Source organism: Taudactylus pleione, unplaced genomic scaffold (assembly GCF_031769625.1).
Source record: "Taudactylus pleione unplaced genomic scaffold, aTauple2 ptg000436l, whole genome shotgun sequence".
In the NCBI taxonomy this organism is placed as follows: domain Eukaryota; kingdom Metazoa; phylum Chordata; class Amphibia; order Anura; family Myobatrachidae; genus Taudactylus; species Taudactylus pleione.
This window is the reverse complement of record NW_028284838.1, coordinates 204,610-276,698: the sequence shown is the minus strand read 5'-3', so window position 1 is coordinate 276,698 and position 72,089 is coordinate 204,610. Positions and strand designations below refer to the sequence as shown.

Genomic DNA, 72,089 nt, shown 5'->3' with positions numbered 1-72,089 from the left:
GCTCTGTGACTGTGGTAGAGGAATGTGTGCTGTACATGTTCTGTGGCCGAGGAGTGTGCACAGTTCCTGTTCTGTGGCAGAGGAGTGTGCTCTTTGGCAGAGGAGTGTGCTCTGTGACTGTGGCAGAGGAGTGTGCACTGTGACTGTGGCAGAGGAGTGTGCGCTGTGACTGTGGCAGAGGAGTGTGCTCTGTGACTGTGGCAGAGGAGTGTTTGCTGTGACTGTGGCAGAGAAGTGTGCGCTGTGACTGTGGCAGATGAGTGTGCGCTGTACCTGTTCTGTGGCAGAGGAGTGTGCTCTGTGACTATGGCAGAGGAGTGTGTGCTGTACCTGTTCTGTGGCAGAGGAGTGTGCGCTGTGGCAGAGCAGTGTGCGCTGTGACTGTGGCAGAGGTGTGTGCTCTGTGGCAGATGAGTGTGCTCTGTGACTATGGCAGAGGAGTGTGCTCTGTGACTGTGGCAGAGGCATGTGTTCTGTGACTGTGGCAGAGGAGTGTGCGCTGTGACTGTGGCAGAGGAGTGGGCGCTGTGACTGTGGCAGAGAAGTGTGCGCTGTGACTGTGGCAGAGAAGTGTGCGCTGTGACTGTGGCAGAGGAGTGTGTTCTGTGGCAGAGGAGTGTGTTCTGTGACTGTGGCAGAGGAGTGTGCTCTGTGACTGTGGTAGAGGAGTGTGTGCTCTGTGACTATGGCAGAGGAGTGTGCTCTGTGACTGTGGCAGAGGAGTGTGTGCTCTGTGACTGTGGCAGAGGAGTGTGCGCTGTGACTGTTCTGTGGCAGAGGAGTGTGCTCTGTGGCAGAGGATTGTGTACTCTGTGACTGTGGCAGAGGATTGTGTACTCTGTGACTGTGGCAGAGGAGTGTGCTCTGTGACTGTGGCAGAGGAGTGTGCTCTGTGGCAGAGGAGAGTGCTCTGTGGCAGAGGAGTGTGCGCTGTGACTGTGGCAGAGGAGTGTGCGCAGTGACTGTTCTGTGGCAGAGGAGTGTGCTCTATGGCAGAGCAGTGTGCGCTGTGACTGTGGCAGAGGTGTGTGCTCTGTGGTAGAGGAGTGTGCTCTGTGACTGGCAGAGGAGTATGCGCTGTGACTGTGGCAGAGGAGTCTGCTCTGTGACTGTGGCAGAGGAGTGTGCTCTGTGACTGTGGCAGAGGAGTGTGCTCTGTGACTGTGGCAGAGGAGTGTGCGCTGTGACTGTGGCAGAGAAGTGTGCACTGTGACTGTGGCAGAGAAGTGTGCGCTGTGACTGTGGCAGAGGAGTGTGCACTGTGACTGTGGCAGAGAAGTGTGCGCTGTGACTGTGGCAGAGAAGTGTGCACTGTGACTGTGGCAGAGGAGTGTGTTCTGTGACTGTGGCAGAGGAGTGTGTTCTGTGACTGTGGTAGAGGAGTGTGTGCTCTGTGACTGTGGTAGAGGAGTGTGTGCTCTGTGACTGTGGTAGAGGAGTGTGTGCTCTGTGACTATGGCAGAGCAGTGTGCTCTGTGACTGTGGCAGAGGAGTGTGCTCTGTGACTGTGGCAGAGGAGTGTGTGCTCTGTGACTGTGGCAGAGGAGTGTGCGCTGTACCTGCTCTGTGGCAGAGGATTGTGCGCTGTGACTGCTCTGTGGCAGAAATGAGTGAGCTATGACTGGTCTGTGGCAGAGGAGTGTGCGCTGTACCTGTTCTGTGGCAGAAGTGTGTGCACTGTGACTGCTCTGTGGCAGAGGAGTGTGTGCTGTGACTGCTCTGTGGCAGAATTGAGTGAGCTATGACTTCTCTGTGGCAGAGGAGTGTGCGCTGTACCTGTTCTGTGGCAGAGGAGTGCGCTCTGTGGCAGAGGAGTGCACGCTGTGGAAGAGGAGTGCGCACTGTGACGGTGGCAATGGAGTGTGCACTGTGACTGGCAGAGGAGTGTGCGCTGTGACTGCTCTGTGGCAGTGGAGTGTGCGCTGTGACTGCTCTGTGGCAGTGGAGTGTGCGCTGTACCTGGTCTGTGGCAGAGATGTGTGCCTGTGGCAGAGGAGTGTGTGCTGTACCTGTTCTGTGGCAGAGGAGTGTGCACTGTGACTGTGGCAGAGGAGTGTGCGCTGTGACTGTGGCAGAGAAGTGTGTGCTGTGACTGTGGCAGAGGAGTGTGCGCTGTGACTGTGGCAGAGGAGTGTGCTCTGTGACTGTGGCAGAGGAGTGTGCTCTGTGACTGTGGCAGAGGAGTGTGCGCTGTGACTGTGGCAGAGAAATGTGCGCTGTGACTGTGGCAGAGGAGTGTGCGCTGTGACTGTTCTGTGGCAGTGGAGTGTGCGCTGTGACTGTGACAGAGGAGTGTGCGCTGTGACTGTGGCAGAGAAATTTGTGCTGTACCTGTTCTGTGGCAGAGGAGTGTGCTCTGTGACTGTGGCAGAGGAGTGTGCTCTGTGACTGTGGCAGAGGAGTGTGCTCTGTGACTGTGGCAGAGGAGTGTGCGCTGAGACTGTGGCAGAGGAGTGTGCGCTGTGACTGTGGCAGAGAAGTGTGCGCTGTGACTGTGGCAGAGGAGTGTGCGCTGTGACTGTGGCAGAGGAGTGGGCGCTGTGACTATGGCAGAGGAGTGGGCGCTGTGACTATGGCAGAGGAGTGTGCTCTGTGACTGTGGCAGAGGAGTGTGCTCTGTGACTGTGGCAGAGAAGTGTGCGCTGTGACTATGGCAGAGGTATGTGCGCTGTGACTGTGGCAGAGGAGTGTGTGCTGTACCTGTTCTGTGGCAGAGGTGTGTGTTCTGTGACTGTGGCAGAGGGGCGTGCTCTCTGACTATGGCAGAGGAGCGCGCTGTGACTGTGGCAGAGGAGTGTGCGCTGTTACTGTGGCACAGGAGTGTGCTCTGTGACTGTGGCAGAGGAGTGTGCGCTGTGACTATGGCAGAGAAGTGTGCGCTGTGACTGTGGCAGAGGAGTGTCCGCTGTGATAATGGCAGGGAAGTGTGCGCTGTGACTGTGGCAGAGGAGTGTGCGCTGTGATTGTGGCAGAGGAGAGTGCGCTGTGACTGTGGCAGAGGAGTGTGCTCTGTGACTGTGGCAGAGGAGTGTGCTCTGTGACTGTGGCAGAGGAGTGTGCTCTGTGACTGTGGCAGAGGAGTGTGCTCTGTGACTGTGGCAGAGGAGTGTGCGCTGTGACTTTGGCAGAGGAGTGTGCTCTGTGACTGTGGCAGAGGAGTGTTTGCTGTGACTGTGGCAGAGAAGTGTGCTCTGTGACTGTGGCAGATGAGTGTGCGCTGTACCTGTTCTGTGGCAGAGGAGTGTGCTCTGTGACTATGGCAGAGGAGTGTGTGCTGTACCTGTTCTGTGGCAGAGGAGTGTGCGCTGTGGCAGAGCAGTGTGCGCTGTGACTGTGGCAAAGGTGTGTGCTCTGTGGCAGATGAGTGTGCTCTGTGACTATGGCAGAGGAGTGTGCTCTGTGATTGTGGCAGAGGAGAGTGCGCTGTGACTGTGGCAGAGGCATGTGTTCTGTGACTGTGGCAGAGGAGTGTGCGCTGTGACTGTGGCAGAGGAGTGGGCGCTGTGACTGTGGCAGAGAAGTGTGCGCTGTGACTGTGGCAGAGAAGTGTGCGCTGTGACTGTGGCAGAGGAGTGTGTTCTGTGACTGCGGCAGAGGAGTGTGTTCTGTGACTGTGGCAGAGGAGTGTGCTCTGTGACTGTGGTAGAGGAGTGTGTGCTCTGTGACTATGGCAGAGGAGTGTGCTCTGTGACTGTGGCAGAGGAGTGTGCTCTGTGACTGTGGCAGAGGAGTGTGTGCTCTGTGACTGTGGCAGAGGAGTGTGCGCTGTGACTGTTCTGTGGCAGAGGAGTGTGCTCTGTGGCAGAGGATTGTGTACTCTGTGACTGTGGCAGAGGATTGTGTACTCTGTGACTGTGGCAGAGGAGTGTGCTCTGTGACTGTGGCAGAGGAGTGTGCTCTGTGGCAGAGGAGAGTGCTCTGTGGCAGAGGAGTGTGCGCTGTGACTGTGGCAGAGGAGTGTGCGCAGTGACTGTTCTGTGGCAGAGGAGTGTGCTCTATGGCAGAGCAGTGTGCGCTGTGACTGTGGCAGAGGTGTGTGCTCTGTGGTAGAGGAGTGTGCTCTGTGACTGGCAGAGGAGTATGCGCTGTGACTGTGGCAGAGGAGTCTGCTCTGTGACTGTGGCAGAGGAGTGTGCTCTGTGACTGTGGCAGAGGAGTGTGCTCTGTGACTGTGGCAGAGGAGTGTGCTCTGTGACTGTGGCAGAGGAGTGTGCACTGTGACTGTGGCAGAGAAGTGTGCGCTGTGACTGTGGCAGAGGAGTGTGCGCTGTGACTGTGGCAGAGGAGTGTGCACTGTGACTGTGGCAGAGAAGTGTGCGCTGTGACTGTGGCAGAGAAGTGTGCGCTGTGACTGTGGCAGAGGAGTGTGTTCTGTGACTGTGGCAGAGGAGTGTGTTCTGTGACTGTGGTAGAGGAGTGTGTGCTCTGTGACTGTGGTAGAGGAGTGTGTGCTCTGTGACTGTGGTAGAGGAGTGTGTGCTCTGTGACTGTGGCAGAGCAGTGTGCTCTGTGACTGTGGCAGAGCAGTGTGCTCTGTGACTGTGGCAGAGGAGTGTGCTCTGTGACTGTGGCAGAGGAGTGTGTGCTCTGTGACTGTGGCAGAGGAGTGTGCGCTGTACCTGCTCTGTGGCAGAGGATTGTGCGCTGTGACTGCTCTGTGGCAGAAATGAGTGAGCTATGACTGGTCTGTGGCAGAGGAGTGTGCGCTGTACCTGTTCTGTGGCAGAAGTGTGTGCACTGTGACTGCTCTGTGGCAGAGGAGTGTGTGCTGTGACTGCTCTGTGGCAGAATTGAGTGAGCTATGACTTCTCTGTGGCAGAGGAGTGTGCGCTGTACCTGTTCTGTGGCAGAGGAGTGCGCTCTGTGGCAGAGGAGTGCACGCTGTGGAAGAGGAGTGCGCACTGTGACGGTGGCAACGGAGTGTGCACTGTGACTGGCAGAGGAGTGTGCGCTGTGACTGCTCTGTGGCAGTGGAGTGTGCGCTGTGACTGCTCTGTGGCAGTGGAGTGTGCGCTGTACCTGGTGTGTGGCAGAGATGTGTGCCTGTGGCAGAGGAGTGTGTGCTGTACCTGTTCTGTGGCAGAGGAGTGTGCACTGTGACTGTGGCAGAGGAGTGTGCACTGTGACTGTGGCAGAGGAGTGTGCGCTGTGACTGTGGCAGAGGAGTGTGCGCTGTGACTGTGGCAGAGGAGTGTGCTCTGTGACTGTGGCAGAGGAGTGTGCTCTGTGACTGTGGCAGAGGAGTGTGCTCTGTGACTGTGGCAGAGGAGTGTGCGCTGTGACTGTGGCAGAGGAGTGTGCGCTGTGACTGTGGCAGAGGAGTGTGCGCTGTGACTGTGGCAGAGGAGTGTGCGCTGTGACTGTTCTGTGGCAGTGGAGTGTGCGCTGTGACTGTGACAGAGGAGTGTGCGCTGTGACTGTGGCAGAGAAATTTGTGCTGTACCTGTTCTGTGGCAGAGGAGTGTGCTCTGTGACTGTGGCAGAGGAGTGTGCTCTGTGACTGTGGCAGAGGAGTGTGCTCTGTGACTGTGGCAGAGGAGTGTGCGCTGAGACTGTGGCAGAGGAGTGTGCGCTGTGACTGTGGCAGAGAAGTGTGCACTGTGACTGTGGCAGAGGAGTGTGCGCTGTGACTGTGGCAGAGGAGTGGGCGCTGTGACTATGGCAGAGGAGTGTGCTCTGTGACTGTGGCAGAGGAGTGTGCTCTGTGACTGTGGCAGAGAAGTGTGCGCTGTGACTATGGCAGAGGTATGTGCGCTGTGACTGTGGCAGAGGAGTGTGTGCTGTACCTGTTCTGTGGCAGAGGTGTGTGTTCTGTGACTGTGGCAGAGGGGCGTGCTCTCTGACTATGGCAGAGGAGCGCGCTGTGACTGTGGCAGAGGAGTGTGCGCTGTGACTGTGGCACAGGAGTGTGCTCTGTGACTGTGGCAGAGGAGTGTGCGCTGTGACTATGGCAGAGAAGTGTGCGCTGTGACTGTGGCAGAGGAGTGTCCGCTGTGATAATGGCAGGGAAGTGTGCGCTGTGACTGTGGCAGAGGAGTGTGCGCTGTGATTGTGGCAGAGGAGAGTGCGCTGTGACTGTGGCAGAGGAGTGTGCTCTGTGACTGTGGCAGAGGAGTGTGCTCTGTGACTGTGGCAGAGGAGTGTGCGCTGTGACTGTGGCAGAGGAGTGTGCGCTGTGACTGTGGCAGAGGAGTGTGCGCTGTGACTGTGGCAGAGGAGTGTGCTCTGTGACTGTGGCAGAGAAGTGTGTTCTGTGACTGTGGCAGAGGAGTGTGTGCTGTACCTGTTCTGTGGCAGAGGAGTGTGTTCTGTGACTGTGGCAGAGGAGTGTGCTCTGTGACTATGGCAGAGTGTGTGCTGTACCTGTTCTGTGGCAGAGGAGTGTGCGCTGTGGCAGAGCAGTGTGCGCTGTGACTGTGGCAGAGGTGTGTGCTCTGTGGTAGAGGAGTGTGCTCTGTGACTGGCAGAGGAGTGTGCGCTGTGACTGTGGCAGAGGAGTGTGCTCTGTGACTGTGGCAGAGGAGTGTGTTCTGTGACTGTGGCAGAGGAGTGTGCGCTGTGACTGTGGCAGAGGAGTGTGCGCTGTGACTGTGGCAGAGGAGTGTGCGCTGTGACTGTGGCAGAGGAGTGTGCGCTGTGACTGTGGCAGAGGAGTGTGCGCTGTGACTGTGGCAGAGGAGTGTGCGCTGTGACTGTGGTAGAGAAGTGTGCGCTGTGACTGTGGCAGAGGAGTGTGCTCTGTGACTGTGGCAGAGGAGTGTGCGCTGTGACTGTGGCAGAGGAGTGTGCGCTGTGACTGTGGCAGAGGAGTGTGCGCTGTGACTGTGGCAGAGAAGTGTGTTCTGTGACTGTGGCAGAGGAGTGTGTTCTGTGACTGTGGCAGAGGAGTGTGCTCTGTGACTGTGGCAGAGGAGTGTGTGCTCTGTGACTGTGGCAGAGGAGTGTGCTCTGTGACTGTGGCAGAGGAGTGTGCTCTGTGACTGTGGCTGAGAAGTGTGCTCTGTGACTGTGGCAGAGGAGTGTGCTCTGTGACTGTGGCAGAGGAGTGTGCTCTGTGACTGTGGCAGAGGAGTGTGCGCTGTGACTGTGGCAGAGGAGTGTGCTCTGTGACTGTGGCAGAGAAGTGGGTTCTGTGACTGTGGCAGAGGAGTGTGTGCTGTACCTGTTCTGTGGCAGAGGAGTGTGTTCTGTGACTGTGGCAGAGGAGTGTGCTCTGTGACTGTGGCAGAGGAGTGTGCTCTGTGACTATGGCAGAGTGTGTGCTGTACCTGTTCTGTGGCAGAGGAGTGTGCTCTGTGACTGTGGCAGAGGAGTGTGTACTCTGTGACTATGGCAGAGGAGTGTGTACTCTGTGACTATGGCAGAGGAGTGTGCGCTGTGACTGTGGCAGAGGAGTGTGCGCTGTGACTGTTCTGTGGCAGAGGAGTGTGCTCTGTGACTGTGCTAGAGGAGTGTGTGCTCTTTGACTATGGCAGACGAGTGTGCTCTGTGACTGTGGCAGAGGAGTGTGCTCTGTAACTGTGGTAGAGTAATGTGTGCTCTGTGACTATGGCAGAGGAGTGTGCTCTGTGACTGTGGCAGAGGAGTGTGCTCTTGTGACTGTGGCAGAGGAGTGTGCTCTGTGACTGTGGCAGAGGTGTGTGCTCTGTGACTGTGGCAGAGGAGTGTGCTCTGTGACTGTGGCAGAGGAGTGTGCGCTGTGACTGTGGCAGAGGAGTGTGCGCTGTGACTGTGGCAGAGGAGTGTGCGCTGTGACTGTGGCAGAGGAGTGTGCGCTGTGACTGTTCTGTGGCAGAGGAGTGTGCTCTGTGGCAGAGGAGTGTGCACTGTGACTGCTCTGTGGCAGAGGAGTGTGCGCTGTGACTGGCAGAGGGGTGTGCGCTGTGACTGTTCTGTGGCAGAGGAGTGTGCTCTGTGACTGTGGCAGAGGAGTGTGCTCTGTGACTGTGGCAGAGAAGTGTGCTCTGTGACTGTGGTAGAGGAGTGTGTGCTGTACCTGTTCTGTTGCCGACGAGTGTGCTCTGTGGCAGAGGAGTGTGCTTTGTGACTGTGGTAGAGGAGTGTGCTTTGTGACTGTGGCAGAGGAGTGTGTGCTCTGTGACTATGGCAGAGGAGTGTGCTCTGTGACTGTGGCAGAGGAGTATGCTCTGTGACTGTGGCAGAGGAGTGTGTTCTGTGACTGTGGCAGAGGAGTGTGTTCTGTGACTGTGGCAGAGGAGTGTGCTCTGTGACTGTGGCAGAGGAGTGTGCTCTGTGACTGTGCTAGAGGAGTGTGTGCTCTGTGACTATGGCAGAGGTGTGTGCTCTGTGACTGTGGCAGAGGAGTGTGCTCTGTAACTGTGGTAGAGTAATGTGTGCTCTGTGACTATGGCAGAGGAGTGTGCTCTGTGACTGTGGCAGAGGAGTGTGCTCTTGTGACTGTGGTAGAGGAGTGTGTGCTGTACCTGTTCTGTTGCCGACGAGTGTGCTCTGTGGCAGAGGAGTGTGCTTTGTGACTGTGGCAGAGGAGTGTGCTCTGTGACTGTGGCAGAGGTGTGTGCTCTGTGACTGTGGCAGAGGAGTGTGTGCTGTACCTGTTCTGTTGCCGACGAGTGTGCTCTGTGGCAGAGGAGTGTGCTTTGTGACTGTGGCAGAGGAGTGTGCTCTGTGACTGTGGCAGAGGAGTGTGTGCTCTGTGACTATGGCAGAGGAGTGTGTGCTCTGTGACTGTGGCAGAGGAGTATGCTCTGTGACTGTGGCAGAGGAGTGTGTTCTGTGACTGTGGCAGAGGAGTGTGCTCTGTGACTGTGGCAGAGGTGTGTGCTCTGTGACTGTGGCAGAGGAGTGTGCTCTGTGACTGTGGCAGAGAAGTGTGCTCTGTGACTGTGGTAGAGGAGTGTGTGCTGTACCTGTTCTGTTGCCGACGAGTGTGCTCTGTGGCAGAGGAGTGTGCTTTGTGACTGTGGCAGAGGAGTGTGCTCTGTGACTGTGGCAGATGAGTGTGTGCTCTGTGACTATGGCAGAGGAGTGTGCTCTGTGACTGTGGCAGAGGAGTAGGCTCTGTGACTGTGGCAGAGGAGTGTGTTCTGTGACTGTGGCAGAGGAGTGTGCTCTGTGACTGTGGCAGAGGAGTGTGTTCTGTGACTTTGCTAGAGGAGTGTGTGCTCTGTGACTATGGCAGAGGAGTGTGCTCTGTAACTGTGGTAGAGTAATGTGTGCTCTGTGACTATGGCAGAGGAGTGTGCTCTGTGACTGTGGCAGAGGAGTGTGCTCTTGTGACTGTGGTAGAGGAGTGTGTACTCTGTGACTATGGCAGGGGAGTGTGCTCTGTGACTGTGGTAGAGGAGTGTGTGCTGTACCTGTTCTGTTGCCGAGGAGTGTGCGCAGTTCCTGTTCTGTGACAGAGGAGTGTGCTCTGTGGCAGAGGAGTGTGCGCTGTGACTGCTCTGTGGCAGAGGAGTGTGCGCTGTGACTATGGCAGAGGAGTGTGCGCTGAGATTGTTCTGTGGCAGCGGAGTGTGCTCTGTGGGAGAGGAGTGTGCTCTGTGACTGTGGCAGAGGAGTGTGCGCTGTGACTGTTCTGTGGCAGAGGAGTGTGCGCTGTGACTGTTCTGTGGCAGAGGAGTGTGCGCTGTGACTGTTCTGTGGCAGAGGAGTCTGCTCTGTGGGAGAGGAGTGTGCTCTGTGACTGTGGCAGAGGAGTGTGCGCTGTGACTGTTCTGTGGCAGAGGAGTGTGCGCTGTGACTGTTCTGTGGCAGATGAGTGTGCTCTGTGACTGTGGCAGAGGAGTGTGCTCTGTGACTGTGGCAGAGGAGTGTGCGCATTGCTTGTCTGTACACACACACACATACACGATTATGTTAAACATGTATTTAAGGGGCATGTTGAGTAGTCTGTTGGGCATTATAGGGGCATGTGGTGTAGTCTGATGCTATGTAGGGCATCAGATAGGCATTTTAGAGCATGTGGGATGGTCTGATGCTATGTGGGGAGCTAAAAAAAAAATTGTGATGGGACCCAGAAACAGGGAAGAAAGGCCCCAATTTTTTTAAAGTGAGAAATCCTTGGTATCCCCAATTTTTTTAGGTCAATGTGATCACTGTACATTGCAACAAAGTTTCGCCATGGTACAAAATTGTACCTTCTAGTTGGATTTACTCCTGAAGGTGCATACACATGTAACAATTTTTTTAACGATTTGTCGTTAACTACATCGTTATTGTTCAAAAAATCGTTCAGTTTCTGAGTTATAACGATGATCAAAAATCGTTCAAGCGCGCTCCCGTTTGTAGTTTGTAGTTCATCGTCCATTTCAGACTGTCCAACATAACGATTTTCATTAAGGGAAGGAACCTTTTTGGTTAATTTTTATGTAAAAATCATTCATTACACTTCAAAAAATTGTTCACTTTTCAAGGGAAAATCTGACAGAAAATCGTTGGTTACAAAATTGTTACGTGTGTATGCACCTTTATTCTCAATGAGGGCCAAAATTAATAATCACCTCAGTTGGACCACTATCCACCCACTGGCCAACCCATTCAGCATTGTTCTATCACAGCGTTACCTAAAATATATTCGAAACACACACAGTGCACAACAGCAGCTTATTCTTGTTTAAAGGGACCAGTCTTAGGAAGTCCATTTTCTACACCTAAAGAAGATGTAATCTCACAAGTGGGGATACAGTTACATGCAATACTATGTCACAGAACAGAATCTCATATCCAGAAATATTGCAAGTTTTTCTTCACACTCCATAAGGTTGTGCAGGAAAACTCGCGATGTTGCAGTTAAAGTATATGACAAATATGTGCACAGGTGAGCATTGCGGTGAAACCTGGCATCACATCACCTGTAATTGATATGACCACTAAATGTGCTGTATATCCACTGTCTCCTGAAGTCCGAACTATTAGATTTGGTCTCCAACTGCTTATCATAGAGTACAACTGATTATACCAGAGGTTCCCAAATGCGGTCCTCAAGGCTCCCCAACAGTTCAGGTTTTAGTGATATCCATGGTTGAGCACAGGTGGTTAAATCAAATTGACTGAAGTACTAATTAAGTCACCTGTGCTCAACCATGGATATCTCTAAAACCTGAACTGTTGTGGAGACTTGAGGACCGTGATTGGGAACCTCTGGATTATACAATTGTATAATCAAGTCTGCACTAAGTTAACAAATAGCTCTTTTATTTAGCAATATAGTAGTATGTTTAGCATTCTCTAGAGCAGGGGTGGGCAATAAGCAGAGAGGGTAGTTGTGTCTTACAAACTTTTAAAGGCTATATCATTGTGTTTAGATCACAGGGGTGAGCCTCTGGTGCGAGGTTTGGAATACAGATTGTTTGCCTGTGACATAACCCAAGAAAATTTCTCCGCAAAGTGTTTTTCTGTTTAACAAGCACAAGGACTGCCAATAATGTCATAAGAGGGGTGTTACTCCGAACATGTTTGTTTGTCCTTTTTCCCTAGTTTTCCTCTTTTTAAAGTGACATATCCTCTACACCAGACATGTCAAACATGAGGCCCGAAATGCACATTTTATGTGGCCGACAGTGTCACGTGATGACTGAAGTCGCTCATGATATCACACCTGTAAGTGCTGCCATGCTCTGATTAGTGCCACTGTCTGTGCAGTCACACAGCTGCTGCCTACCTTTCACAGTTATAGAATTGGGGGCAGCGTGTGTGTGAGGCTATGGATGCAAATGGAAGCAATTCAATGCGATTCAAATTCAATGAAGTTGGTGTACCTGACTTTTATAAGTATTTGTGCGGTTCCCAGTCCACCAAAAAAAAGAAAGTTGTTTGCTCTCCACCTTTCGGGCTCGGTGTCTCGCTGGGCTCGCCACAAGATTATATTCCCCCTCTATGCCCACGTGGATGGTAGGGAATGACGTTGGACAGTAGCTGATGGCGTCTGGGTACAAAAAATTAAGGGGATCTATTCACTTCCCTGCCCGAAAGGCAGAGCAGCGGCTTCCAATGGAGTCCGCTCTCTGCTAATTCTAGCGGACTGGCAGTCCTGTGCATGACTGGCAGGTGGCGCTTCCAGTGGAAAGCCACCTCCAGTCACAGTGTAGCCAGTGCAGTACCGGGCTGCACTGGCTCACTGAAGTGGAGGATTTTACTGCGGGGGCTGCAGCCTCGCAGCCCCTAGGTAAAATCCGCCACTGATTCATCACTATCAAGGATAGAAAGGACATATCTTTGACTAGTAACTACCCTTTTAATAAAATAGTGAGTTCTTATTGACAGTGAAGTTTTACTACTGCTGAGAAAAAGACTGTAAAATGTGAAATAGAAAGAATTGTGACATAATGCATCTGAAAGATGGGATAATTGAGTGTACTGGGTCATTGAGTGCTACAGTTTACAACCGTCACTCAGTTGTATAATTTTCTCACTGATTTTTCCCTATGTACTGTCTGAACCTTTTTATATCGTATTATCTGATTATACCATTTCAATTTGTCATGTATAGCACTACGAACGCTGAAAGATAATTGTAATGGCTTTAAAGGACAGCAACTTTAAAAAAAAAAAAAAGTTTGTCCTTGTGTGTAATCCTCCTCTAAATGTGTTATTGCTAATTATAGATTGGGCAGCCCTCTGTGATAGCACTGTACCAAATTCTTTATTCTTTTTCAGGGTGACTGCGCAGTGCCGGTTTTGAAAAAAAAATATATTTAGATTTACTTTAAATCCCAAATACAGGGTCATCGCTGAGGGCATGTCTAACGCTATGAAATTTAAATTTGTTTGTACATACTACAGTAGAGAACCTCTTCAAAGGCACTCACTTGATTCCCTATATGTGCTGATTTTATTCTTCTTCTTTGTGTACAATGTTTTCTTTGTCTTCCCCTTTAAATTTTCTTGACAATATGATAACCAGTGGCGGAACTCCTGGAGACAATGGAGTCTTTTGCCGCCGGGCACCAGCCCTGAAGGGGGCACCTGGCTCCATTGTCACCCGGCCGTTCCACGCACTGCTGAGGAGGAGCTGCATGGAGGAGGAGCGCCGCTGATCGGTACGCCACCTCCATGACCTGCTGCTGCCGGAATGCTCTATGGTCGCGGACGTCACATAGCATGTGACCGCCATGACCCGCCTGAGCACCCGACGTGAGCGCAGGGGGGGTTTCTGAGTAAACAGAAACCCACCCCTGTCCGCCGATCATTAACACATAGCCGCCAGCGATGTGTTTGTTTTAGCAGCCAATGAGAGTCAGACTCTCATTAGCTGCTTTATCCAAGGAGGGAGCCGGCGGAGCTCACTCATGGGCTCCGCCTTCCGGCTCCTGCAGTGGTGATGGGAGAGACGTCATGATGTTTCTCCTATAGGGCCGAGCGGGCGGGCGGACAGACAGACAGAGGAGCGGACATGGCGGGCACAGGAACGGGGTTTCAGGTAAGTAATCATTGTGTTATATCGTAATTGTTATACACGCCGATTGTAGCGTGTATGGCCAGCTTAAGCAAGTACAAAATATATAGTGTATGTTTGCTAAAACTTCACACACAAGTCTTAAAAGTACAACCATACTTTTTAATTAAAATAATAGACCTTTTATTTCGTATATTTCTATTTGGCGGTTTACATGAAGTGTGGTTTCTGGACAAAGATTAATGGAACATTTCAATAAACAAGTGATAAATGGTTATATAAAGTGCAAACTACAGCTGGCTGTCTAACCACAGGTATTGATCTCCTCTTAAAACCTGCTTATATTCTTTATAATTAACCATTTTTATGTGCTCAATATAGACTAGCCCATTATAAATGCTGAGAATGTGCTACATTCAGCCCATGCATGCATGTGTGTGTGCCTCTTTTAGTGCTTCAAATTTCATTTGCGAATCTACAGCGTCATAACTTAATTTAAGTAGAGGTTTATTCAATAGAGAGCAGTGTGAAAAAATAATCTTGTCATGTTCAACAATCAACAACAGGCATGGCAAACAATTGGTGAGTACGCAATTTTTTGGCCCAGTGTTGAACGCCAATATACTGTGTGTGCGCATGTTTGCCATATCCGGAGAATGCCAGACTGTACTGATCCAGTGATTTAGCTGCTTGGTTAAACAACTGGATTACAGTACTAATGAATGCCTTATGCATATCCAAGTTAAACTATTTCTTCATGCAGCAATAGGAGTTTATACCTGATCAAATCAGATTGGACAGACTTTTGTGTGTTTTGGAGACCACACAACTTACATTGCTCAGTTACTTTTAGCAGCCAAAGCTGAACTGTGTATAACTCTGTATAAACAGCTTAAGTCTAAATAAGTTGCTAAATCATTAAAGCTTCTTAATAAAATTACTCTCTGGCAGTTGCCAGTGATTTATAACAAGACAACGCTGTAGTCTCAGAGAAGCTGGTTTTGTTAGTGACATGGTTGCTGATTACACTACGTTGCAGTTGGCATTCATTTAAAGAGCTTTTTTGTGCAAGTATATTTACATGTACATTTGTGCTTGTGTGCATTAAGAATGGGCACAATTTTGGACTTTTCACTTTTATGTGATTAGCGACAAAAGTCACAGAAACATGCACAATATAAGTCTTATATTGTGCACACGTGAGTGCAAACTGTTATTGTGCAATGATTTTCCTAAGCTTGTTAATACAGATGTACTGTACCTGACGTTTGCCATACAGTGCTATTATCTGCACATTCTAGTACCAAAAGGAACAAATAGAAAATCTACACCCAGAAGCAGATAGACAGGAATGCTGTAGAGTGAAGCTGTCACTTACACGTGCACAGTGCATGCAGCCATGATGTGTCCTCCTGTCTCACTGGTGGCACGAGCTCCTGAATTCCATGTATAATTGTGTGTCTCAATATATGACTATCTGCACTGTATGTAAGTGACTGAAGTATTACCAGCACTAGAACTGCACTAACTGCATTAGTGTCTGTATGGTCAGCAGAAATTCTATATATTTTTCTAAACATTCATTTCAGATTGTTTGACTGATTTTTATCCTGACTTGAATTTCTTGTTACTCATTTTACTATGTGCGGTTGAATTACATATACATCGTACACTAGTAAATTAGTCTTCTGCAATTCTAACTATGAATAGGCATCATTTTCATAATTAATTGTTGCTTTATTTTTTATATTGCTTACATCTGCCTATAGCTAGAGTCAGTGGTACCTATAACCTGTCAGTCATCATGTGCAAGGGGTCAGTAGTACAGCAAAACCTACATGAGTAACTGCATCTTCAATGCTATGGGACTAAAACCGATATGATGTCTAGGGCTCGTACACATGGGGATTTAAAAAATGTTGACCAAACCTTGTACTTTTTGCTTAAGAGTGTTCTCAAAATCTTAGTGTAACACGTACGTAATGAGCGCTCTCATACAACACAATTATATGTTACCGGGCGTTGGCACTTCTGTTCGCTGCTGGCAATGCTGAACCGATCTAAAAGAAATTCTGTGTACGGGCTTGTGCACTTACATTACGGTTTTTTTTAGCTATCAGATCTACAAGACGCTTACCAGGCTTTAAGAAGGCATCTTGTATGTGTATACCGTCCATGTGTATAGGTGCTTGTGGCTACATTTACTAAGCAGCGCTTCACAGCCACCATGCCTTCAGCCGCTACATTTAAGGTTTGCTTCATATCAAATATAATTGCTCCTTTAAATTCAATAGGCAAAACTGAAGAAGGCGTGGCGATTCTGAAACGTGACGAGTAGTAAATTTAGCCCTTGGTTTTCAAAATGTAGGAAACACTTTAACTATGAAAAGATATGATAGGCCATGTACTATGACCACAGTTTATAAGTGAGTCCTGGCAGAGGCATACACTATGCTGAGCACAAGCAGCAGCTAGAGTAAATATCCCACAGAATAGAGTAGAGTAGGGATTTAAGTAATGTGAAAATAGAACCCAGGTAAACGTGTGTGTTTTTGTCATCTGATCTTGTGCTTTGTTTCCAGAACAGAGACACAAGGAGATAGTACTATGGCGATGGTAACATTTGAAAGATGTACAATGAGAACAATGTAGAAGTTACAAAGCATATTGAAATCTAAACCTAATACTGGGCTGTCAAATAATAAAAATTGCAACTTTACTTTAGACACTATGAATATTCATAAATGACTCCTAACGTTTTGGTTCATATTGTAGGGTATTCTATATTATTTAAAGTTCCCCAGGAAAGCTGATCCTTCCTCTGGTTTGTTTCCAGATCCATTCTCCGGATCCTCTGTACAGCTATAGTCCACTTTGGGAGACTTTCCGGACATCCAGACAACATGAAGACTACAGGGCACCATTTCCTGAAATAAAGCATTATTATTATTATCTTTTACTTATAAGGCCCCACAAAGTGTCCATAACATAAAACATTTAAAAATAACAGAGCTAAAAAGCATAAGTATAATACATGACCACAAACCATATTATTACTATACCCCTGCAGGCTGGGTAGAACAAATAGCAGGGACAAGGGTAAAGCAACTTTCTCTCTAGCTTGAAGGAGCATCTAGTAGTAAGTAGCTGGAGAAGAAGAGTAAATTCTGTATACAATGATCCTGTAATGTATGGGTGAGCAAACAGTGTTGAGCCACTGAAGGAGAGAGCCAGATTAAGTGGGGGGGGTCAAGGGGGTGCGATGACCTCCCTCAGATTGGTTCATGCAGCTGCCACCACATGGGTTGCATCTGTGTTGGCCCAAAGATCCCCCCCCCTCCCCCCGCTCCTATCATCCTTGTGAGGACAAGAGGAGACCAGGGGGTTCCCTGGGCTAAAGTGTGATGGTGCAGCTGGGCTTGGTGCGGGCTCCACAGGAAAGCGGTACTATCTTCTCACCCTGCGCCCTATAGCTGTACATGTGCCGTGAGTGAGGGTCAAGTGAGGAACGAGGAGCCGATGTGTACCTGTGTGTGGAGGGACATATTAGCACCAACTGCACAGATCCCTGCCGGGCACCTAAGCTCTGCTGTCTGGCTGATAAACCTCTTTATATTATATTATATATATATATATATATACACACACACACACAGTACTGTGGAAAAGCTTTAGGCAGGTGTGGAAAAAATGCTGCAAAGTATGAATGCATTAAAAAATAGAAGTGTTAATAGTTTATTTTAATCAATTAACAGAATGCGAAGTGAATGAACAGAAGATAAATCTGAATCAAAGTAATATTTGGTGTGACCACTCTTTGCCTTCAAAACAGCATCAATTCTTCTAGGTACACTTGCACTCAGTTTATGAAGGAACTTGGCAGGGAGGTTGTTCCAACCATCTTGGAGAACTAACCACAGATCTACTGTGGTTGTAGGCTTGCTCAAATCCTTCTGAGTCTTCATGTAATCTCAGACAGACTTGATGATGTTGAGAACAGGACTCTGTGGGGGCCATATCATCACTTCCAGGACTCCTTGTTCTTCTTCACGCTGAAGATAGTTCTTAATGACATTGGCTGTATGTTTGGGGTTGTTGTCCTGCTGCAGAATAAATTTGGAGCCAAGCAAATGCCTTCCTGATGGTATTGCATGATGGATAAGTACCTGCTTATATTTCTCAGCTTTGAGGACACCATTAATCCTGACCAAATCCCCAACTCTCTTTGCTGAATTGCAGCCCCAAACTTGCAAGGAACCTCCACCATGCTTCACTGTTGCCTACAGACACTCATTATTGTACCGCTCTCCAGCCCCTCGGCGAACAAACTGCTTTCTGTTACAGCCAAATATTTCACATTTTGAATCATCAGTCCAGAGCACCTGCTGTCATTTTTCTGTACCCCAGTTCCTATGTATGTGCATAGTTCAGTGACTTGGCCTTGTTTCCACGTCAAAGGTATGGCTTTTGGCCACAATTCTTCTATGAAGACCACTTCTGGCCAGACTTTTCTGAACATTAGATTGGTGTACCTGGGTCCCACTGTTTTCTGACAGTTCTGAGCCGAAGGGCTGGAGAGTGGTACAATAATGAGTGTCTGCAGAAAACAGTGAAGCATAGTTAAGGTTACTTGCAAATGTGGAGCTGCATTTCAGTAAAAGGAGTTGGGGATTTGGTCAGGATTAATGGTGTCCTCAGTGCTGAGAAATACAGACAGGTACTTATCCATCATGCAATGCCATCAGGGAGGTGTCTGATTGGCTCCAAATTTATTCTGCATCAGGATAACAACCCCAAACATACAGCCAATGTCATTATCTTCAGCGTAAAGAAGAACAAGGAGTCCTGGAAGTGATGATGTGGCCCCCACAGAGCCATGATCTCAACATCATTGAGTCTGTCTGGGATTACAGGAAGAGACAGAAGGATTTCTACATCCACAGAAGATCTGTGGTTACTTCTCCAAGATGTTTGGAATAACCTCCCTGCCGAGTACCTTCAAAAATGGTGTGCAAGTGTACCTTGAAGAATTGATGCTGTTTTGAAGGCAAAGGGTGGTCACACGAAATATTAATTTGATTTAGATTTCTCTTCTGTTCATTCACTTTGCATTTTATTAATTGATAAAATAAACTATTAACACATATTTTTGAAAGCATTCATACCTTGCAGCATTTTTTCCACACCTGCCTAAAACTTTTGCACAGTATTGTGTGTGTGTATATCTGTATATGTAAAAATACTGCTTCACTGCCTTGCATTACCCTCCTGCTCACTTTTTTTAATTGCTGTTACCCCTTCCCCACTCTTTAATTTGATTAGTTTACAAGTGAGGGCAGGCAGGTTGACGAGTGGGGGGTTGTGCTGACAAGGGGGAAGTCCAGAGGAGTGGGGCAGGCACCCTGTCTTAAGTGCTCCGGGCCCCCCAAAAGCTTAATCCTGCTCTGCTGAAGCGGAGAGGGAGACAGCAGAGCAGAGCAGGACAGGTGACAAGGATAGTACCACGGAAACAATGGCATGTAACCTATCCAGTGTTAAATAACAGTCTTTCCACTAAACATTATTTTCTCAAATACATTCAATCTCTACATTGTTACTTACCTGTGATGGTTTTTCATGAAGATCAATATCATAATCAAAAGCAATTAGATCATCCTTTCGGATCTTAAAGGAAAAAAAAAAAAGAAAGAAGCATGATTTATTTTTCTAATTCATTTTGTAAAACCAATGAATAAATATAGGCACAGCAGTAATAGTAAAGGATTACAAGATCAACATGGGAGAAGATAGCCAACAAGCCAAGATGGGAAAGGGCAGCAAAGAAGGACAAAACCTATATAAGGATTGTGGTGTTGCCAAGGCTGTGTAATTGTCACAAAGAAAGTGTGGGGGCAAGTAATAGACCTTGAAACAGATGGCGTATTTGGGATGCATACTGTGGAGATTCTTCACATTCAAGCCAGCTAAGCCAGGTCAGCTGCTGAAACAGTAATATCATCCATGGACATATAAAAATCAAGGCACTGGAGCCATTAGATGCGTTTCCCAAGTGCAGTGTCTCAGGTAACGCCAGGAACCAGAACCCACAGCCAGCTGGCATCTCCGCTCCCAGTATCGCCCTGGACACTTCAATGATTTAATTCCAATAAGTATGATCTTAGGGCACCTCCACCATATATGTAGGGAAGATCCCACAGCACTATCGCACCTCCTTATGCCATCTCTATCATCTGTTTAGAATTTTTGTACTGAGTTTCAACTACTGCAGCACTATAAGACGAGGCATGGGTCACGTGGCACACCTTATCCCATCTTATATGGTGGAGGATGCCAATAAGATCCCTCTCCCAGTCTTCTATAAAACTCTGCATATGAGAGAATGTATGTTCCAATACGATTGTAAGTAGTAGAGATTGAATGCTGTGGAGGTACCACGTGCAAAACTCTCAAATGGGACAACGGTCTGCTTACTGCTGTAAGGGGAGAACACAGTTTTCTCTATCTCCAGAGTTCAGTGAGGGGAAGAAGCAGATTTTCACACAATGAAGAAAAGTAGCAAATGGAACATACTAAGTCACCCAACATAATGATGCCCAACTCAGTCCAACCTGCAGCAGAGGCTGGGTGCAGTACCAGTGAAAAGTCTCCTTGTAAGTAAAGGGAGTTAAGGTTGATACCCCTGGATTCCGTCAGTCAACGGCAACATTGCTGAGGAGGGCCAATGGTCGACTGATAAAAATGTGAAATGATTGAGGAGTCATGATAAGAGATCGGAATCCACTACTGCAGTATAAACCCACTATTTTGTGCTATCCTGTCTTGCCCACTCCAGGACCCTATTGAGCATAGCTGCCTTGTAACTGCCCCAAAGGAAAAGGAGCTGAGTGCTTGCACCTGTAGAGGTTCTCATGCTTAACCCCAGGCTCTAACCACTAAAAAAAGCAGAATGGGATCTGAAAAAGGATCAAGTCTAATTTTTATTTGGAGAATTGCATTAGCATTGTGTACAATGCTGAAATAAAACCATAATATGATAAGAAAAGTATATTTGATTCTTACCAATTGCTTTACACTTCTGATTCGTGCCATGTTATATTCCCGGTTCTCTGTGGTCTTTTCCCATATAAGGTAGCTGCTTCCTAAAATAGCCAGGTTCCACACAGGTTCAAGTTGTGGGTCAATGTACCCAAAGCTGTCTGAGAAAGCAGATGGGGACTGATCAGACATCTATGCCATGATGTCAGACAGGGCAAGACATGATTATCTGTACTTTATATACATAATAACACAGTGAAGAGAAACATGCCCAAAATGTTATATTGATTTGGATGTTTATTCTGTAATATAAGTGGCTTTGTATATAATACATTGCAATACCCATATATCCATTACAGTGTTTTGATCCAGTACTATATGATATACATATTTAACTTTTTCCATACAGCATAATTTCCTAATACCCAGCCTTACAGCAGAGGCTCAGTTACAGTATGGTTACATATGGCATTAGGGAAAGATGTTCTGGGCTCTGTGTTGTCTTATCACTGCCCTGACTGTAGGTCACTGAGAGCAAGTATACATATAGCTGGTAGATAATATTGGTACATACAAATACATGATCTCATCTGCAATACATCTAACTACAAATGTATTAAGTAATAAGATTACTGACTCATTAACATAACTGCATAAATTAATAGTTAATGACCAAGTAACCCATGACCTCAGAGTGCTGAGATATAGCCAAATGTTAAAGTATAGTGGTATAAGTTATCATATATTTCTATCTTGTCTGTTTAGTGTTTAACAAAAGATTCCCGGACTGCACACCCTGAATATATACAGTCAGGTGCATAAATATTGGGACATTGACAGAATTTTCATATTTTGGCCTCTATTCACCACCACAATGGCTTTGAAATGAAACAAACAAGATGTGCTTTAACTGCAGACTTTCAGATTTAATTTGAGGGTAATTACATCCAAATCAGGTGAACGGTGTAGGAATTACAACGGTTTCTATATGTGCCTCCCACTTTTTAAGGGGCCAAAAGTAATGGGACTATCACCTCAAAAGCTATTTCATAGACAGGTGTGGGTGTGAATAGAGGCCAAAATATGAAAATTCTGTCAATGTCCCAATATTTATGCACCTGTCTGTATATAATGGGAGGTGCTACCTGATGAGACGTATTGCAGGCACAGAAACAGACAAATCTCAGGTGCACAACTCCAAATTACTGATAATATATAAATACAATAAAATGTTGCAATAAATAGACGTTTTTAGCATCATCATGGCCAAGGTTATGGGCCTACCCACCATATCCAGGTAACCTCTTTAGGGTAGGTCCCTAACATACTAGGGTTCTGTTTGGTGTTTAATGCTACCTCCTAAATCTGACGTGACACTGTAAAAGTAAAGGTCTCACCAGGTATGTGTCCTGCAGTAATAGGTGTAGTCTGTTCCTTCATCAGCTTGTAGAAATTGTAGTCATCGTCACTGGCTTGCTTCTGGATTTTGTTGCTAGAACAGTTGACATTAATGGCAGGTCGCGGTTTCTCTTGTTGGAAGAAAACTGTTGCTGTGCACAGTCCAATATTTTCCTGCAGAACAGAAGAGTTCTCAGTGGTTACACCATGTAGTGTATGGGGCACTGTAACGTCTCTGACACAGCTGTCAGACTTAGCCTGACATGTAGAATGTATTCACTTTCTGTTCAATCATGATACATTACAGACTTACCATAGTTTGGGAGACTCTGGCTGTAAATTCCACATAATATTTATTCCCAATTTCTGGAACGGACTGCAAGATAAAATGAGGTAAGCCATTAATATTCAAGCTGTATATATATATATATGTAAATATGTGGGTCATTTTACCACCTTTCACTACCATAAACTCTTAAGTTCACTATAAACCCAAAGTTCACTATTGCCTATGTGTAATCCTCCCATCAGGCTGTTCTATAAATAATTACATCTTAATCAAAATTATTGTATTATTCACAAAACATAAAAACATATGTATGTATATATATATATATATATATATATATATATATATAAAATCTCCAAACAAAATGAGGGTGTACTCACCAGACTTCATAGATATCAAAAAAATTTGTTTTATTTACATCATTTTAAAAATACAGCCATAGTACAGCCATCCATCGACGTTCGGTCCCATGCTTGGACCTTTGTCAAGATGCATAAGAGGCATCTTGACAAAGGTCCAAGCATGGGACCGGAACGTCGATGGATGGCTGTACTATGGCTGTTGGTAAGTGCATTTCCGAAATGCAACAATCAGACTATAACTATAAGAACAATCTTATGACTTATAAAATCTCCCCAGATCAGTGTAAAAGACAATTATAAAGGAATGGAGAATATATGGAACACCAGAGAATTTGTCCAGAACATCTCTGCAAGAAGGGCACTTCATAGAGAGAGAGCACGAAAATCAGCAACCCCCAGTTACAATCTACAATGGGATGAACAGCCTGGGCACATTAAATCTGCACTTATTGCAGGGTGGCAAAAATAAAACAATGGTATAAGAAAACTGACATGAATCTCACTAAAGGTGCGTACACGTGGTACAATATCAATGAACGATAACGATATTGTTCAACGATAAATCATTCATATCATTAAATTTTATGCAGCGAATGACCAACGATGCCCGTTCCCGCATGGACGATAACGATATCTATGGTTGTCCGTACATGCAGGCCAACTTGGACGATTTCATCAAGATTTGCATGTTCAGAGATGTGGCAGGATGACTTTACTGAAAGATATCTATCATATCTATCAGTGTGTACACCCAATATCGTTTGTCCTGCACTACAGAAAGTTCAAGGGAAATTGTTCAGCGATATCGTTGGTTGTGCAGATCGTACCGTATGTATGCAGCTTAAGGGCCTGATTCACAACAATTGCCAAAGCATAAACGTGCTTCCAGCAAGTATTAGAACAAGGACAGTGAATACTTATGTCATTAATTATTGTTTTTATTTGTAATTAATCAAGAAAATTCCATGATGTCAGAAAATGAAACGTGAAAAAATAACTGTCGGTCATGATATGACTGTAGGTCATGATATGACTGTAGGTCATGATATGACTGTATGTCATAATATGTTGCATCCAAAACCATGAATGTTACAATTGTATGTCAGTGCAGTATTCATTTTAATTAGTTTTTTTCCTTAAAGAAAGTACTGATTCTTCTCAATCTGTAACTGAGAATCTGGCAGAAGTGTGGAATGTAATAAGCTTTGTTTCTGCGTGTTCCATCCGCTTATCCGCAACACAAGACAAGAATAATAATTACTAGGGTTAATGTCCATTGATGCCACTTCGCATACTAAAAAGAGCCACAAATCACTGTTTACGCTTATATCATGTACAATAAATATACACTGCATTTAGGTACAACATTAAACATATAGATATAATTTCAAATACTGTTATGTCAGTCTGTGCTATAAAGTTGTGTAGATATCTATTTGTCCCAAGATAATGTGGAAAATGTGGAGTTTAGGTATAATCTCTTTTACTTGACTACAAACTTAAGTAGTTTGATGATGATTAAATTACCCTTGAAAGCTATGAACATTTAAATACTGTAGAACTTATTGGTGTATGTTATTTATAACAAAGAAGTTAAGTAGCTGGAGTAATGTTTATGAACTTTCAAAATTTTTTACAATTTCTCCTCATGCCAAACTTAAGGTGGGTAAACACTAGGACGACGGCTAGTGTGCATACACACTTACCAATTGTCGGCTCGATGTGTTGTGGCTGACTATGTCGAGAGAGGGGGAAGCAGGTACTCCTTGATGGAGGGGTCCGGCAGAGGCCCGGGTCCGACGCCGCCCCCCTCCTCTTACCCAAATAGGGTTTTTTTTTCTTTCCAAGGGGGCGTGACCACACCTCCTGCGATTAGGCCAAGCCCCCACCATTAGTAACAGGGCCCAGGCTAGCTCTCTACAGCCATGCCTGATGTCACAACTGGGCGGGCATTTACCTGTCAGTAACCCGCAGCTTCTGACCCATAAACACAGCACAATGAGCAAATATATCTGCAGATATATCGGTCATTGACTGTGCTGCACAGCCGATACAATATGTCTGTAAATGATTAATTAGCTTACAATGTAGAATTATAATTCTGTAACTAGGGTGGTGCGACTTACCACAACACAGGGCACCGCAGGGCAGGGGGCACTGTTTGGTGGCACCTGTCAATTTTCTGTTTATAATCATTCTCACTTGTAGCTTCCTCATTTCGGCCAACTCCCTCTCCATCTGGCCACCTACCCAAGCACATTCAGACACATCCTCTTTTCTTTAACAAACACGTTTAAAAAAACTGACATACCAGGGACTCAAACCCATCACCTCTCACATGGCAGTCAGACACCTTACAAATGGAGCTATCCCCTCCTGCATAGAAAGCTAGAACGGCTTGTTAGAACTTTGCATCCAACAGACCGGGTGGGGAAGGATAAGGGGGTCCCTGTCTGCTAAATGTATACTGGGCCCCACAATTTCTAATGGCAGCCCTGAACACAGGCACTGATTCTTGACCCAGGTTTTACCAGCACACCTTGAGTACTCTTGCCGGTGAGTTCAGCTGCTGGCACAGGGTACGTACAGTACACGTACCTCCCCACAGCTGATATTTGCTGCATATACACTACAAGCAGCACTCTTTCTAAACCTTCAGTCGGTGATCTACACTGTCGGCTTCAGGCCTGTGCACGGCTGTTTTGATGAACAATCCTGCTGCAGGTGCAACATCACCAGTGCTCTCCTACATCTAGAGCTGGTGAGTTATACTGTATAATTACTGTGTATCATTACTGCAGCCATTGGCTTCACACTGTATCTGGCAGTGACACCTGGATAACAGTGGTACAGAGGGATCAATACACCTTCAGCATTGTATGTGGCAAATCATAATTGTTATGCCCCTTCCCCATAAGGCCATGCCACATTTTGAGGCATGCGTCTTATGTCCCTATTTAAAAACCAGGGGGGAGGGCGCAATGCTCATTCTGGCCCAGGGCATCAAAAAGTCTACTTACAGCTCTGTTATAATGATTACATTATTATTATTATTATTATTATTATTTATTTATATGGCGCCACAAGTGTTCTGCAGTGCCTTAAAAAGTACATAATCAAAAAAGTGACTTACAGTACAATGCAGGACAAGGACATAGATAATATACATTAATACATTGGTGGCCATAACACCCAAATAAGCAACAGAGCATAAGCAACCAAGTGTTAGGTGTCCCAGTGGAATCGGTATGATTTACCGCTGGACCCCTGGCCGGCGGTTCAAATCCCGACAGCGGCAGCCCGAAAAGGATGAAAATCCCGATCGCCCCCAGGTAAGTATTCACTAACCTATTCTACCCCATAACCCTCCCTTAGGGGTGCCTAACCCTAACCTTTCCCCCCCAGTGCCTAACCCTAATCCCCCCCTCTAAGTGCCTAAACCTAAGTCCCCCGGGGGGTGCCTAACCCTAACCCTCCCTCCCCCTAGCATAACGCTAACCTCCCAGGGGGGTGTCTAACCCTGTCCCCCTCCCCGCACAGCCGCCCGCCCTCGGCGCCTGGCATCACACATCACTTTCATCGGGATGCCGGGCGCCGGTAAAATGACAGGCGTCTAGATTTGCCTGGATTAAGCAGTCGTTACCGGCTATCGGGATTAGGTCCGCCAGCTTCCCGACTGCATACCGTCCTAGTGGTGAGTAAGAAGTAGATGAAAATAAAGTAAGGAGAAGCACAAGAGGGTAGAGGGCCCTGCTCGCAAGAGCTTACATTCTCAAGGGGAGGGGCAGACAGACAGGCATGATACCGATGGGGAAGACAGGGAGGAGGGAGCATGTAGCAGCAAGTTAGGATGAGAGCTGGAAAGCATTGATGAAGTAGTACATTAAATTACACCACTTCCATAATTGCCCTCTTGTCAGCTATTGTAATTTATGCAGTTAGTAGTATTCCAGACTACACAAACCCACATAATAACACCCTCATGGCATAAAGGAATTGTATGGGCCACTTGGGGAAAAATCCAATTGATGCTGTGATTTGCTTCTCTGCCACATAGACCCATTGGTTGTCAGTAACAAGCTGTCACTGACCTTTATCTACCAGTGCTGATTGGCCCATTCAGTCATGCACTAAGTGTGAATAACAACTGCACCCCAATGTAGTGTCAATGGTAGGAGATACAATTCTGTCACTACCGGGCTTCTTCACTGGTACCAGGAATCACTTCCGTCTCTTGGGTAACATGTAGCTGCTGCAGCACCTTTTTGCTGCACACTTTGGCTATATTCTTCCTGACCATTTGAATCAGGACAGCTGAGTACCTGGCAGAGTGTTGGCTCAGGAGTCCAGGGCTCAAAGCAGGACAGTCAGGGATGGATTAAACCGCCCTTAGGGGCCTATTTACTAAGAAGTGTTAGGAGACAGAGTGAAAAGTGATAAGAAAGTGATAAGGTGCCAGCCAATCAGCTCCCAACTGTAATTTTTTAAACACAGCCTGTGAGATGACAGTTGGGAGTTGATTGGCTGGCACCTTATCACTTACTTATCTCTTTTCACTCTCTCCTAACACTGCTTAGTAAATAGACCCCTCAATATCTTGGTTACAGTGACACAGCAGAGAGAGGCGTATTAAAAGAACAAGTGGATCTTATTTGGAATGGTACTAGCTGACTCATACAGCTCTTATAGGAAATGTTCCTGTATGTACATACTACACCAGTGTTGGCTAACCTTGACACTCCAGCTGTTATGGAACTACATAACCCAGCATGCACTGCTACAGTTTTGCTATTAGGGCATGCTAAAACTGTGGCACGGCATGCTGGGATATATAGTTCCACAACAGCTGGAGTGTCAAGGTTAGCCAACACTGTACTACACCAATTGAATGTAGTGATGGTTACATAAGTTACTAGCCTTTCTGTTCTGCAGTTTTTGCATACAGTGCTGGGAAGGGAGAGGGGGGGTTAAACCAGCCCCCACTCTTTAACCAATTTTGGCTGACGCTCTCATTTTTGCATGAGAGACAGCCTAGTAATGTTATTTTAAATACACATTTAATTTAGAGGTATGAGGAGGGTTCACCCCACTTCTTGTGCATACAGCTGCCAGGGAGGCTCAGTCCCCTTTAGGCACTCTTGGCTCTAAGTCTGGGCAAGGGGATATTTTCTCTACATCTCCCACCCATACATAACTACGAGGTCGTTATTACCAGGTCTAATGCCACCTCCAAAGCAAATATGGCTTCAGAAGGGGCTCTGCCTGGAATCCCTGGCAGACAGAATTCACTGAGCTCCACTATGGAGCTTTGTTTCAGTACTCCCAGCAAGCTGCCCGGTACTGCCGGGAGGACATTAGCATCTTTTGCTGTAGCTGCGTCTGCGACTTTATGCTAATGCTATTATCAGCCCTTCCTCTGGTGTACAAATGTGTGTCTGACTGTGCAAGCACCGAGACGCCCACTTTGAGCATCTTTCCATGCTGTAATACCACTTGGTGAGTCTTTAGACGCAACTATCAGTCGCCCCATCAAAACTTGCACCAACCCCATGCTAGGTGCAGAGTGCCTGCCGGAATAAGGCCTCCAATGTGTGCAATTAACCATCTGAGATCACTAACAGTTTAGTGACAATAGGATGAATCATCTTCATGCGTCTAAACAGCCACCTCCCAGTCACCATGCGACTCAATCGAAACTTCGCTTCTCTGCGCACACACCGTAGGACACATGCAGTGTATTAGTGTTTAGGGATGTTTGTGCGGACACAGTACCAAAAAAATCTGAACACAAGCACAATGCTCCATCAGGGTTAGTTATAAACCTACAACAGTGGCTAGGAGCTGGGCCGGTGCAAACTATAAATTTGAGCCCACCTACATATATGTCCTCTTGATATGTCTCATATTTACCCCCCCCCTTACTCACGTTACGCCACACAGTAGTACCCCTTATACACATAATGCCAAACAGTAGTACCCCTTATACACATAATGCCACACAGTAGTACCCCTTATACAGGTAATGCCAAACAGTAGTACCCCTTATACACATAATGCCACACAGTAGTACCCCTTATACAGATAATGCCAAACAGTAGTACCCCTTATACACATAATGCCAAACAGTAGTACCCCTTATACAGATAATGCCAAACAGTAGTACCCCTTATACACATTATGCCAAACAGTAGTACCCCTTATACAGATAATGCCAAACAGTAGTACCCCTTATACACATTATGCCAAACAGTAGTACCCCTTATACACATTATGCCAAACAGTTGTACACATAATGCCAAACAGTAGTACCCCTTATACACATTATGCCAAACAGTAGTACCCCTTATACACATTATGTCAAACAGTAGTACACATAATGCCAAACAGTGGTACCCCTTATACACATTATGCCAAAACAGTAGAGCCCCTTATTCACCTTATGCCACACAGTAGTACCGCTTATACACATTATATACATTATGCACATAGAGCCCCTTATACACATTATGCCACACAGTAGTACCCCTTATACACATTATGTATATTATGCACATAGAGCCCCTTATACACATTATCCCACACAGTAGTACCGCTTATACACATTATGTACATTACGCACATAGAGCCCCTTATTCACAATATGCCACACAGTAGTACCGATTATACACATTATGTACATTACGCACATAGAGCCCCTTATTCACAATATGCCACACAGTAGTACCGCTTATACACATTATATATATTATGCACATAGAGCCCCTTATTCACATTATGCCACATAGTAATACCCCTTATACACATTATGCCACACAGCAGTACCGCTTATACACATTACGTATATTATGCACATAGAGCCCCTTATTCACATTATGCCACATAGTAATACCCCTTATACACATTATGCCACACAGTAGAGTCCCTTATTCACCTTATGCCACAAAGTAGTACCGCTTATACACATTATGTATATTATGCACATAGAGCCCTTTATTCACATTATGCCACATAGTAATACCCCTTATACACATTATGCCACATAGTAATACCCCTTATACACATTCCACAAAGGAGGTGCCCCTCCTTATCTATCTGTTACTAAATAGTGGACTGGGCCTAATGCCCAGCCACTCACCAGGGGCTTAGGCTATTGCCTGCCTACTTTAGGGTGCATAAAGTGACCTGATCCTAATGCCCAGAGTCACTTTTACATGTGGCATGGGCAATTTGCCCACCTAACATGCCCCACAGGCATGTGGCCTTATTGCATACATGGGCCTAATGCTGACACCTCATGGTCTAGGGAGAGGGAGTGGTAAATTACCGGTAGCCAGGGCCACCTACCGGTAAGTTGAGAGAGCTGCAGTGGGGAGCATTGTTTAGCTCTTTGTTCTCACCACCTGGAGCACTCTCCGCTCTTCATCTTCTTTCTTCTGTCACTGGCCCGTCCTGGCCAATGGTGCCATTTTCTGGCCTCTTTCGCGGCTGCCAGAGCTCTTTAATCCTCTGCTATTGATCACCGCTATACTGAAGGCTCTGCTCGGCAGTCTGATGTCAGACACAGTGAACAGGCGGAGCTATGACAGCTGCTTTTAATTGGCTGCCGGTCTATGAGCTGTGATTGTCTCGTACCCGGTGCCAAGTTCAAATATCCTCTGCTGCCTATTAACTGCCAATCACAGCTCGTGGACAGTGGCAAATTTAAACTGGCGCCGCACCCATTTGCCTGGCTCTTATTAAAATAGCGATGTAGGTGGCAGCTGGTTGTCAAAATCAGTGACCTGCTGTAAAAGCACGATGACTATACAGCCCTTAACTGTAGTGTGGCTGACTGTATATTCATCAATGTAAAAGAGAAAGTAATGGTACGTACACACGATACGATAAAAATGCACCATATGAATGATAAAGATATTGGACCTGATTCAGACCTGCTCGCTAGCAAGCGATCGCTTGTTGCTGGCGATGTTCGCGAATGTGCGCATGCGTATACTTCGCAGTGCGCGTGTGCAAACTAGTATGAGAGACCGGGATGCGCTCGCTCGCTCGCCCTGCAAAGACAGCCCAGTGGAGTGACAGGAGAGTCTGTTTGTGGGTGGTAACAGAGGCAGGGCAGTAGTAACGGGGGTGTGGAGTTGCGGACACAGGTGTGCCTGAGTGTTTCAACGCTGTTTCAGAGGCGTGGATAATTAACAGGCAGCGTCATAGTACACGTCACCTGGTTGAATTTTACATTGAAGTGCTCGCAGTGCTTGCGGTAAGGTACAGTCAACCGCAAGCGCTGCGGTCAGAGTTGATGGAACCCGATGCACCGATGGTTGTATATACTTCCTGGAGATGACTTCACTAATGGGCAGCTAAAGACAGGCTGGTGGGCGTCTGCATACACAAAGTGATCGCTCGCCAAGACATAGTGGGCGTGCTTATGCCTTGCTGTGCGACCGCCTGCCTTGACGTCACTTAGATGAATTTCCATACGCTGGGAGCGAGCGGCCGCATCTAGCGAGCGGGTGTGAATCAGGCCCATAGTTCATATCATTAGCGTTAATTTTTTGGTGCCTTCCAACCCTCAAACGACCAGCGATGCGCGGGCATGTATGGACGATAACGATATCATCCATCGGCCATGCATGCAGGCCAACCTGGTCGATATCAACCAGGTTACATAGGGACGGGCCCGTCGTTGGAGGGTTGGTGGTGTGCTGGATGATTGATATCGATCATCCAGCACACCGGGAAGGTGCAGGGAGATCAGTAAGCAATATCGTTATAGCTGACTGATCGTACCGTGTGTATGCACCATAAGACTCGAAAAAAGTAGCACATTCTAATGAGTATATTATGTATTGATTACCCTACATTCTGTAATGTATAGCTTGTACAATTCCCTCGGCGAGAAAGAGTTTCTGATGTGTTTTGTCCTAAAAAAGCAAGCACACCCAATATGCTTAGCACATGGATTAATATGTGCTACACAGTTATGGGTGTACTTATCCTTTTAACAAAATGAAAAAGCTTACATCCCTCTTATGCAAACCTGTAATCAGTGGTGTACGTATAATCTAAGCATTGGTTTAGAACAGTGGTTCTCAAAATTAGGATGACCTCATTGTAAAAAAAGCCAACCAAGTTATAACAAATGCAGTAATAAAGTTATATAATCCAAATCCTGCTATGCTACACTACACTGGCCTGCACTGGAGACCTTCAAACTGCAAATCTGCCCAGGACCCAGGCAGGTCACAGGAACAGCAAGGCGTCTGGGATACAAGGTTGCAGGGTAAATAGCATAATTAGCAGAACTGATAAGAAATGAATGAAGGAAAGGTTATGATGCTTTTACACATGGAAAAGGCTTGTTTTTTATGTCCATGTGAAATGTTTACTCCCCTAGAGGAAACATTGTTTGCAGAAACTGACAAGGAAAAGAATAATCCTTGGAAAAAGAAAACAGAATGTTCTAATGTCAAAACAATTGCATAATATTGCTTAAACTTACAAAATCGGTTTCATATATTATTTATGCAGGTTGGGAAAGTGATTGTTCACGCATTATAAAACTTAGTAATACATCAAGCAAAATAACATGCAGCTCTGGGGTGCCTATTACATAATGTATGTCCCTGTTTCTCTAATCCCTGATGCTTTCAATGTGCTGAAGATATTAATAGCTGTGAACTTTAGTTCCACCAAGAACTATACACCATCTTCCCAAAGGAGCGTAAGATAGATTGCTCAAGTTCTAGACCTTCAGTATCCTATTGTCCAGCTTCAGCTTACAAGATTTCCATGTGGAATTTCAGCCTATTCTGCGCTATAGGTAACGGAGCTGAATTTTATATACACAGAACACTCATTAAATAAAAACTCATCACTTCTCAGGACGTGTCCAATAGAATATGGCAAGGAAAGGACACTGGCAAAATGTTCTGCAATGGTACTGAAATTAGCACATTGAATTTATGTTTTGTATGGTTAGAATGATTGTTCCTATGTCTTTTACCGTTGTAAAATTAGTTTTCCTGAAGAAACTATCATTATAGATATAATTCTGCCTTACAAGAAGGATACAACAGCAAGTGCAAATGTTGTGCCACCCCATTCAGGTTCTAGGCCTATTACTGAGTCTGAGCACAATACCAGTTTTTCAATCCATTGAATGAAAACGCTGGTGAGATCTGTGCAGAGATAATCCTGGGTTGACATCCAGATATGTCTCTCTCTCTACTTTATCCCTTGACCTCTAATTTTCCGCCTACGTTTCTCTGAACAGACTGATACTTAATTGCTGTTTTATGCAGAAATGCAGTAACCTCTGCTGAATGAGTAACAATGGCAAGCATAGGAAAGGCTTGCAGTGTATTACATAACATGTCCGGGACGGAATAGGTTGCAGTGTTTCTTGTATTTCTGTTACTGCAACGTCATCTCTAGAGAGAAACTGGGATGCCTGTTTACAAATATTTTACATGCACTCTTTGTTTTATTATTTCTAGCAGTATTAGCAACTACTGATTACACTGTACAACAAATTCATACTTTTGTTTCCTTTCTAAAAATAGTCATACATTACTAATTTGAGGTCAAGAAAAACTAAAATGATTTCAGAATGTTTTTACTAGCTCTATTTTTTGAGCTACACTACTTGCACTATACTGTATGTACATTAGTAATATAGTCATAGTGAAAAGCTATTTTAAAATAATGTGATATTTTCTTGATAGAAAATAAATAACAGTTGTTTTAATTCAATCAATCACAAATAAGAACACAAAACGAAACAAACATACAGCATATGAAACAAACATACAGCATACGAAACAAACATACAGCATACGAAAGTACTATCTAATATAGTGGCTTATTCATCGGGGTGCTTTCTCTTTGCTTGTCGCTTGTACTCCTCTTCTGGGGCATCTCGTGTCGCTGTCCAACAGTAGTGACTGACCTACCCTGATATCTTTGTTCCATTGCTGAAATGTCTTGGTGGAATCGCTCACTATGTTTATCACTCAGTGCACCACAGTTATCTTGTGTGGGAAATCCCGCGAATCGCATATATTTGAATAGGGGAGGGGACAAATAACTGATTCATTTAATTGGGTCATTAGGCCGCGCCCCCTCTGTGCGGAACGCAGATTGCTGGTAAGATTCTCTCCATTCGGAACTCAGGGCCTGATTCAGAGCCGATTGTAAGCGGCCGCTCGTTCGATCTGAGTGATGTTCGCACAACTGCGCATGCATATGGGTCATAATGCGCATACCAGTCATTGCGGACGGAAATCGAGCGCTCGCAAAACAGCGAGGGACTGCTAATTTGATTGACAGAATGTACCGTTTGTGGGTGGTAACAGAGGAAGGTGCTTGAAAACGGGGGAGTGGAGATCCGAACGCAGGCGTGCCTAACAGTAAAAAGGGCGTTTAATGGGAGTGCATAATTAGTAAAGGAGTGTCATCGACCACGTCACTTGGTTGACTTTTAGCCTGAACTGCTCGCAGTGATTGCGGTAGGATAAACCTACCACAAGCACTGCGAGCAGTTCAGATGCCTTTCGATGTACCCGATTAATCAAATAAATACCGGAGATGACGTGTCATGCGAACGGCAAAGGGGCGTCTTTACAAAATAGCGAGCGCATTTTTTGTTCGCTCGCTCAGACATAGAGGCGTCAACAAACCGCAATGAGCGAGCATACAATTTATATAGCCGGCCCCTTTTTTTGAACGGCCGTCCGCAAATAGCATCCGGGTCTGAATCAGGACCTCAGAGCTAACTGAGAGTTTTAAATGTCATATTCATTCTTTGCATGCTGAAATCAATTAGAAGTAACTATTTTCACATCGGAAACATTTTCATTGTTGTGCAGTGTTATTACTTTTACAAAAGAGCATTTATGTATCCTGAAAATATATGAATTTGTCTCCAGTGAATTGTATTATTATAAATATACTAGCAACCCGCCTCGGCTTCGTACGGGAGCAATTTCATCTCACCATAGCCATAGAGTGAGAAGCAGGGGGTTGTGGTGATATGCAGAGGCCTGTAGTGTGGTGCAGGGGGCTGTGGTAAGAAGCAGGGACCTGTGGTAAGATGCAAGGGGCTGTGGTGAAATGGAGGGGGCAGTAGTGAAAAGCAGGAGGCTGTTCTGAGATGCAGGGGGCAGAGTAAGAAGGAGGCTCTTGTGAGAGACTGTGGTGACATAGCGTAGGTTGTTATGAGATGCAGGGGATTATGGTGAGATGAATTTGCTCCTGTGCGAAGCCACAGCGGGGCAATAGTTATATATATATAGAGAGAAGAGATGAAATTACACAAAACATAAAAACATTGGTCCAAATGTAGAAAAGTGGAGCTAGATTAAAGTCTAGGACCTGGTTCACTGACAAGTATTTCCGCCTCTTGAAAAAGCCGCCGGAGTGCGGTGAAAAGCGTTGAGGATACGATATTAATGGCCTTGTGACAGTTGCCATTTACCACCCGGGACTCACCAAAGAGCTTCCCCGTGAAACCCATCTGCAGTAGTCGGCACACTATGTGACCCGCACAGCCCTGTGGGAGTCAGAGACTCAGAGAGCTGTGTTTGGAGAGACCCGTGGAGAGAGACGTCCAAATACTGTGCCGGGAGGAATATTCACACTGCCGAAGCACATACAGCGTGAGGCCCGCTGGAGCGGTGTCACATGCAGGAGGATAGTGAGTACTCTGGAGAACTGAACTGTTCACACCACATATTGTTACACTTTAACTACTCTGAATTTCACTCTGAGGCACTGTGGATTATTGGAATCTACTAGCTCTATTTGGGAGCCCGTTACCACAATAACTATCTGCTACACTTGTTGCCTTTTCCAGTGGCATTTATGCTCTTAAGGAGAACTGCTAATTTCCATAACACTGGTTGTTATATAATAAGAGTCTGTTGGTTAAACGTGTATCCAGCTACATCATTTGGTAGCAATCTGGCACAAAACAGTCTATATCTGTGGATTTTGTATTCTGGATTTGTGTTTTTTGTTTTCTTTATTGTGATTTTATTGTAACCATACTGATGTATGTATATCCCCACTCCCGGGAGTTTTATAAATGGTGATTGCTTATTATTAAAATTATTTAAATAAAAACAGTATATATTACCCCTTGCTGTGTGAACTAAGCGCCACCTACTTTTTCTGTCCAGATTAAAGGCCCTGATTCAGAGCTGGATGCTGGGTGACCACCCACAGCTATTGCGAGCGGCCAGGTGATGGTCGCGATGGTCTCGACCATTGCGACCATCGGGGCTTGCGACAAGACCCTTGTGGTAGGGTCTCGTTCCCGCAAGCCCCAGTGAGCTTTCGGCTCTATTAGAGTCGGAAGCTCACCCACTGACATCACTCGTGATGTCAGTGGGGCCACCCCCAATCGGCAGGCGTTTCTTCGGGAACGCCTCCGTTTGGCCAGCCACCCCCCCCTGCCCGCCTCCAAAACGGGGCAAGCTGTCAATCAAAATCAACAGCTGCCTTGCTTTGGTGCAAGACCCGTAGCGACGGAGCACCCGTAGCTAGCCGGGTCTCACGCATGCCACGTCGGAGCAGGCTCCGGCGTGCGCATGTGCAGTGGCCAAACATCGACCCAAAGTCTGTTACGAATGTATTTTGTTATAGAAACACTATAGAATTTATTTACAAATACTGTTAAATTGAAAATGACAAAAATAATATTGAAACAGCAAATGTTAATAGCACATGAATTTCCCAGATTTGTGAATGTGAGGTTAAATCATTCAGCCTGCAGATTGCTAATGTCAAAGGATTATTTACATATTTTGCAATTTAAATTGGAGTTACTATCGCATTATTCAGGAAAGATGTTTGCGTCAATTATGAATATGATTATATCAGTCGTGTTTGAAACAAGCAGGGCGCTACCACACTGCAAATTTTCCCCACAGCATTTCTTGGTATAATACTGTTTTACTGGAATGAAGGCTTTCATAGTCAGTCTGTCACATTAATGTTTCTTGATATAATTTTTTGGAAATTGCTTTGTACTTCATTTTCACACTGAAGCTAATTTTTTGTCTAGCACAGGGGAATGTATATGAGAGATAAATTATCTGATTGTCCAATATCTCTTTGCCTGCTCACTGTCATATTTACAATCCTTTCTGGACTGAGGAGTCTATTTACCAAGCCCTGGATGGAGATGAAATGGACTGAGATATAGTGCCAGCCAATCAGCTCCTATATTACATTTTTCAAAGATGGCAGTTAGGAGCTGATTGGCTGGGACTTTATCTCCGTTTAAGGCTTAGTAAATAGATTGGTCTTACCCCAAATTACATTCAATCCTGACCAATTACGTCACACATGTCACTTTCTGCTAGGTGATGTAACATGACTATTAAAGGGAAATAAAAATATAGTGGAACAATAGGACTGTACTAAATGGTGGGAATGGGTATGAAGTCCCGACGCCAGCATCCCGAAGGGAGAAGATCCCGAAATGGCAGGCAAGTACTCTATCCCTACCCCTCTTCCCCCCTAACCCTCCCTTAGTGGTGCCTAACCCTAACCTCCCCCCCTAGTGCCTAACCCTAACCTCCCCCTGGGGATGCCTAACCTTAATCCCCCCCTTACAGCTTCCTAAACCTAACCCTCCTGGGGGGTGCCTAACCCTAACCTCCCCCCTGTATGTGCCTAACCCTAAGGTGCCTAATCCTAGCCTCCTAATTCTAAGGGTGCCCCGGACTTACCTCATTTGGGATGGCGTCCTTCTGTGTTCCGGCATCGGGATTAAGATAGGCGTTGGTATTTTGATGCATATCTCAAGTCCCTTGTCGGGATTCCGATGTCGGTATTGAGACCGGCGAACTACATCCCAAATGGTGAGCTTTACAAGCAGACTTACTAGCATCAGCAACTTGAGCAACTTTAAATGTAAGCCCAGTTGTGATATCTGGCCAGAAATATTGAGTGGCTGATTGGTAAAGTGTGTAAAGCTTACCAAATCGGCCGCTCACTCGGTGTGATGGCCAGTCGTCCGCTGGGTTGGGAAAGCATGTACCCAGTTTAAAGACTACACCCTTCACCCAATCATCTCAAGGTGTCTCCCCTCACCAGCATCTATATCTTCCTTGCATAATCACAAAAAGTAGAAGCACACAACAACATACAAAGCAATATCACAATGCACCAGTGACTTCCAAAGTAATGGGAAAGGGAGGATGATGTTCTGCACAACGCAGTGCACATTCTAGTAATCTCAGCACTATACAGAGACCATTATGTGACCACTACACCATACAGAGCCCACTCTGTGATCATTGTACAATGCAGTGCACATTCTAGTAATCTCAGCACTATACAGAGACCATTATGTGACCGCTACACCATACAGAGCCCACTCTGTGATCATTGTACAATGCAGTGCACATTTTAGTAATCTCAGCACTATACAGAGACCATTATGTGACCGCTACACCATACAGAGCCCACTCTGTGATCATTGCACAATGCAGAATCCATTCTGTGGCCACTCACAATTTGTAGAGGCTTTCTGTAACCACTACAAAATATTATGACCATTCTGGTGATATGCGTCCGGCATCCCGGTGGTCTGAATGCCGCCACTCCTATTACCGGCGCCAAAATCCTGGCGCTGGTCAGAAGCCTGGCGCTGTCATCCTGACCGCCGGGATACCGAATGTAAGTATTGGGGTGTTAGGTTTAGGGTGCAGGGTTAAGCACTACGGGAAGGGTTAGGGACCAACTGGGGAGTGTTAGGGTTTAGGCACTGGGGAGGGGGAGGTTAGGTTCAGGCACTAGAGGGGGAGGTTAGGGTTAGGCACCAAAGAGGGGGGGGTTAGGGTAGGGAGAGGGGAAAAGTTAGCATAACGACCAACAAGTGTTGGTATATTAACCCTTTCGAGATGCCGGCGCCGGGATTCTAACAGCCGGGTTCCTGAGCGCCGGCATCTCATATTGATTCCATTCTGGTGACCACTGCATAATGCAAAGACCTTCTGTGACCATTGCACAATATCAGGCTCATTCTGTGACTATAACACCATGCAGACAAATGATGTGATGACTGTAAAATACAGAACAAAGTCTGCTGACCACTGCATAATGCAGGACCCATTCTGGTGACCACTACATAATACAGAGCAAAATCTGCTGACCACTGCATAATGCAGGACCCATTCTGGTGACCACTACATAATACAGAGCCCAATCTGCTGACCACTGCATAATGCAGGACCCATTCTGGTGACCCCTAAATAATACAGAGCCCAATCTGCTGACCACTGCATAATGCAGGACCCATTCTGGTGACCACTACATAATACAGAGCCCAATCTGCTGACCACTGCATAATGCAGGACCCATTCTGGTGACCACTACATAATACAGAGCCCAATCTGCTGACCACTGCACAATGCAGGAGCCATTCTGGTGACCACTACATAATGCAGAGCCCAATCTACTGACCACTGCACAATGCAGGACCCATTCTGGTGACCACTACATAATGCAGAGCCCAATCTGCTGACCACTGCACAGTGTAGAGACTTTCTGTTACAACTGTACAATGCAGAGCCATTCTTTGACCACTGCACACTGCAGAGCCCATCCTATGATGACTGTAAAATGCAGAGCCCATTCTGGTGATCACTGCATATTGCCCATTCTATTGATCGCTGCACAATGATGAAATCCATTTTGTGAGCTCATTCTGGTGACACACAATACATAACCTGTATGAAATGAACAGGTCAAATGATATGACTACTGCACATGAGGTGCACATTGTAGTAATTAGTACAAGTTATGTTTATGTCATTGTTATTACCATAAGCAACAGGTATCAAGGTTGTCCAGCTCCAGTAAGTGAGGGAATGGAGCACCTTCAGAATGTTACTCTAGGGCCCCTGTATTCCTAGTTACACTCCAGTCTGTACCGTGAAGTGCAAAACAAGTGCTTACAGTTTTAACAACCATGTTTGCATGAGGCATATTTATGCTGTAGGTGAACAAAAATTAAAAAAAAATGCCTGCCATCTCTTACTGCCCCTATCAAACATGGGTGTAAGTATTAGAACCGATTACGTGTCTGTGAAATTAGTTTGTACAGTAAGGAGAACATCTAACTTGTAGTTGTGAAAGGGAATGGGGAAAATACAAAGGCAGAATATAATCATACATAATTAATATGTTCCGTTTCCATTTTTCTATTGACACAAATCAGATATCAAGGGGTAAATGTTATAGGGTCTGAGTTTTAATTGCGAGACAAACTCAGACCTTCTTACGCATTTAAGGTCCGAGTTTGTCCCACAACTCACCAAATGTAATAGCCTGCAAACTTGTGAGTTCGAGGCTATTACATTATGCGAGTCTGCACGAGTTTTCGTCTATGTAATGTGGTAATATGGGGATAGTAAAACAGGGGTCAGGGCTGCGATGACGCCGTCATGCTCCCGCACCACCCACTTACGCCGCTGCTACGCCCCCCTGCTGCACTGACCTGGCTGCCCCCTCGCTGAGGTGTACGTAATGCTTCAAATCTGCTGTAAAAAGATATTATAAATATATCAACTAAGTCATTATTTAATAAAAAAAACAAGTTAGAACTGTGGCTGCAAACTGCAGAGAGCATTCTCTGCCATGGCAACAGCTCTGCCAAGGAATAGACAAGTCCCTAACCTACTTACAGCTGAGTGGTGATGCCAAGAGCTCTGGAGACCCAAACCCATAGTAACTGTCTTACTGCATACATATAGAACCAACCTAATACAAGGTGGCATAATTACCACCAGGCATGGCGATTACTAGCCAGGTGCAGCCAGCTCAGGTGAGTTATTGAAAGACTATTATTTCTCCATAAAAAGACTAATATAAGAGGCTGGCACACTGAACCATATTTAGTGTACAAGTTACAAGCAGAACCTATTAAGTATTATGAGGAATAACAGGTGCCATTAATTGCAATGGACCACTCTGTTTTAAATTAGCAAATTGTTGGCAAAACTCTGACAACAGACAGTAAGGGGTATATTTACTAAAGTAAGAGTTTTTAGAAATGGAGATGTTGCCAGGGGCGAATTTATAATGGGTGCAGGGTCCAGGGAGGGCCCGCACCGCACACCCTGCAACCATATTATACTTACCTCTCCGGAGTCCCACGTCGGTGCCGGTGTCTGTACTGCAAAAAACGGCTGGAAAATGGGTGCCGCAGTGTTGGTGTTCAGAAAACATCGGTGGTCTTCTAACGATGGTTTAAAACCATCAACCATCAATGGCCATTACTAATGTGTTCCCTAATCCTGGCCATGTTCTCCCCTTGAGATGAGCTGCAAGTGTTTTGCACAGAAGAAATAGGGGGACTTGGAAAAAATTGGTATGTGGACTAAGGGCCTGATTCAGAGTTTTACGCAATGGCGATATTTTCACAGTTCAGCAATGGTTTGCAACTGCGCATGCACGAAACATAGTGGGAAGTATTACTGTGCACGTGCGAGCTAATGTTTGAGACGGCATTCACAAATGTCTGTAATTGCAACATTCTGAGAAGACCACTGCGATCCATGGGGATTCCCGGGAGTCAGGGAGGTGGACGAAAGTGAACGCAAAAAGGGGCCGGTCCATGACATTGTTATAGGTTCCAAGGATGTGTCTGCGATTGTGGCTGCATTCTCAATCGCAGAACCAGTCTCAGAGGCCATATTTAGAGAGAGAGAGATGTACCCAAATCTGCGCAACCCAGGACTTACTCGAGGAGTCGATGTTCGTCCGATGTTGCATTTATGGTGGTGTGTTTTCAACCCCCGGTTCTGGCGGATCTACTCACAATGCAGATAAGAAAAGTGGGTGTAGCAGCATTTGCTCAGTCCGATATATGCTACTTCAGGCTGTCTGTTGGCAGGCATTTACATATTTTCGCACATAAACTGCGTGAGAAATTGCAGCTGCGAATGTAATAGCGTACAACTTCACTTTTACACCAAAGTCCCAGGTCTGACCTGAGATTTGGAACACGTTTCCAACCCGGAGCAGACCCGGGACAGGCCCCCTTTAACACCGCAGTGCCAGCACCGTTCACACCGGACCCGGGTCAGCACTGACCCAGCTCTCCGACGCAGGTGAGCAGCGCTTCTTCCCCTCCCTCCCCCTCTGCGACCTACTTCCCTAATTCCGAAGCGGTCCGGTGGCAGGAAGGGCAGGTGGGGTGGGATGCGCTGCTCCGCTCTGGTCGGCCAGGCAGTGGATGCTTGGAGATGATGTCATCTCCAAGCACCACTGAAGCCGGCCAATCAGGTGGCATGTGGCGCAACCCACGTCATCGTGACCTGGGCTGCACCGTTTGCATTGCAGGGTGACATGGGAACGACTCGCGCTCAACCCTGCAAGCTAGCCGGGTCAGATCCCCGGGTCACTGGACCCGGGTTGATCCATTTACACCGACTAAAATCCTGGGTTGATGCGTGTTCACGTGCATCAACCCGGGATTTTTCAGTCAGTGTAAAAGGGGTATAAGTCAGGCCCTATGATAACAATTCAGACACATACTACAGTTACTATAGTGAAGCAGATTAGAAACTATTGGCACAGTGACCTTCATGTTAGAACAAAGCAGCATCTCATGTGTCCTCATTATCTAGGACTTGTGTTGACAGCTCACCTCTCAACCATGGCCTAACTACAACCTTGTCCTTTACTGGAAAGTTCTGCACCATAGGATCCAAGTGTCAGTTTAATAAGTAACATAAGGGTTCTTCATACCAGAAGAGAATATCTTACTTGAATTGTTCAATATATAACTTAATCTGACTTATGTTGTGAGTTCAGTGTCAGTTAGTTATCAAGAGGCAAAATACGTCAAGCAAATAGACCATGCAAAGGATGTCGCCATGTGTGGATGATTTACTGTTACCACATCTGATACAAAAATAAAATAGATTCCAAAATACAAAGGGGTCTATGTACTAAGCCTTGGAGAGAGATAAAGTGGTTAGAGATAAAGGACCTTATTCAGAGTCGGTCGCGAGCACCGATGCACTCGTAACCGACTCCATGGTTAGGCCTGCGCACGCGCAGCAGCCACACTGCGCGAGCGTAAGCCCCGGAGCGACAGAGAAGCTCTGTCGCTCTGGAGCTCACTACCAAAGGGGCGGCTGTCGATATTGATCGACAGCTGCCCCCGTTTGGTAGGCGGGCCGGGGGGGTGGTTTCCAAAATGGAGGCATTCCTTTACGAATGCCTACCGTTTTGTGGGCGGCCGCACTGACATCATCAGTGATGTCAGTGGGGAGCTTCCTGCTCCATCAGAGCAGAAAGCTCCCTGGGGCTTACGAGTGCCCAGACCCAACCTTAGGGTCTGATCATAAGCCCCGATGGTCGCGATGGTGATCACCATCGCGACCATCAACCTGGTCGGTCATTAAGCTGTGGGTGGTGACCCACAGCTTAACGATCAACAAGGAGGCAGCCGTTCAGGATGCAGGCGGCCTGATTCAGGGCGACTGCTTGCATCTAACGACTGCCTCTGAATGAGGGCCAAAGTACTATCCAATCAGCTCCTTACTGTCATTTTTCAAATGCAGCCTGTAAAGTGGCAGTTAGGAGCTGTTTGGTTGGCACTTTATCTCCATCCACTTTATATCTCTCCAAGGCTTAGTAGATAGGGGTCTTAATCCTAAAGATCTGTCATTTTGATATCATAGTGCCAAAAAATGCCACAGTATATTGTGATTATGACTCTGGTACATGTTCTGAACATGACAGCGTATAGCCTTTGCCTTCCATACCAGTCACTAGCAGACTATGATAATTAATCGTTATAGAATGTTACAGAACACGGTCTTGTTATAATCACCCCTAGACCAATACATATACAAATATTTTTACATAGCAGTTCATCCTTATAAACCTTCTAAAACAAAGTTAGGGAATTTATTACTTCTCAGTTCATGAACAACTGCAGATTTAAAGGAGAACAACATGGTAGTGGCAGATATTTCAAAGGTATGGCGGAATGATATTTAATGGTTGTAAACATGAGTTACTGTTCTGCTGCCAACTCCTGCAAAGCTCTTCCCTGTATCCTTCATATTTTGGCTGTAAGCACAATTGTGATGCTCCATTTACTCCACTGACCAATTTTCCCCCTTCAGGGAATTATCTTCCCGTGTAGAATTTCTTACAGGATCCCCAACTTTATTTATGCTTTATGATAGGCAACGTGATTCACTTTAGGGAGGGCATTGGGTGGACTTCTACCCTTGAAAAGGCCTGCAAGTTACTCTTATGCTGGGTACACAATTACCGTTGTGTACCCAGGACGATATTGTAGGCGGAAGGTCCCGGCATCAGCAAGCGCGTGCAGGTCTGATGGGCGATGACGCTGATGATGAGCGGGAGCGCGCATCATCAGCGACATAGCGGGTACACACTGACCCATGTGGATGATATGGGAATGTAATGAGCAGCCCTCCGAGCCTCCCAGCTGGTTGACAGGCTGCGGCGTTTGGGAAGTGGAACGAGGGCATTCCTGAGCAGCGTTCCTGGAAACGAGGGACTGCGTCGGTGCACGCAGACTTCCTGGCCTCGCAAGCTGCCGGGACCCGGTCAGGCTGCAGTAAGCTATCTATAACACTGATCAACAATATTAGCAGGCCTTCTAAAAAAGCATTATAAGCTATATAACACAAATATGACAACACATAGAAATGAACTGGGGGAAGCAAGAGAGTACTTGGAACGGGAAGCAGAATCCGGACCCAGGTCCGTCTATTGCCCATCACTTCTCTACTCTATTATTACCTGTTGTCATACATCTCTAGTTCTCAAACTACACAGTGAAGATTCACCCAATAATTGTTTTAGATAGAGATATGTATTCTATTTAAACTAAAAGCAAAAGCATTTGGTTAAGCAGAGCCTTGCAGCCCAATCAATGCCAGTGCATCCATCAGAAAACCATGACTGCTTGTTATGGCAACCCTTCAACTATGCAATTAATACTATAGCAACCAGCTCGTTTTTCATGAATTCACAGCTTTTTTATTTTATGCTAATAGGGTAATTGTTGCCTATGAAAGGCAGAGGCACATGAGAAATGCCCCTGCACACACACAAAGGCCATGTGTGGGAGGTGGGCAGCAGAGGCACATGAGAAATACCCCTGCACACACACAAAGACCATGTGTGGGAGGTGGGCAGCAGAGGCACATGAGAAATACCCCTGCACACACACAAAGACCATATGTGGGAGGTGGGCAGCAGAGGCACATGATAAATACCCCTGCACACACACAAAGACCATGTTTGGGAGGTGGGCAGCAGGGGCACATTAGAAATACCCCTGCACACACACAAAGACCATGTGTGGGAGGTGGGCAGCAGAGGCACATGATAAATGCCCCGGCACACACACATAGACCATATGTGGAAGGTGGGCAGCAGAGGCACATGATAAATACCCCTGCACACACACAAAGACCATGGGAGGTGGGCAGTAGAGGCACATGAGAAATACCCCTGCACACACACACACAAAGGCCATGTGTAGGAGGTGGGCAGCAGATGTACATGATAAATACCCCTGCACACACACAAAGACCATGGAAGGTGGGCAGTAGAGACACGTGAGAAATACCCCTGCACACACACACAAAGACAATGTGTGGGAGGTGGGCAGTAGAGTCTGACACTTGTCCATCTTCCTAATCTACAATATTGTATGCAGTAAGTAACCCTGTCTAACACTGCCCCCAGCACTGGTCCTGCTGCTTACACAGCCGCCCCCACTGCGACTGGCTCGCAGCATCATGATGTCATCATACATGCACTGTTGGCAGTCACTTATAGATCTAGTGGCCACTTACCTTCAGAATTGCTTTCTTGACATCAACCACTTCCAGAAGCTGGTGGGGAGAGCCGGATAGGTAGTTAAGGTAGGTGAGCGCTAGGCGGGCAGCTTGCCTGGCTTCTCTGTTGTTGCTGGGTATCTCCCGGGAAGACCAAGAGCCCGGGGACACTACAAAGGGCAGGGCTGGTATGGCACAGGGCATCAGCGCCAGCAGCAGACACAGAGAACCTTGCATGGTGATGCTGTGATGTATACCGCTGTGCCCGACTGCTGCTACTAATAGAGCCTGTGCTGAGGGCAGCTCCTCCCATAACGGTGTCATTATACAGGGGAGAGAAATCCTCCTCCTGCCTCTTATCTCTGTGAGCGATGCCAGGGCTCTGACGTGACATCCCCCAGCCCCTGTGCGTCTTTTCCCATAAATCAGATTATGCTTGGCTGCCCTCTGCCTCCCAGAGCTATTCCTTCCTTCCTGGCATCCCACAGGGCTGTCTTTGTCTTTTCTTGTCTTGTTTTCACGCATTCTATTGATAACGTGACATACTGATATTGCCCTCCATCAATTTAGCTTTGTCACAGGTACTGGACAGGTGAAACAGTTCTAGTCGGTCTATGAAGGTCCCATCAGTCACAGCGTGTAATATAAAACACTCCAAACGGCCAATCATAAACAGCCATAGATTTCCTACTACTACGTTTCTGCAAAAAAAGCTATGTGCAACATGATCCTTACATCATTTATTAGTAAATATGCCTAAATCACCATGATTAATAGTTTAAGTCAGTATATACTGTGTGTGTGTTTTCACCTACAGTTAGCACATGAAATATTGTACAAGGCAAGTATCTGATGGGACGGTAATAATTCTGCCCCCAATAACTACAGTAAAAATGTGGCCAAGGCACCTGGTAAACTTGGAATATCTTTAACATTGTGCAGTTTAATGTGTACTGTCCCTTTAAATATGAATAATCAGGCACAGCTTGGAATACTCATTTATTATTTATTGCAAATTTCCCCCGCTGTCATTTTATATAGCTGCATATCGCGGTAATAAGACTTTTTTTTTTGTTCAAAATATATCAAACTTATTTTGCCAGGACAGTGGCTGCTACAAAATTCTATCCCAGTGAAAAGTAATAAGTAAAGTAAAACCTAGGGGGTAAATTTACTAAAGTGAGAGTTTTTAGAAGTGGAGATGTTGCCCATAGCATCCAATCAGATTATAGCTATTATCTTCTAGAAGGTGCTAGATAAATGTTAAGTAGAATCTGATTGGTTGCATCTATGGGCAACATCTCCACTTCTAAAAACTCTCACTTTAGTAAATTTACCCTCTAGAGTAGAAAGTGATAGCTTGTGGCTTGTGCTACCACTTCTCTGGCCTACAGAGCATATGCAGCCATTTGTGTTACTGTAATCTCAGCTTTTCAGATCTTGGTTATATGTCCATTTTCATAGTACCCATAGAAAACTATGTGGATTGCTTAAGTGATTGAAAACAGAGGGACCCCCCACTATTTTATAGCCGCCATACTTAAATACTACAGATCCCCAGAAAAATGTAAATGTGCTTCTTCTGTCCCTTCCTGTTCAGCATCCCCTGTACTCTTTGCTCTGTTTCTGTCAAATCTGCTTTCATAAATTACTCCTTAGTCGTTTAATGCAATATGAATACATATGGTGAAATTACATTAAAAGTATTATGGAGAGCAAGGGGCTCTGAAAAAAGGATTTAACAGATTGCCCAAATGAGGCCTACATAAATGACCCCATGCATGTTATGTGTAGTTTTGCAATATCCGTATGATGTTATACTTTTACAGATAAATACAGTATATGTTTTACTCATGGTTACAGATTTGCCTTTTTTTAACTGATCTAAAAAAAAAATATATAACACTGCCTGACACCCATGACCAGTATGTTACTAGCACCCACATGGTTACTGCTGTGATTGTGCTGCACCCCCCCCCCCCCAGCTACAGCTGTGCAGTGTCCACGTGACGTCACAGAACCTTGATTTAGTAACACTCAGCAGAGTACTGATAGCAGGATGTATAAAAGCATAACATAAATGAGGCATTGCATACAAATGAAATGACCAGTCAGAGGTGAGTTTGTGGAATGTTTACCCATATCTTTATGCAGGATGTTTCCATCAGTATCACTGACAATGAAGACAAGTTCCAGATTCCTGTCATTAATTCTAAATGTTGCTAATATATTATTTCAAAGCAAGGGATCCCTCTGGCAGATGACCAGTCATATTTACGGGAAGTAGTTAGCTACAACTCAGTGTGCTATTCCTGGTTTATTTGTAAAAGTATTTACATCACAGGTTGATTGAAAAGTTAGGTGTATTTCCTTTAATTGCATGTGTCTTAGGGTCCCCCAGAGGTTCCCAACAGAACTTCACAACAGAAGAATATAATTAGAAGAGAATCTGATGTAAATCACATTTTCTGTAAGCCATTTACAGTACGAGGCATATTTGACATACAAGTCAAAATATTTATGGTCCTCTCAGCACACATGACGATGTATGTCTACGTTTCTAGAGAGGAGGGGGCCCGTGTGCAGTCTCCGACACGGGCCCCCTCCGGCGGCCGGCAGCGCACTGAGTTATAGACTCTGGGCATTATAGGCACCCCCCCATGAGGGTTAGGTTTAGGGAGCGGGGTGGGCCGGTTAGGTTTAGGCACTAACAGGGGAGGTTAGGGTAAGGCACTAGGGGGGAGGTTAGGCGCCCCTAAAGGCGGGTTAGGGTTAGGGGGGGAGAGGGGAGGGTTAGAGTATTTACCTCAGCCTGTCGGGATTGCAGCCTGTCGGTCTCTCCTTGTCGGGATTTGAACCGGCGGTAATACAATCCCATTCCCTGACAGATATATCTGCACAGTGGCGTAACTAGGGTATTTGGAGCCCAGGGCAAATTTGAAAACGGAGCCCCCCCCCACTAACAAACTGATATGTGTGCGCGCCAAAGGCGCGTGCGGAAAAAATGGGCGTGGTCACTTAAAAATGGGGCGTGTCAACATGACACACCCCTTTATTTTCACGCTGAACATTCCTATCCATATGCACCTTAACCCCAGTAGTACCCCTTATACAGTACCCCCAGTATGCAGTTGTGGTCCCTCTTATGCAGGCCCATAGTAGTGCCCCTTATACAGTGTCCCCAGTAGTGGTCCCGCTTACACAGCCCCCAATTAGTTCCCCTTACTCAGTACCCCCAGTAGTGGCCCCCCAAATGCAGTGCCCCACGTAGTGTTCCCCCTTATGCAGTGCCCCCAGTAGCAGTCCCCACAATGCAGTGCGCTCAGTAGCAGTAGCCCCTTATGCAGTGCCCTTTATATGGTGCCCCCAGTAGTAGTCCCCCCCCTATGCAGTGCCCTTTATATAGTGACCCAGCAGTAGTCCCCCCCCCATGCAGTTTTCCCAGTAGTGGTCCCCTTATGCAGGCACCCTGTAGTGATCCCCCCTATCCAGTGCCCCCTGTAGTGGCCCTTCCTATTATTTCCCCCAGTAGTGGTCCCCCGAGTGCAGTGCCTCTAGTAGGCCCCTTTTATAATGCCCCCAGTGGTAGTTCCCCCCCAAGTAGTAGTCCCCAGTAGAGTAGGTCCTCCCAATGGTGCCCCCAGTAGTAGCCACCCCTCCCCCAGTAGAGGTCCCCCCAGTAGTAGCCACCCCTCCCCCAGTAGAGGTCCCCCCAGTAGTAGCCACCCCTCCCCCAGTAGAGGTCCCCCCAGTAGTAGCCACCCCCCTCCCCCGTTTATGCAGATAGGTAAAAAAAATATATATATATATATATATACATATATATACAGTCAGGTCCATAAATATTGGGACATTGACAGAATTTTCAGATTTTGGCCTCTATTCACCACCACAATGGTTTTGAAATGAAACAAACAAGATGTGCTTTAACTGCAGACTTTCAGATTTAATTTGAGGGTAATTACATCCAAATCGGGTGAACGGTGTAGGAATTACAACAGTTTCAATATGTGCCTCCCACTTTTTAAGGGGCCAAAAGTAATGGGACTATCAACTCAAAAGCTATTTCATGGACAGGTGTGGGCTATTCCCTCATTATTTAATTATCAATTAAGCAGGTAAAGGGTCTGGAGTTGATTCTAGGTGTGACATTTGCATTTGGAATCAGTTGCTGTCAACTCTCAATATGAGATCCAAAGAGCTGTCACTATCAGTGAAGCAAGCCATCATTAGGCTGAAAAATCAAAACAAACCCATCAGAGAGATAGCAAAAACATTAGGTGTGGCCAAATCAACTGTTTGGAACATTCTTAAAAAGTAAGAACGCACCGGAGAGCTCAGCAACACAAAAAGACCCGGAAGACCACGGAAAACAACTGTGGTGGATGACAAAAGAATTATTTCCCTGGTGAAGAAAAACCCCTTCACAACAGTTGCCAAATCAAGAACACTCTCCAGGAGGTAGATGTATATGTGTCAAAGTCAACAATCAAGAGAAAACTTCACAAGAGTGAATATAGAGGGTTCACCACAAGATGTAAACCATTGGTGAGCCACAAAAACAGGAAGACCAGATTAGAGTTTGCCAAACAACATCTAAAAAAGCCATTACAGTTCTGGAACAACATCCTATGGACAGATGAGACAAAGATCAACTTGTACCAGAGTGATGGGAAGAGAAGAGAAGGAAAGGAATTGCTCATGATCCAAAACATACCACCTCATCAGTGAAGCATGGTGGTGGTAGTGTCATGGCGTGGGCATGTATGGCTGCCAATGGAACTGGTTCCCTTGTATTTATTGATGATGTGACTGCTGACAAAAGCAGCAGAATGAATTCTGAAGTGTTTCGGGCAATATTATATGCTCATATTCAGTCAAATGCTTCAGAACTCATTGGACAGCGCTTGACAGTGCAGATGGACAATTACCCGAAGCATACTGCAAAAGCAACCAAAGAGTTTTTAAGGCTAAAAAGTGGAATGTTATGCAATGGCCAAGTCAATCCCCTGACCTGAAGCCGATTGAGCATGCATTTCACTTGATGAAGACAAAACTGAAGGGAAAATCCCCCAAGAACAAGCAGGAACTGAAGATATTTGCAGTAGAGGCCTGGCAGAGCATCACCAGGGATGAATTCCAGCGTCTGGTGAGGTCTATGCGTTCCAGACTTCAGGCTGTAATTGCATGCAAAGGATTTGCAACAAAGTATTAAAAAGTGAAAGTTAGATTTAGGATTGTTTAGTTTGTCCCATTACTTTTGGCCCCTTAAAAAGTGGGAGGTACATATAGAAACCGTTGTAATTCCTACACCGTTCACCTGATTTGGATGTAATTACCCTCAAATTAAATCTGAAAGTCTGCAGTTAAAGCACATCTTGTTTGTTTCATTTCAAAGCCATTGTGGAGGTGAATAGAGGCCAAAATATGAAAATTCTGTCAATGTCCCAATATTTATGGACCTGACTGTATGTATATATATATATATATATATATATATATATATATAAATTATACTTACCTAAATCTCTGCTCCTGGTCCTGGTCCTGCTCTCGACGCTGCTCCCGCCCGGGCCGGCGCGCTCAGCATTATGGGACAGACGTCATGACGTCAGTCCCATTACCCACTGCAGGAGCCGGACGGATGTCCGGCTCTTGCAGTGGGTGCTGCAGCAGTCAATGAGAATCTATCTGACTCTCATTGGCTGCTGTTTAACACACGCATCGCCGCCAGCGCTGGCGGCGATGCGTGTGTTATGCACAGCCTGAGCCCGCCTCCTGGCGCTATTGGGCAAGCGCTCAGGGGGAGGGAACGGGCTCAGGCGTGCAGCACAGGACCGGCGCTGGAAGCCTAGCGCCGGTCCTGTGTAAATGTGTAGCGCTGACCGCACTCACTGCGGTCAGCGCTACACCGGCTAACTAGGGCGGGCGGGCCGGTACCGTGGCTGGCGGCGCCCCCCCGCGCCGCCGGTCCAACGGCGCCTAGGGCACGAACCCCGCCCGCCCTGCCCTAGTTACGCCACTGTATCTGCAGATTGACTGATCTGCAGATATAGCTGCAGATGATGGTTGTTCATACACACTGAAGTGAGATGCAGGCAGTCAGCTTCTCTGTGCAAGTCCACTGCGTACGGGATCGCAGCAGCGACGGGCATTGCTTGCATCACTAATTCAGGCCCAGTGTAACAAGTGTAGCATAGAAATGTGGCATTACAGTGTATTTCCATTATCCTATTCTATGCAATATAATTATATGCTGAAGTGTCATATACAGAGAATAGTGACTAACAGAAAATGAAGAGTGTTGGACTGGCCCACTTGGGTACCTGGAATCTCTGGTGTGCCCTACTGCTTGAGGATCCTGCCTTCTACAGTATCTTAAGGGGGCAAGGTCGAGGTTGACCACGCCTGCGTTCCAAAGTAATTAAGTTATGTGACATCTGGAACGGTGTCAGTGAGGAGTTGGAGAGGAGAGAAGAAAATACAAAAAGTCGACAATAAATTGGTCGACACTGAATGGTCAACATGGAAAAAAGCCGACATGACAAGTTAGACAGTACCGGAGGTCGACAGGTTTAAAAGGTCAACATGGAAATGCTTGACACAGAAATGGTCGACATGTTTTTTTTTTTTTTTTCAAACCATAATCTTCACCCTAACCGTCCCTCTTAGTGCCTAACCCTAACTGTCGGGGTAAGTGCCTAACCCTAACTGTCGGGGTAAGTGCCTAATCCTAACCGTCGGGGTAAGTGCCTAACCCTAAACATCACTCCTAATGCTTGACCCTAATGCTCCGGTAAGTGCCTAACTCTAACCCTAAACCTAACCCTAAAAAAAAAAGAAATGACGACTATTCCTGTGTCGACCATTTCTGTGTCGACCTTTTGAACCTGTCAACCGTTTGTATCTGTCAACCTTCTGTACTGTCGACCTTTTGCCACGTCGACCTTTCATGTCAACCTTCTGGTGTCGACCAAATCATTGTCGACCTTTTCAAATGAAAGTCATAAGATGATTGGTTGGTACTGTATCTTTCTTCAAGATTTGATAAATCTCCCTAACATATGTAAACTGTCCCTTCAAAGTAATGTGACTTTCTGGGGTATTTTGCTCAGTAGAGTGGTCAGTGGTGCAGTGTCTAGGTGCTCAAAATAAGGGTCACCACGCAGCTTGTCTACGTTAAAACAAACATAAGGGTGCCTTAATGTCGTCAGCATACAGCAACAGAAAATGTCAAACCACCTAGCCCTCATTGAGGGCACTATCTCACTTCTTCATCCCTAACAGGACAGCTAGTCTGCGCACTTCACAGTCTCAAGGTCCTCCCTGCCTCCAGCAGACATGGTTGTCGGTCTTCTCTCACTGACCTGCTGGGAGACCAGCTGACCGGAGGGGAGAAATCACTGGAGCCCCGATCTCCGGTCCCTGGACTCAGGTAAGTTTTTTTTTTAGCAGTGATCAGAGAGCCTGATTCAGAGCCGGACGCTATTTGAGCTCGCTTGTTCATAAAAAGGGGCTGGCTATTTAAATTGAGCGCTCGCTCTTTGCAGTCTGTTGACGCCTCTATGTCAGAGCGAGCGTCCGAAACATTCGCTCGCTATTTTGTAAAGACGCCCCTTGGCCGCTCGCATCATACGTCATCTCCGCTATTTATTTGATTAATCGAGTACATCAAAATGCATATGAACTGCTCGCTATTCTTGTGGTAGCATTTTCCTACCGCAATCATGCGAGCAGTTTAGGCTAAAAGACAACCAAGTGACGTGGTCGATGACGCTGCTTTGTTAATTATGCACTCCCTTAAAACACCCGTTTTGACCGTTTGGCACGCCTGCGTTCGGATCTCCACTCCCGGTTTTCAAGCACCTTCCCCTGTTACCACCCACAAACGCCTCATTCTGTCACTCAAATTAGCAGGCACTCGCTATTTTGCGAGAACACGATTTCCAACTGCACTGACTGGTTGGCGCATGCGCATTACGACCCATACGCATGCGCAGATGTGCTAACATCGCTCGTAGCGAATGAGCGGCCGCTTATGAGCGGCTCTGAATCAGGCCCAGAGTGTGGTCTGTTTAGACCAGACAGCTGATCACTGGGGCTGGCTCCGGGCTCTGCTCTGCCCGTTAGAGCAGAGCAGGAGTCCAGTTACCAGGGGAGACCCTGGATAACGCCACCTCCAGCTAGCGTTATTATCACAGGGCTTTCCCCAGTATTTTTTTACAATTTATTTTTAGTAACTTTGACCAGATCACATTTCCCATTACAATTATGGGAAATGCGATCTGCTTACTAAAAATAAGTGATAATTAGGGCTTGAAGTAGAATTTTACGAATTCTACTCCAATTGCCCTTTAGTAACTTTAGGTGATACTAAAATAATGTGAAAAGGGTGTGAAAACACCCCTTTTCACTTTATTTTAGTAAAAATAATGTTAATAAATAGAGCCCTAAGACCCTATCTGGACTGCACCAGGAATCCCCACAAGAGGATATGGACTTTACTCAGTGAGCACTCAGGTCATGGCCAAGTGTAGTTGGTTCCCACCATGAAAGCAACTTAGCTGGTAGAGTGTTGCTGGCTAGGAGACCATACACCAAAATTGAAACAACACTGGAAGCAGTTTAAAGCAGGAGCATGTATGTTAACACAAATGATACTCAGGCACGGGAGATCTTTTATAGTGGTTGGTTGATAGGTGATTCCCTGCATGAATCATCAGTGTTGGAGGTTAGCGGTAACACCTGTGCAAGGTGTTATGTCATCTCCAGCCTAGGGCTGAGCCCAGCTGGGTTCCATTGAGGTTTCTGATTGGGAAGGCCAGCAATTAGTGACCTGCCGGGTGTTTGGAAGCAGGCCAGTCATGTGCATGACTGCTTGTACTTACATACGCAAACCATCAGGTTTTTGTACATCTCTAAATTAGGCCTAAATGCAATATGCAGCCAACTATATACTAGCACCTTACTGACAGGCGTTGCTTTGACAATAGGGAAGACATAATTTAGGTCAGTGATTGGCAAGCCAATATACTTCAACTGTTCCATGTCCCTGTCCTCCAACCTCTGTATGGGTTACACAATACCCTTCCCAAAATGCACCCACATTCCTCACATTTGGAAAGGTAATGAGTGGATAGAGAAAGTTAGGGATCATAGTTTAGGGAGAGGATTATTTGTATGTATGGAAAAGGTTCACAAATTGTATGGAGAAGGTTCACAAATATATGTTCTTGTGTATATTGTATATGTATTTGTATGTAAGTGAGGTCTATGCGATTTCATTTTGATTGTTGATGTGTGGTTTTAGGTCTCATGTGGGGGAGGTCTGGGTAGCATGGGAGGCATGTGGGTGTGGTCGTGGCATGCGGGGAGATCTAAAGGGCATGTGGAGGAAGTTTTCTAGGACAGATGGAAAAGTCTGAAGGGCAGGTGGGGAGGTTTGAGCAACATAGGGGGCATGTGGGGAGGTTTGAGAATCATAGGGGGCATATGGGGAGATCAGAGTGGCAACGGGGCATATGGGGAGATCTAAGTAGCATGTAGGATGATCTGAGTGGAATGGGAGGCATATGGGAGGTCTGAGTAACATGTGGAGAGTTCTTAGTGGAATAGGAGGCATGTGAAGAGTCCTGAGTAGCATGCAGGGAGGTCTCTGTAGCATAAGGAGCATATAAAGAGGTTTGAGTGGCATGGGTGGCATGTGAGAGGTCTGAGTAGCATGTGGAGAGGTCTTGGTGGCATGGAGGATATGTGGGGAGGTCTGAGCAGCATGTGGGGAAGTCTTTGTGGCATGGGGGAACATGGTGAAGTAATAAATGGTTGGTGTATAGTAGCAGTAGGTACATTGCCAGAAGACAGAAAACTGGAAAGTATTAAGAGAACTGAACATGCTGGGTGAGCTGTGGCAGAGAGAAGCAGATAACCCCTATAAACAACATAAGTGTACACTACTTTCTTGGCCTTGGTGTTTGCCTTGGTGTTTGCAGATAGAATGTTGTGGTGACTCCCATCTGGTACAGTGCTGATCTAATTCATGTGCTAGAAAATTGCACTAACAAAGGGAGGAATGCAATCCAATGCGATGATGAATAGCCACGGGAGGGAGCTCTCAAAGCTATTCAATTCAACGTGAAGTTTGGGCGGGCTAAAGGATTTCTTCTCTCACCCCCCTTGGGACTAGAGGAAAAATCCGAGAAAAGTGCTGGCTGCGAAGCTGTTTGCCGGCTTAGCGTGGCGCTAACAGCCTCGCGTCCGGCACTTTAGTCGGAGAATGCCAGTTCTCGCAATTAAACACCTAGGTTAAGTCGCGAGAACTGGCAGTCTCTGACTTAACCAATTCCCGCACAGGTAAACAGCGTGGTGTATTGAATTGCTCCCTCCCATGGCTATTCATCATCGCATTGAATTGAATTCCCCCCATAGATACAAACTGAAATAGGCCACATACACTGAGATGTACAAAAGTAATATTGTAGAAAAAAATATAAAAAAGTTAGGAAATGGACCAAAAATAATAGTACACATCAATTGCAATTGATGTTTTTCGTCTCCATGGGCATATTCCTCTTGGCTCACACACCTACTAGTCGCCCATAGTGGGGCTGATTCTGTCGCACAAATCTCTCTTCCCGGACACAATCGACAAGTATTTGCAATTTGCATACAGTAGCGACTGTATTTTTCCGTATGTCAGATGCAACTTGGCTGGATGTCTTTCCATGAAATAGGGCATTTCAGGGCGGGAACTCTGAGGCGGCAAAGCGTTTGCATGGAACCACCCTAACTTTTGGTAGTGTCATGGGCCTGAATCAAAAGCTCCATGCGATTCTGAGTCGTCCATAGCATGGGACTGGTCCTAGTGCAGATGCCCCTGGGTTGGCCAAATGGGCCTGGAGCTGAGCCCTAAGCAGCAGATCAAGCTACAGGCTGCTTGGGAGAGGCCCTACATGATAGTACTGCACCTCCAAAATGTCAATTATGCATACTTGCCGACTTCTAAAAGTTCCTCCCTGGGAGAAGCCCGGGGAGGAGAAGCAGGTGGGCGGCGCTGGGGGGGCAGACTATCAGCATCACTAAGCCCCACCCCCTCATGGTAAAAATGCAGAGAATCCCGCATATTTGAATAGGAGGCAAGGCTAAATGACGCGCTTATAATAGAATTACGCCATTAGACCCTGCCCCCTACTCACGGACCCGTCAAGAAAATGTACCCAATTTTGCCCACTTCACTAGGAAGTGGGTAGAATGCAGGATAATTGTCTACTTTCCCCGCTGGTGCTGGGAGTTACCCAAAAAATTGTGATCCTCCCGCAGGTCCCGGGGGGGTAGGCAAGTATGCAATTATGTATTGGCAGGAGGGGAGGCTTGCACACTCATGAACTCTCAAATTTGTTGAACGCATTCTCGTATTAGTATAAAGTAGTAAAACAGGCTCCCGCGGCTGCCTGCACTACAGACACTTTGTATGCGACTCAGCCCCATTGTGCTCCTGGGATTGGTGGTCAGGTAAGTGCAATTGAGCAAAATGAAATGTGCTATTACAAATAAGACAGAATGTAAAATGTTCTAACTGGTTTCAAATTTATGAATAAATGTGTATCCAAAATGTTTGGGGAGATTTTAATGGGGAATCTGCATTGGGTGTTACATTGCTATATTTTGGATTGGTCTTATAAGTGTCATTGAACCTGGTTTTGCTTTTTACATTGCTCAGTGTTACCAATATGTGATATTTTAATGTGTGTGTCAGCTAGTGTCAATGTGTTTCCTTAAGTTTCACTTACATGCACTTATTTTCTATTTTCATAATCATCCTGATTTTTGGCTAGATAAACCACAACGTAGAAGGAAACATCCTCTCTTGGGATATTTTCTCTCTAAATATTTACATCAAGAAATTGTTCAGAAGGGAGAACCGGGGGGAGGAGATATAAATGCACATTTAGTAGTGTGGAATTGTGTGTTTCTGTAACATGGACAGTGGCCAGCAATGCAGAAAGGGATATCATCTTTCTCCCCCGCCTTTGGCTCATTAGTTTTTAAAGTTATTAACTGGGCATTTGGCCTTTTTAAACAGCCATTGTTATAATAATGATGAAAATATAAGTAATTCATTTATTGCAACACACAGTCAAACATGAATAATAACAGCAATCAATTCTGCAGTTTAATGACACTGTCAAGGAAGGACTTTATGCTACACGGCCTGTAACGTCTTCATGGTTATCGGTCTCTGGCGGATATGAACCGTTTAATACCCGAACTGTGCACTAACAAGCTGTAATCATGAAGTGAGAATAAATAATAAGACAATGGTGAATTTGCAGAGGCTAAGGGCCTGGTACACTGGTGCACACAAAGCCGATGTTCACGTAATTTAGCAAATATTTGCAACTGCGCATGTGTGAAAAATTATTGAAATGTTAATGCTGTTGGGATGGGAACATATTACATCAGATATTGGGCTGCATAGTGATGGGCGTTCCTGGGCTGTGACTGGGAGGTGGCCTGAAGTGAACATGAAAAATGTCTGTCTCTTAGGCATGTTATGGGAGTGTTTTGTGCGTGTCAGTGAAAGTTGCTGCGTTCTCAGATGCACAACCACAGCCATAGCGGCTATGTTCAGGCAGAGATACAGCACCTGCTATAGGGATGGTACAAGTGTGCATGTTGGGCGTGAGGTGCGTGATGCCGTGATGATGAGCCGATGGCGACGTGTCAAGAAGCAGGGACGCAGCAGCAGCCACCTCTGAATCAGGCCCTAAATGTCACACAGGGATTCACCTATTCTATAATTTGCAAAAGACCAAAAAGAATGTGGAAAAGATCTTCCTTAATGCAGAACCCCTCCGCACTTCAGCAATCAGTTGGGCTCCATTTCTGATGATCAGGGGGAAGGTAACACCTGGTCAGCACCTGGTCAGCAACCCACAGAGGGATTCAAGGTGAGTAGCATGACAGGTGCCTCCTGCAAAGTCATCGGTTTACAATTATTTGGTACCACATTGTAATGGTACTCTTCCAACGAGGTGTGCAAACTACCCTAAGGATGAAAAGGCAAAAGAGGTTATGGCTTATTAGAGCTGAGTAATGAGCAGGCATTGCCCTTGTACAAATAGAATCTATTGTATTGGTTGCAAGGTTTTATACATGACATTGCTGCATTAAAAATCAGGTAGGTGGGAACAAGCCCTTAATGTATTTAAGGAGTAATTTTGAATATTGTGAACGTTTGGATTTCATATGTTATTTAACTTTTGACCCAGTAATTGTCATTGGAATTGATTTTCTCAACTGCAATTAACAAGGATGTCCAACGTTGATAGGTACAATACTGTGTGTGTTACACATTAAGGAAAATTATGTTGGAAGCACAGAAAAGTTATAATTTACAATATATGTTTGGCTTGTTGTGGTATTGTAATGATATTTTGATAATATGACAAAATATTATCCAGGAGGATGAAAAATAACAGTCGTGAACAATATTTCAATCAACAATCTCAGTACCTGCATATTCAAAGATTGTTTCTGAAATGGAATGTTGATCATCAGCCAGTAGAATCAGGGCCGGTGAAAGGATTCTCAATGCCCTAGGCAGAGCTTCAGTCTACCGGCCCCCCTCCCACTAAGCCCCACTTCCTATAGCTCCTTACACACTTTCATCAAATAAAACTAAAAATTTTTTCCTCTCGGCTGACTGGCAATGCTGCAGTACATGTGCACTGATATCTGATGCAGACTACTGCCCAGAATACACTGCTGCCCTTACTCCACTGCGGTCTAGTGGCAAAGGATTTCTAGAGGGTGAGTTCCAAATGATCGATTTGGAACAAGGCAAAACCTGTCAATATAAGCCAGAAACAATTTTGTTGTGATGACTTGCTTGAGTTCTTGTTTATCCATTATGTACTTGTTTGAAGGCACACTTAATGTCTGTATAACTACACATACAGAAAGTATGTCTTCACCAAATCAGAGAAAATCAATGAAATAATGAATATATTTACTAGCTTGCTGCCCACCAACTTTTCTCTCAAATGCCCCTCTGCTCATCAGCTTTTCTCCCACATGGCCCTCTGTCCATCAGCTTTTCCCTCACATATCACAAGTATCGCAACTTTAGACCCAGCATCTGGCGGCAGGAATGAACAAGTGCACGCAGTAAAGCCTGTGAAAATGGATGCACACTGCCTCTCTAATGCTACTGGCAGTGCGCAGCCCAGACCTGGCGCCCTAGACTGCCCTTCATCTCTCTCAGTGCCCCTGCTGGTGTACCCCTTGTACCTGGCGCCCGGAGGTGAACACTTCTGTTGCTTCTGTGAGTTGTGTCACTGCATATTTATCCATCTACCTGACATTGTGACCCACTGTACCCATTCTAATTACTTTATTCTCCATTATGGCTACACAGGAACCATCTGCACTGTATCATTTAACACAGTGGTTCTCAAACTCGGTCCTCAGGATCCCAAACAGTTCACATTTTCCAGGTCACTTAGCAGAGGTACATGTGTATTTATTACTCACTGAAAAAGGGGTTGGGTGGGGTCCGCACTCGACAACCAGTTAGATCATATATAAAAATAGTAATGGTAACAACAATACTCAAAAACCAACATTGGAGTCTTAACTGGAATAAATTGTAATAAGACTTATACTATGGTTGGTGGTGCTACCAGACACATTTGTAGGAATCACAAATAAGCAATTATGCGAAGAGGCAAAAAGAACAAAGAAAGTCTTGCTGGTGCACTCTTAAAACGATTTGAACAAGACAAATGAAAAAAAAGATAAATGATTATGAACATAAAACTTAACTTTTACTAGTGAATTTTTTTAAAAAAAGGAGAAAAAGACACAGATAATATGTGAATAGATGCACATCTAGGTGTCTAAAATCTCAGAGATAAACATATTAGAATACATATGATATCAATAATTTTTAGAAAACATTTCAGAATACATTTGATATCAGTAATTCATACATATGAGAAAAGATCTTGGCGAAAATATAGGTACCCAATTCCTAGTGCGTAATATTGCTAGGAAATTGGAGATACAAGCCCACCTTCTTCAAATGTAACATGTGTGAGCTAAGTAATTGCTCTACCAATAATTGGTTTAAACACACAAAGAAAGAGAAAACTCAGCCGCATCTAGATCTAAGTGTACATACATAAACGCTCACAGGTCGTAGTGTTTAATTGGACGAGGTACTAAATACAAAAATGATTTACAGTTGTTGTCCCAATTTGATCATTCCATATGAGATATCATAAGTGAACACATTGGTAATAAACGTGTAACGTGCCCACAATAATTGATATCACAAAAATTGATGCCTGTAAATCACAAATAGATCGATTCACAAACATACACAAATAAATATACCTCTAATTAAAGTGTTGAATGCTTACAGTGATCATAATAAAGTAAATGGAATAAAGAAAAATAAATGAAATCATATAGATGCGACTATTCAAATATACTCAGACAACTGTAGATGTTCACTTAAATCTGGTACCTAACAGGAAAGTCTGAATCAATACTCAGAACAGTAGATTTAATGTATCTGCATATTAATGATCTAATAGTCGCGTGGATAAATGATTAGAAAGATTCAGTGACAAGTGTCCTGGATTTGAAGTAATTACTTCAAAAAAGTTGTTCTAATAAGAGTTCTTATATAAACACAAATCAAAGTGCAACGTGCTAGTGATAATCAATAACCCATGATCAATGCTTATAAACAACACATGATATATTAACAACCTGAAAGGTCATTGAAGTGTTAAAGTGCTAGCAAGTCATACATAAATAATTAATACAAAATATTAAGGGCTGGATGCCCTAACAAAAACAGATAAAAAATAAGAGCCTTGTAAATGTCTCAATAAATGTATATCCAAAGGAAATAGTTAAAGAAAAAGCCTGAGGAGAAGAAATGTCATACCTCTTCTGCTGTCCCTTGTCAAATAAATTTCAAACAAGGGATGAGAGAGAGGTAAACATAGAACCCCAGGGAAACAACAGCTAAAGCGCCTCTGCTGTCCCCGCTCCTGGCAGTGTCTCCCCTCTGATACTATGAAAGCATTGCAGAGGAGGAGTGTCAGCCCGGCTTGAATGAGAGAGCGCTATAGGGATAGAGAGAAAATGAAGAGATACCTCGTATGGTCATGTAATAGACCAAGCCCGGCTGATGGTGGTATATCAGCTGGGCTAAGGAGTGCGTGCAGCTCGCCGGGTGTCGTAGGTAGGAGATGCAGCTGCCTGTGAATCAGCTGAGCTGTAGAGCACAAAGAGCCCGTCGGATGGACGCGCGTTTCGCCTCTGAGGGCTTGATCACCTGATCGTCATGAGGTAACATTCCTCTCCCTCCCCCTTAATCTATCTTGGTCCATCCAATCACGCTTCTTGTATAAGATAGACATAATTTTCAGCCAATCAGCAGATAAAATCGTCAAGGCCAGAGAAAGCAATGTAACTCAGTTACGTATATCGTGGATTCCTGTCCTCATTACCATATATAAACAAAGAAGGGGAAAGCACATGGTATGGCTTGAGATTGACATAGTTTACAGCCAACCAGCAGATGGAATCATCAGGACCAAAGAGAGCAATCTACCAGAGTTACATGTATCGTGGATTCCTATCCATATTACCATAAATAAACCAGAAGTAGGAAGAAAGCAAATGGTGTAACAGGGAAACCAAGAGTATTGATAATATAAACCAGGTTTATAATGAATATAATAAAAATAATAAAATGGTGTATCAGAAAGAAATCTATCTAATGGATTAATATTACACCACGTGGAACTCATAATCTAAACTTAATAATATACAAATGATGATTTGTGTCCTTATGTGTGCACGGGACACAATAGATAACTACATATGCATTCATATAAATATAAGTAATAATGTTTGATAATAATAGAATAAATATGAATATTAAAAAAATAATAAGAATTGAAATGCCATGACATATCTCAAAAATATACCATACACAATCCTAAAAATAAATAATATAGAAACAGTGAAAAGTGCTAATGATACCACCAAACCTTGCACAAAAGAATCGCCATAGTGAAAAATCAAAACAAAAACAAAAACCACTCCATAGTAAAACACTAAGGTGGTAACACCTGCCTAAAATCTTAAGAGCATATATGAACCATATATGTGTGTGTATATATGAGTGTATATAAGTATTTTCTTATGTGAGCATGCTAAACTACATAACTATATGCGTGCATGTGTACAATGTGAAAATGTGTAAATAAATTCCACACAATGATATGTGTGAAATAAATTAAAAAGTGAATATAATATAAGATAAAACAAAATAGGAAAAACAAAATGATAACAATATATCTAGTGAAAGATAAGTGGTAATGAGTAATATAAAAGAAAAAAATTTAAAAAAATGAGATGTGAAATCTGAAGAGATATGATAGATACATGTATAAAGGTGATACACTAATTGTGTATCAGAAGATGGAAAATGAAAGCTCCCAAAAGCAATCCTTTGAAAAACAATACGTAAATAAATACAGGAGCTAAAATTTAATCTGAGATTTTAGACACCTAGATGTGCATCTATTCACATATTATTTGTGTCTTTTTCTCCTTTTTAAAAAAAAATTCACTAGTAAAAGTTAAGTTTTATGTTCATAATCATTTATCTTTTTTTTTCATTTGTCTTGTTCAAATCGTTTTAAGAGTGCACCAGCAAGACTTTCTTTGTTCTTTTTGCCTCTTTGCATAATTGCTTATATGGAAAACATGCACTGTTTGGGGTACTGAGGACCGAGTTTGAGATCCCATGATTTAAGAGCATCAATCATATAACATTAAGACTGCGATAGAGCAGCAGAAAGGACCGCACCTGCTAGTGTGTCACTGCAGCCTCCAGTAACTGTTGAGGCGCCGGTGTTGCAATCTTTCGACCAGCCAACTAGGAATTCTCTCAGTGCCCCCCCAGATCCTAGCAGCTGCCTTACTCTGCTTAATGGTAATGCCGCGTCTGAGAGGAAAAGTCTAAGGATAGCCAAGGATCAAAAACTAGAAGGGTAGTCGTACAAAGTGCAGAAACGTGGTACTTGCAGACATTGCACTACAAAATGCACCAGATGCCTGTTTCTGACATGTGTAGATAGATCTTGCGGTATAACATTCATCTCCTGCAGCAAAGCAACTGAGATTTTAGGCCATGGCACAGGCACTGGGAGGCTTTAAGGACATAACAAAAATCCAGATAAATGACTATAGTAGGTAAAACCTTCAGGGAACCTTTAGTAACGATGATGACAGGTATTGTAAAAGATAAAATACATCTACCGGTAACAGACACAATAAAACAATCAACAAATGCTGCAATGCAATATCAGGTTTAGACTTTAATTTTCTGTAAATATGAAATAAATAAGATTAATGAACAGACCTGAAAAGTGTACACACGCTGGGTAAATGTGCGGTTGGAGCTAAAGCCAGACTGATAAAATGATAAGTCCAGTAACACAGGAAACATGTTTTTGATAAGGTGCTCAATGAATTCTCTTATTAAAATTATCCATGCTTTCCATGGGGATAATCAGTCTGTGTAACATACTTATCATAGTCTACAGATATTTATTGACAGTGGCTGCATTTACATCTGAGCTGAGCATTATGAAATTCTGGTTAACTATCAAATGGCAACGCTAAAAAAAGATTAACATTATCTATTACAAATAGTAGGGAAGTAATTAAAAGTACCTGGTCCGATTCACTGAGGCTGATGTGAGAGCCACTGTGTGCTTATCTCGTTGTCTGCAAGACATGCAAACTCCTGCCAATGGTATTATATATCAATATATATCAATGTGTATATACAGTATATATATATCAATGTGTACACACTACAGAGGATGAACACACAGAGAAACCTGTTCACTTTATCTAAAGGAACAAATCAGAAAGTTCTTAAATTGCTACTGTACTGGATGTCAGGTGTGGCACCACCCAGGCATATCTATTTTTTTTGTGTCTACCCGCTGTTGAAGGATCTGCAGGAAACAAGGCTTCAGTATTCATACTACATTTTTTTCCATAGATAAAAATGGCTTCTCTTAACATGTTTAAACAGAGTGTAGCATTCTATTGGTAACACATTATGGTGGTGTCTGAGCAGGATAAACAAGCTGGGACTCCTCGGTGACATCACTGGCTGCAGTAACACACGGTGCACCCAATAAAGCCCCTGTTAGTGTGCCCCCTCCTAAGTGTGCCCCCAATAGTAATGCCCCTGTCAGTGTGCCCCCAGTAGTAATGCCCCCTGTTAGTGTGCCCCAAGTAGTAATGCCCCGTTAGTGTACCACGCCCACACACAAAAAAACCAAAACAATACTTACCTTTAGCCCCGAACCTAAGCCCGCTGCCATCCACCGCTCCTCGGAACTATGGGAGAAATGGCATGACGTCTCTCCCATAGTGCTCGTGGGGGGGGGGAGCCGGAGATCAGGAGCGAGCTTCGGCTGTCGCGGACGGGGGGTGGGGGGAGTGTGGCGGTGGCGAAGAGGGGGTGGGGGGGAGGAGGAGCAGTGTGGCGGTGGCGCTAGGGTGCGGGAAGGACTGTGGCGCTGGGGACCGCCGCCCACAGCACCCTCTGCTGGCTGGCGCTCTACGCAGCTGCACAGTTCGCGTAACGGGCGGGCCGGCTCTGGGTCCAGGGGGGTCCGCATCGCTCACCCTGCAACCATACTTTTTATACTTACCTTTCCGAAGTCCCACGGAGTAGCGCTACACAAAACGCCTGGAAAATGTCCGCCACTGCCATTTTTCGGGTGCTTTGAGCATGCGCAGTAAGAAATCACCGGGAGAATGGCTGCCACACCATTTTCCCTGTGATTTGCGCATGCGCAGTAGACTCCGGGTACACTCTAGTACCCTGAGTCTACTGTTGTCAGATCACTGGCGGCAACCTGGGAGAGAGGAGGGGGTCACGGACGGGGCGTGAACACGGGCCTCCTCCTCTCTTAATACGTCCCTGCGTTTATATTACGGCAGGCCACACTAAGGGGGAATATTACACACGGTCAACACCACAGCTATATTTATAGACTCTAAATAGCAGAATTTAAAAATACAATTTTGAATTAAGAAGCAAACATGGAACTCAAAGACTGTATGACTGGAACTTTGCACCTCTGTGAAAGAGCCTGTTCTGACATGAAACTTGAGTGAGATCGACATCAGGACTATCATCAGTATTTTACTGTAATGTTTTGACTTATGCTTTGTATTTGTGCTATGGTTATCTGTTGTATATTATACGTATTCTATGTAATTCTAATTTCCTTTTATGTTTACCTTGTTTACGGTCCTGCAGATATCTTGTGACACCTTTTAAATTACATATAATCATATTTAATGTTTGTGTGCTTGAAGTTTTTAATTACAATGATAAACCTAGAATCTGGATTTCAGTATAAAACTAGGCCTTATTCTTTATAAACCTGTGATAAAAAGAACTATTTATTATTTCCATTGCACTTATGATCCAGAGCAATTCTGCCCAGGTTGCAGCCTGTGGCCTGGGTGTATTCCTCACAACTATTTGCAGATCTCTCCATTTATAAACTCCTTACTGGAGATGTAACTGACAATTTGGGCGCACTTTCCACAATAACTGTGGCGCAGTTACAACATTCAATGATTTGCTGTTTGACAATGTAGATATGCTTGTTGTATCTCATGCAGTGGCCATAGGGTTCAATTATCCTTATTTGTCCCCTCAGTTATCAATGGATGGAGTCATGGGCTTGATTCAGAGCTGTGCGCTAATCCGCTGCTGCTGCGTATGTGTACGAACTGTGATGCAAAATATGGAAATGTCGCAGCAGCTGGGAGATGTATTGAGATGCCCACCTGTAGCTTTGCAATTGCAAGCATCTGTGTAACATGTCGCAGCATCTGTATACAAAAGCATCAGTCACAGATCATTCGATGTTAGCAGTCCTGAGTAAGCCTATGGTCCCGCAGAATGGACGTGGGAATTGAATTTCTTGTGTACAGGCTTGCAGCCGCAGGGTGAGCCACATCCCCAAAATGGTCTTTGCCGCTACTCCCTGTTACCTGCCCCAAACGCTCCCTGACTGTCAGTCACACTGCGAGTACATAGTTGCTGTGAGTGATTTCGGTAATATACCTTGACACGTGCACAGTGCGACTCAGACGCTTGCGTAGATGGACAATAATCATTCAACATAGCATAGCGTACAGCTCATTCAGGCCCTATCATGTCATCCGCAAAATGTGGACATGCCAATAGAGATCTGTGTCAAGACAGGATCGTGTGCAATCTGCAACCGTTTGCAATACTGGGTTGTCTTAAATATGGCACTTGTCCTATATATAAATGTGTATTTAAATTTTCTAAAAAAAAATATATATATATATGCCAAATTTTTGGGGTAGGTGGATAGGTGGCAAATCCCGGCCCTGTCAAACCACAGCTCTCTATGGGTTTTTACAGTCCCGCATCCCCCGGCCTCGGCCGCCATCTTGGAGTGCTGCTCTGTGTCAATAACTGCCTCTGGGCTGAAGGTGCATCCATTGTTTTTTTTCTCCTATGCTCCCCGGAGTGAAAGTGTTGTAACCGAGACTGCTGCTGTGTCTTATTTTTTGGATCTTCACTGCCTAATCTTCCTGTCTGCAGGCCTCTGTGACTCCCTATGTTATATTTAGGGATTATATCCTGGAAGTTTTGTATTACCCTAATCTCCTGATTTGATACCTATCTAGTACCTTGATTACCTCCTTCTGTGGCTATAACCTCTCTGAATAATATGGATCATCTCTTCAAAGCTATTGTTGATTCCGAAAAGAGGCTCGAGACTCGATTGGTGCACCTGCATGTTGTGTTGTCTCTTCCATGTTATGACTTGCGTATACCGAGACTCGACTCGCTGATATGGAGACATGCATTCCCACTTTGGAGGGTGGTGACACCGCTTTTGTTGATAGTTCAACCGCCTTCAAGTTTTGGAGAATGATATATATCTGACATTATCCGACGCCATTGCCGGTTGCTTCGTTAATATTTAATCTTCCTCCCTGATCTTTAACTCTGTAGGCATCATTTTTTCTACCAAGGATCAATATATGGATCTATCCTCCATGAAATTTGCGATTACATCCAAGGTCGCTGATTTCTCAGTCTACGCGTGCTTCGATTTTGTGTTGCCTATACAAAAAGCCCATCTTTTTTCTGCAGGGTGTGGCGAAGATTCAGGATTTATCATTTAAGTACTATATGTACTTTTCTGTTTGTTCTTGGGTGGGTTGGCCCGAGACTCTTTTTCTTTATTTATTGTTCTTTATTTATTGTTTTGCAAGAGGCTGAGGCTTGGCCTGATTTGTACTCTGGAGTCCATTGTGTTTGTCACACTTTTGTTGTCTTTTATGTATGTTTTTATTTCTCTGCTCTGGTATATACAAATATACCCAGGTTTTCCTAATGTTTATATTTCTTATGTTACAATTGTACTTTATTTTGCTTCAATGTGGGAGGAATTCTATTCCTTTTTTATGCCCGGGAGCCGAGTTATGTCTGATTTTTGGCCACTTAGCCTATTGGCCCTGTCAATTATCCAGTGCAATTATCTTTTATCTGGGTTGGAAGGTGGTGGGGAATTTATTTCTGTTATATAAGTGCTCTTTATATCCTTGTATGTCTGTTGAGGGGGAAAAGGTTTTTTTATTAAATCCATGTCGGGGGCCTATTGTGAGCTGGGGTTAGCTTTCACTAGCTTAAGGCCATCTAGTCTATTTCCCCTGTTATGTTTTTCTTTGGTATTTGGGGGGGGGGGGGGGGGCGAGCATTTCAGTATTTAGATTAGATTAGTAAGTAGTGGGGTAGGGCATTAGGGGATCCAGGTATACCTAGATTAGGTTATTAGTATAGGTTATACAGGGTGGGGGGTTATGGGAAGGGTTGTTTGAAATATGTTGAAATATCCGTATAGTTTGAGAAAGCTGAGATCTATATTTTTTGTTATTTATTATGACTAATATTTTCTTTCTAAACATCACTTGATTTGATTATTATTCTATGTTGTATTGTGAATTACTGTAAGGTATATTCTATATCTGCTGATATTGTTACTATATTGTAATTATCTTTTATTTTGTTCGGGTGTGTTTCAAAAACTCAATAAAAAATTCTAAGATAAAAAAAAAATCAGGAAGGTCCATGAAGACAAAGTTGCACAGTAGCAACGCGTTTTGCCAGGTTAAAAGACATCTTCAAGGGGATGTGTGTCCTGTGGGCTATTTATACCCCACTAATGAGTATAACAGGTAAAAGGCCGGACTCCTTTGTGATGCCACTTCTGAGTTGTTTTACTTTTTCATTCATAAAATTCACTGCAAATGCTATTTAGTTCAAATCTATTTGGTTCTTTATCTGGCTATGTATGTGTAAGGGGCACTAATACGGTGGCTTGGAGGCGCCGGGTGGCTTGGGGGCGCCAGGGGCCATAGCTTCGCCACTGCAACTGTGAGCGCTGGCCTCTGAAATGATCGGAGGCTAAGGAAGCCTCCGATCACTTCAGAGGCCAGCGTTCCCAGTAAGAAGGGGAACCTGTGCGGCTGCGTCTGCTGGATCAATTTAGATCCAGTCAGCACGGCAGCAGAAGTGACAGCCCGGACGACGCACGGAGTCAGGTAAGTACTGGGGTGGGGAGGGGAGGGGGCACGACTACAGGAGGCACTACTTTAAAGGGTACAACTACGGGGGGCACTACTTTAAGGGACACAACTAAGCAGGCACTGCATATGGGCACTACTTTAAGAGGCATTACATAAGGGGCACAACTACAGGGGGCATTACTTTAAGGGGCACAACTACAGGGGGCACTGCTTTACTACTACAGAGGGCATTGCATAAGGGGCACTAGTACAGGTGGCATTGCATAAGGGGCACTAGTATAGGGGGCATTGCATAAGGGGCACTGCTAAAGGGGCCCTGCATAAGGGACACTGCTACAGGGGGCCCTGTATAATGGGCACTGTATAAGGGGGCATTGCATAATGGGCACTACTACAGGGGCATTGCATTAGGGGCACTAGTACAGGGGCATTGCATAGGGGGCCTGCATAATGGGCACTACTACAGGGGGCATTGCATAAGGGGCACTGCTACAGGGGGCCCTGCATAAGGGGGCACTGCATAATGGGCACTACTACAGGGGGCATTGCATAAGGGGCACTATTACAGGGGGCATTGCATAAGGGGCACTAGTACAGGGGGCCTGCATAATAGGCACTACTACAGGGGGCCCTGCATAATGGGCACTACTATAGGGGGCCCTGTATAAGGGCCACTATTACAGGGGGCATTGCATAAGGGGCACTAGGTACAGGGGGCATTGCATAAGGGGCACTAGTACAGGGGAAACTGTATAAGGGGCAGTAACTTGATATACGCAGTTTACAGGTTATAAACTATGTTCTAAATAATCTGATTCTACACGGACATAAAAACTGTGCAACCTGTCTTGAGCTGAGGTGACAAACTGGCAGGAGTGGAGAGAAGGGTTGGTGAAGTAGATTTGTCAGGGTGGAATGTAATGGGCATTACTCTGTGGCATAATGTGCAATGGGCATTACTGTGTACACAATTTGCTGTTAGGGGTATTAGTGTGGCATGCTGTGTGGCATTATGTGTTATAAGGGGCATTACGGTGTGGTATAATGTGAAATAGTGGCATTACAGCGTGGCATAATTTGTTATAAGGGCATTACTGCGTGTCATTATGTGTTATACGTGGCATTATTGTGTGGCATGTGTAAAGGGCATTGCTGTGTGGCATAATGTGTTGTAAGGGTTATTACGGTGTGGCATAATGTGTTATAAGGGCATTCCGGTGTGGCATAATGTGTTATTTAGTGGCATTACTTAGTGTGTCATAATGTGTAATGCAGAGGTTCTCAATCACGGTCCTCAAGGCTTCCCAACAGTTCATGTTTTAGTGATATCCATGGTTGAGCATAAAATTTAACCACCTGTGCTTAACCATGGTTATCACTAAAACCTGAACTGTAGGGGAGCCTTGAGGACTGCGTTTGGGAATCTCTTGTGTAAAGGCCCCCATACATCAGCAATTGATTGCAGCAATTCTGCAATTTGCAATCGATGGTGTATACATTTCTTTCCCTTTTTCAATCGATTGTGGCAATTCTGCAATTGATTGAAAAAGGGAAAGATTTTTATACACAATCGATTGCAAATTGCAGAATCTGCTGCAATCAATCTCTGATGTATGGGGGCCTTTAGGCACATTACTGTATCATGAAACCAACAGCTTAAATGTCGTCTTTGGGTGTGTTTGTATTTTGGGCGGGGGGGGGGAGGCACCTGAAACTTTTATGGCATGGGGGAGCAAAATTTATAGTTACGCCACTGGGGGCACTTCTACTGTGGGTATTATGTGTATAATGGCAAGTACTGTGGGCATTGTGTATATGGGGAACTACTGTGTGTCATAACGTGAATAAGGAACACTACTATGTGGTGTAATGTGAATCAGGGGCACTATGTGTGGTGTAATGTGAATCAGGGACACTAGGGAGTTGATTCAGACCCATTGGCTAAGATGCGTTTGCTCGTAGCTGGTCAATATTTGCAATCCGTGTGCGCGAACCACTGCGAAAGATCGGGAGTGTTCGCTCACCCAGCATAGACAGCCCAGTTGAATGAGTGATAGGAGAGGCCGTATGTGGGTGGTAACAGGGGCAGGCCAATACAAACGGGGGAGTGCAGATGAGAACGCAGGCGTGCCTGACTGAAATAACGCCGTTTCAGAGATGATTAACAGGCAGCGTCATTGTACACGTCACCTGGTTGTATTCCACACTGAAGTGATCGCAGTACTTGCGGCAGGGTATAGTCAACCTCAAGCGCTGCAATCGCATCCCATGGTGCTGGATGGTTTCATGCACTTCCAGGAGATGATGTGCGCAAGTGGGCGTCTTAAGAATGGCTGGTGGGCGTCTGCATACACAAAGTGATCGCACGCCAAGACATAGTGGGCGTGCTAATGTCTTGCCGTGCGATTGCCTGCCTCGCTGGGCATGCGCTGGATTTGCATACGCTGGGTGCAAGCGAACACATCTAGCGAACAGGTGTGAATGAGCTCCAATGTGCGGTGTAATGTGAATAAGATTTTTATACAAATTGAATTGGGGGTACTATTTTGTGTCCCTTTTTTGTGAGACCATGCCCCTTTTTTGTGGTGTGAGCCAAAGGTGTCTTTAAAATAATGTGAGTTTGCAGGGGGTGGCGCCAAACACCCTAGCACCGGCTCTAAGCACACTTATGCTCAGCATAGACGGGCATATTCTAACATTAGCATAAGATAATAAGCAGGCTGTCACGACCGTACAGAACAGCAGCCGCGGATGTGTCTGACTCAGAATCAGGTTCTCTTATCCATGTATAACAAATTTTAGAACATTTTTCTGGATATTGCATCTTGCTTCCAGCCATATTTTATATGATAAAATACCATGTAAAGCTGTGGGCCTGATAAGTGTGGAGACTATCTCCAGGAGACAAACTAATGACACCGATGTCCCTATATTGTCATTTATAAATCAAATCACTTGCACTAGAAAATATTAAGGCATGTCTATTTTAAATGGAAGTATTCCCTGTTAAACTGGAAATCGGTATGTAATGCCAGCGGCTCATTAGCCGCCAGCCCAAAAGGTTTACATCCCGGCAG

The 72,089-nt window shown here is 45.2% G+C and overlaps 1 protein-coding gene across 1 annotated transcript; it reads right to left on the bottom strand.

The window, feature by feature from the left end:
* Positions 1-13,543: 13,543 nt before the first annotated feature.
* LOC148505800 (retinoic acid receptor responder protein 1-like) lies at positions 13,544-45,632 on the bottom strand. The gene is made up of 6 exons (XM_088447672.1): positions 45,331-45,632; positions 22,125-22,187; positions 21,811-21,985; positions 20,438-20,574; positions 18,980-19,042; positions 13,544-16,305 (listed from the first exon to the last, which is right to left on the bottom strand). Exons 1-6 carry the CDS (start codon positions 45,547-45,549, stop codon positions 16,165-16,167), a joined length of 798 nt encoding a protein of 265 aa, XP_088303798.1. The 5' UTR covers positions 45,550-45,632; the 3' UTR covers positions 13,544-16,164.
* Between the last annotated feature and the right edge of the window lie 26,457 nt (positions 45,633-72,089).

Coding starts and splice junctions, on each gene's coding strand:
- LOC148505800 (XM_088447672.1), bottom strand. CDS start 45,549: ATGCAAGGTTCTCTGTGTCTGCTGCTGGCGCTGATGCCCTGTGCCATA. Junction 22,188..45,330: donor TCAAGAAAGCAATTCTGAAG/GTAAGTGGCCAC, acceptor TTTATCTTGCAG/TCCGTTCCAGAAATTGGGAA. Junction 21,986..22,124: donor CCAGAGTCTCCCAAACTATG/GTAAGTCTGTAA, acceptor TCTGTTCTGCAG/GAAAATATTGGACTGTGCAC.